The sequence below is a fragment of the Acipenser ruthenus genome, chromosome 59, assembly GCF_902713425.1.
Source record: "Acipenser ruthenus chromosome 59, fAciRut3.2 maternal haplotype, whole genome shotgun sequence".
Classification (NCBI taxonomy): Eukaryota; Metazoa; Chordata; class Actinopteri; order Acipenseriformes; family Acipenseridae; genus Acipenser; species Acipenser ruthenus.
The window spans coordinates 3,091,794-3,159,089 of NC_081247.1; the positions used below are offsets into that span (position 1 = coordinate 3,091,794).

General features: G+C 40.9%; 1 long non-coding RNA gene across 2 annotated transcripts; it reads left to right on the forward strand.

Moving 5' to 3' along the window:
• Positions 1–5,269: 5,269 nt before the first annotated feature.
• On the forward strand, positions 5,270–50,829 carry LOC131725046 (uncharacterized). Of its 2 annotated transcripts, XR_009320407.1 has the most exons (4): positions 5,270–5,397; positions 6,186–6,345; positions 49,569–50,186; positions 50,261–50,829. It is a non-coding gene; the product is annotated as an uncharacterized LOC131725046 (long non-coding RNA). The 2 variants fall into 2 exon arrangements; XR_009320406.1 differs by having other exon boundaries at positions 49,569–50,829.
• The last annotated feature ends 16,467 nt before the right edge of the window (positions 50,830–67,296 follow it).

Sequence of the window (67,296 nt, forward strand, 5' to 3'; positions counted from 1 at the left end):
AAGCATTCTTCCACGTTACTGCTCTCTCCGAGAAGCATTCTTCCACGTTACTGCTCTCTGAGAAGCATTCTTCCACATTACTGCTCTCCGAGAAGCATTCTTCCACGTTACTGCCCTCTGAGAAGCATTCTTCCACATTAGTGCTCTCTCAGAGAAGCATTCTTCCACATTACTGCTCTCTGAGCAGCATTCTTCCACGTTACTGCCCTCTGAGAAGCATTCTTCCACATTAGTGCTCTCTCCGAGAAGCATTCTTCCACATTACTGCTCTCTGAGAAGCATTCTTCCACGTTACTGCTCTCTCCGAGAAGCATTCTTCCACATTACTGCTCTCTCTGAGAAGCATTCTTCCACGTTAGTGCTCTCTCCAAGAAGCATTCTTCCACGTTACTGCCCTCTGAGAAGCATTCTTCCACATTAGTGCTCTCTCAGAGAAGCATTCTTCCACATTACTGCTCTCTGAGCAGCATTCTTCCACGTTACTGCCCTCTGAGAAGCATTCTTCCACATTAGTGCTCTCTACGAGAAGCATTCTTCCACATTACTGCTCTCTGAGAAGCATTCTTCCACGTTACTGCTCTCTCCGAGAAGCATTCTTCCACATTACTGCTCTCTCTGAGAAGCATTCTTCCACGTTACTGCTCTCTCCGAGAAGCATTCTTCCACATTACTGCTCTCTCTGAGAAGCATTCTTCCACGTTACTGCTCTCTCTGAGAAGCATTCTTCCACGTTACTGCTCTCTCCGAGAAGCATTCTTCCACATTAGTGCTCTCTCTGAGAAGCATTCTTCCACGTTACTGCTCTCTCCGAGAAGCATTCTTCCACATTACTGCTCTCTGAGAAGCATTCTTCCACGTTACTGCTCTCTCCGAGAAGCATTCTTCCACATTACTGCTCTCTCCGAGAAGCATTCTTCCACATTAGTGCTCTCTCTGAGAAGCATTCTTCCACATTACTGCTCTCTCCGAGAAGCATTCTTCCACATTACTGCTCTGTCTGAGAAGCATTCTTCCACATTACTGCTCTCTGAGAAGCATTCTTCCACGTTACTGCTCTGTCTGAGAAGCATTCTTCCACATTACTGCTCTCTGAGAAGCATTCTTCCACGTTACTGCTCTCTCCGAGAAGCATTCTTCCACGTTACTGCTCTCTCCGAGAAGCATTCTTCCACATTAGTGCTCTCTCTGAGAAGCATTCTTCCACATTACTGCTCTCTCCGAGAAGCATTCTTCCACATTACTGCTCTGTCTGAGAAGCATTCTTCCACATTACTGCTCTCTGAGAAGCATTCTTCCACGTTACTGCTCTCTCCGAGAAGCATTCTTCCACATTACTGCTCTCTGAGAAGCATTCTTCCACATTACCGCTCTCTCTGAGAAGCATTCTTCCACGTTACTGCTCTCTCCGAGAAGCATTCTTCCACGTTACTGCTCTCTCCGAGAAGCATTCTTCCACATTACTGCTCTCCGAGAAGCATTCTTCCACGTTACTGCCCTCTGAGAAGCATTCTTCCACATTAGTGCTCTCTCCGAGAAGCATTCTTCCACATTACTGCTCTCTGAGAAGCATTCTTCCACGTTACTGCTCTCTCCGAGAAGCATTCTTCCACATTACTGCTCTCTCTGAGAAGCATTCTTCCACGTTACTGCTCTCTCCGAGAAGCATTCTTCCACATTACTGCTCTCTGAGAAGCATTCTTCCACGTTACTGCTCTCTCCGAGAAGCATTCTTCCACATTACTGCTCTCTCTGAGAAGCATTCTTCCACGTTACTGCTCTCTCTGAGAAGCATTCTTCCACGTTACTGCTCTCTCTGAGAAGCATTCTTCCACGTTACTGCTCTCTCTGAGAAGCATTCTTCCACGTTACTGCTCTCTCCGAGAAGCATTCTTCCACATTAGTGCTCTCTCTGAGAAGCATTCTTCCACGTTACTGCTCTCTCCGAGAAGCATTCTTCCACATTACTGCTCTCTGAGAAGCATTCTTCCACGTTACTGCTCTCTCCGAGAAGCATTCTTCCACATTACCGCTCTCTCTGAGAAGCATTCTTCCACGTTACTGCTCTCTCCGAGAAGCATTCTTCCACGTTACTGCTCTCTCCGAGAAGCATTCTTCCACATTACTGCTCTCCGAGAAGCATTCTTCCACGTTACTGCCCTCTGAGAAGCATTCTTCCACATTAGTGCTCTCTCCGAGAAGCATTCTTCCACATTACTGCTCTCTGAGAAGCATTCTTCCACGATACTGCTCTCTCCGAGAAGCATTCTTCCACATTACTGCTCTCTCTGAGAAGCATTCTTCCACGTTACTGCTCTCTCCGAGAAGCATTCTTCCACATTACTGCTCTCTGAGAAGCATTCTTCCACGTTACTGCTCTCTCCGAGAAGCATTCTTCCACATTACTGCTCTCTGAGAAGCATTCTTCCACGTTACTGCTCTCTCCGAGAAGCATTCTTCCACGTTACTGCTCTCTCTGAGAAGCATTCTTCCACGTTACTGCTCTCTCTGAGAAGCATTCTTCCACGTTACTGCTCTCTCTGAGAAGCATTCTTCCACGTTACTGCTCTCTCCGAGAAGCATTCTTCCACATTAGTGCTCTCTCTGAGAAGCATTCTTCCACGTTACTGCTCTCTCCGAGAAGCATTCTTCCACATTACTGCTCTCTGAGAAGCATTCTTCCACGTTACTGCTCTCTCCGAGAAGCATTCTTCCACATTACTGCTCTCTCTGAGAAGCATTCTTCCACGTTACTGCTCTCTCCGAGAAGCATTCTTCCACGTTACTGCTCTCTCTGAGCAGCATTCTTCCACGTTACTGCCCTCTGAGAAGCTGCTCTGAGTCGAACTCGCTCTGAAATGTAATTATTTACTGGATTCTTTATTTTGCTCTTATTTGAATTTGATTTTATTTGCTACTAATTTGCTTGTACTTATCTGTAATGTGATACTTTATAAAGTGATTTGTAAGTGATACTTTGTACTGTGATATTTTGTAACAATTATAAGTAGTCCTGGATAAGGGCATCTGCTAAGAAATAAATAATAATAATAATAATAATAATAATAATAATAATAATAATAATAATAATAATAATAATAATAATAAATGTTACAAATTGCATAGGCTACAATGGCCCTGAATATCAAAAGTGCCTTCCGACAATTAAAAAACTCGCTGTCTCTTTTAACCCGACTCTAGTCTTATCCCGAATGGTTGGCGACGGTCGCCGTTGGCTGGCGACATTGTCCCAGCGTTGGCGACAGCCGATGAAACTACAATTGCTTAAATTCAGCTGGAGCTGTCTGGAGCGAGCTCAGTATTTCCAAACCTTAACTTCAGCCTGATGTTGTTCCCTTGTGGAAACAATACAAAATTCAGCTTTACTGTAAATAATTATGCAGCAATTTATTTTACTGTGCAATTTATTTGCATGGTATTTTATGACAAATTAACATAGGAGAACGGTAGGACGCAGGCTGGCAGACAATACAGGCGGCTGACACATAGTGTAAACAACAAGCGCGTCTTTCTGAAGTAATCAAGGTCAAGGGAATCACGCGCGCATGACAGTTAGTTTGTTTAGGGTTAATTTATGTGTAACAAGGGTTAGTACAATTTCAAATTTTCCAAGTGTACTATTGATATTTGAAAAAAATAAGATCACACATTTTTCCCAAAGAAAAAGGCGAGGTCGCCTGCACCGCTTTGAAACGTATTATCCACAATGCTCTGCGCGGTATGAGCGGGAATAGGCGCCATTTATCAGCAGGCAGATCACGGATCAGCCAGTTTGACGTGCAGAGGAGAGAGTGTGCCGTGTGTCAGGTAAGGATCATTTTAAATTCTTAATTTAAAACATATTCGTTTGTTTATATATTACTAATTTACTGTGTCTGTGCTGTAGCCTGGAATGGACTGAAATCGCTTTAAAAAAATTAATAAATACTGCACTGCTGTTTTGGCAATTGATAAAATAATTTAAAATATTGAATGTAATTATAGGCTACATTGTGGTTTGATGATATATCAAGACATGAATTGAGAACATTTCATGATGGGGTCTTCTGCAGAGCATTAAAACTTAGCAATATGTACATATATATATATATATATATATATATATATATATATATATATATATATATATATATATATAAGATTATACAATTCAGTGTTCTTAGTTAAAAATAAACATCGCTGTTCAGATTCTGAACATGTGTTTTCATAATGTCGTATTTTGTGGTAGTGCTTTACTGAGAAATAAAAAACTTGACTAATTATATGAAATAATTGATATGAAACATCCATGATATTCTGTTGCAGAAATGTTTAGTTTTTATTTGACAGTTATTACTGTATTTTCATATCCATTTTGCTGTTCATAAACGGCCCAATCTTTTCTTTCCAGATCTGTAGCACTGTGAACTTCGCATTGGTTTATACAGTTGTTTTGACAGAATATGTTTTGTACATTTTAATTTGAACATATGTACTATTTTTCATGCGTTTTACATAAAAAGCCACAACAACTAAAACGAAACAATGTGAAATGTAACTTTCCGTTATGAAATTGCTATGGAAACGCTGCTGTCGGATCTCCCGCGCCAAGCTGCTCTCGTTCTGAGGCGGGAAGCGGGGGGCTGCAGAGCACTGGCTGATTTGCAGGAAAGGACAGAAAGACTGAGAAACTTGAGATTAATTAATAGTGTATTGTTTTGGCGTGGATTCTGCCCCCTCCTGGAGTTTTTTTTTTTCTCTCTCAATAAATAAACCTTGCAATTAAACACCGTCCCCATTGTCCTGCTAATGTGAAAACATTATATTCAAAATACATGCAAAAAAAAAAAGAATTTTATTTACATAAACAAATCGCTGTTATATAGGCTAATATTTAGAAAACAATTGGGTTTGCGTTATTTTATTTAGAGCCGTTAAATCGCCTTGATTTATTTTGTAAGCGGTGTAAGTAACACTTTAAAAAAAATAAATAAAAAAATAAAAACATTTCTGCAACACTTTCACAACAACTTAATAATAACATTAAGCGTGATTAGCTAAACTCTCTGGTGTTTTAAGAAAAGAAAAAAAACACATTGACTTAAATAGGCCTAAGAAAATACATATCTGTGTGTGTGCAGGGAATGTATGCCTCGACTGATACTCTATATCCCGCCACAGAGAGGCAGTCTGTGAGCTCTGATTTGTGAATTTGACAGTACAGCTAATGATACACGTTCTCTCAGCCTCCTCATTCCATCCAGTGTCCTATCAGAGAAGTGTTACATACATACAAAGTTATGATTATTTGTTCAGAATTGGCATGAATCTCTCAGGTGTCCTGTTAACCATGTTATTGGTTATCTTTTACAGATATTTGGGTTGGCTGCTTCGGGTCAGGTGCGTTTTTCTATTTTTTTATTTAGTGTCTGTTTCCAAGCTCTTCAGTACAAAGAATGAGAGATTTGACACTTTGAGAACAATGTGCTTCTGTGATGCTGATATGTTTAAAAGCTCTTTGAGGGATGATGTTTTTTTGGCTTTGGTAAACGAAAATGCTTCTAAATACAGTATACCGATTTGGTAATTTGAAACATTGTTTTTACTCGTCGGTGTGTGTGTTAGCTAGAAGATGCTCCATTTCTCAAACAAACATTGGCGTGTAACTTGGTGACCAGATAGCAAGGGGAGGCATTGGGGCAGCAGGCTTTATAATTGCAAAACATGTGTAGTGATAAATGTTGTGCTTTTCTAGTTTTTTATTTTGATCAACACATTACGTTTGTTTACTATATTATATGTAATAGCAATGCAGCCCTGAGACTGATAATTGATTGCAATCACAAAATCCCTTTAATTACACTTTCGCCACAGTGTAATGTTTTCAATTTGTGTCACCCGTGGGCTTTTCTGACCAGATGATCAATCTAGCAGCCAAAGTTGGGACAGAATTCATGACCAGCCCAAACTGACAATGCACTCTTCTTACATACCCAACCTGTTAACAAGTGCACCATGAGGCACTTCATATTTTAAGGGTTGTCTATTGTTGATTTATATATAAATAAAGCAGGTTACATTTGTAGACCGGGTGTAATAACTTGTACAACAATTCAGACTAATGGCCATCTTTTAAATCCTGCTCATGTAAACATAATTTCTGAAAAAACATCCATCCTTTATTTCAGGTTGGCATGCTTTCCGGAATTGGAGGTGGAAACCTCAAAGCTACTACCTGGAGGCTGACGAGCTCCACAATATCCAGTGAGTTACCCGTGCAGTTCAACTGGGCTGGGTGAGGGGTCAAAAGAGCTTTCAAGGATCTTCTTCTGAAGAACATCATTTTCAGTAAGTAATTTTTTCTTTAAAAAAAAAAAAAATATATATATATATATATATATATATATATAATATATATATATATATATATATAATTTATTATGACATTAGTATTTTAAATACAACCATAATCCAAAGGCAAACCTCCCCCCAGGCTGCACCACAAAGCACTGGCTCTTAGGGGCAGGGGTTTTGCTGTCGCTCGTCACTCGTAATTTGCGAATGTTTTTTGAAAGTGACGACAAAAAAAAAAGTGGAATCGTCACTAATGACGATCGTTTCTGTTTGTACTATAAAAAAAAATCCCTTTTGTTAAAGTCACACACAACATCTCGTTCTTCAAAAGAAGGGATCGCTAAACAATAGAGTCACTGCTGCTGATCAGATCAGCGCCTCAGCCTCTCGATTCATTGACTCTGAAACGTTCTCATGGCGTGGTAGGCTACGTAAATGCAGTCAACCATTCAGCGCCTCAGTTTAATGTTGCGTGTCAGTTACCATTTGCATCCGCTGTGAAAGCGGTAAATTAAATATGCGCGCAAATTAAAAAACCTGTTGGCCAATACTAAAATGTCGCAGAAGAAAATCCACTCGTTTTTTCAGCGCGGCCACAGCAAGAGTGAAATAGAACAACAAGTTTGTAGAAGATGATGACTTGGATTCAGAACACCAGACAAAAAAGAACAAACAAAGTTCACAAGCATCCGATAAAAGAAAAAGAAAACAAGCAGCAAAGTTTCAGCCTTATTGGAAAACTCTGTTTCCATGGGTTGTATATGATGCCGAAATTTCACAGATGACTTGTACTTACTGCATTGCTGCAGATAAATGCAACGCGTTTACAAAAGGCTGTCGAGATTTCTTAAAGGACAATTTGACAAAACACAGCCATACAAAAGATCACATTGCTGCAACAGAAGCACGAGCAATGCAGCCATGTACAGAGCGAGCCATCACTACTGCGTTCAGCAAGGAGAAGGATGCTGTAATGTCAGCTATGCGGACTGCATATTACCTTGCAAAGAAGAACAGACCTAATTCAGACTTCGAGGATCTAACTTTGTTCCAGCGAAATCAGGTAAACATAATAATTAACATAAAGTGGCGTAGTAGCCTACTATTAGGTCCCTGCGTTTCACAACTTTTGTTTCACTTGTAGCTAATTGTTAACCTCTAAATTAAACAGAGGCACAAGAAAATTAAATAACCCTAACTGTACATCAAAAAACATTACATTAAGAGACTGCATGGAAAAAAATATCCACCTGCTGTACTGCACAGTTACGTTTATTATTGGGTCGGTCGGGCGGAGATGTGTGATCCTCAGAGTTTACTAGAAATTGACCTTTTACAGGTTGGGTGAAAAAATATAAATAATAATAATAATAATAATAATAATAATAATAAATAGTCGTGAAAAACACAGGGCCCTAACTATAGTAACTCACCAAATTGCCAGTGATTGCCATTTAAGATAAGAAATATATGCTGTTATGTTGTCCAAAGCAACACCACTGTGCTGGATATCATCCTCTCTTAAACTATACGTGTGTGTTTTTTACACAGTATTATTTGTTCTAAACCTAAACTGTGTAACTCAGATTTAGAACATTTTTTTAGAAAATCTTTATGAATGCAAATATTAATTGCTCAAATAAATGCTATAGTGTTTCTGTCTAATCCAATTTGCTAAATATTATGTTAAAGTAAATTGTGCCTGTGTTTTTATTACAATTGTGATCAATGTTTCTATTTATTTTATTTTTTTTTTTTTTTGGAAGGGATTATCAATGTTGCAGACCCTTTCTGTGGATAACCACACAACATACACACATGACAACAGCTTGAGGGACATGCAGAGGGCGATAGCTAGGGTTGCAGTAGAAAATTTGATTCAAGACTTGACTCAATCTGATTTTATGGGAATAATGATGAGTCAACAGACTGTACAAATGAAAAAACTAATGATCTACACAAAATGCCTGAAAAATGGCAATCCATCTGTGGATTTTTTGTGTGTGTGCAATCTTGAAGGTGATGGAACAGCTGAACATATATACAATAAAATTGTTGAAGTGTTTCAGGAGTACAATCTTGACCTAAAGAAATGTGTGTCCATAGCCACTGATGGTGCCTCAGTGATGACAGGTAGATTGGGAGGTGTTGTTAAAAAACTGAAGGCTGTGTGTCCAATCATTGTTGCTGTGCAATGCATTGCACACCGTTTGTCTTTGGCTGTATGTTAAGCTAGTCATAATGTAAATTATCTCAACACATTTCAAGAGGTGTTGGGATCGATATATAAATACTACAGCCACAGTCCGAAGAGAATGCAAACCCTGAAAAACATGCAATTTGTTTTAGCCAAAGCCCAGATTAAATTCAAAGAGGTGTGTGAAACTTGATGGTTAAGCCTTGAGGGCTCAGTGCAGTCTACTAGAAAACTTAGACTCCCTGATGGCAGCGTTAATGGAAGATAAGCAGCAACCTGGAAATGCTCTTGCAAGTGGCCTTCTAAAGTTAATTGGAACTTATGAATTTATAGCTGTTGTTCATTTCATGGCTGATGTTATGGGTGTGATTGGAATTTTGTGTCGCACATTACAAAAACAAGACCTAGACTTTAGCTATGTTAGCATGGCTTTGTCTTTACATTATCAGCTTTAGAGGAATTAAAGATGGCATCAGGGAAAAACCTAAAGAACTTCGAATCCACTGTACCAGCTGAACCAGATGGTACCTTTGAATGCTCTGATCATGTAATTAAAGACAGTCAAGAACTCAAAGTCAAAACTCAAAACACAGTTTTTAGACAATCTGTGTGAAAAAATACGTAAATGTTTTGAATGTCGTGAAATCTTCTCTGTGTTTTCGGTGTTTTCGGTGTTAGATCCAGGACATTTACCAGCACCAACATCTAGAGAATTTTCCTCCTATGGGGAAACTGAACTTGTAAACATCTGTAAAGCAGCTGTTTGATCCTGTGACTGAAAATGATGCACTGTGTGAGTGGAAACTAGTGAAACCAATGCTAAGTGATAATTTCAGAAGAAACACCTTTGTAGGCACATGGTCAAAACTATTGGTCAATGATCATTTTAAAACTAGCTTTCCGTATATAACAAAAATCTCTTCTATTGTAAGTGTAATACCAATGTCAACAGTTGACTGTGAGCGTGGTTTTAGCCACTGCAATGTAATCAAGTTAGACCTACGAAACCAACTTAAAGTGAGCCGTGTAAACCTACTAATGCAAATGTCTGTCAACTCAAACACGCCTGATCTTGACAAAATATCTGAATTTAATTTTGAAAAGGCTTTCAGATATTGGTGTATGGACAAAAAGCGCAGGGTTGTAGTTTGAACCTATAGCAGAGAGGAGTTGAAAATCTTGTTGGAAAAGTGAAGCAAGGATATTGTACCAAACAATACATATAGTTTTGTTAAAACAAAGATGATTTGTAGTATATAATATTCAAACAATGTTTTTTTTCTTAATAAATCTTGGTATAAGTACTTCATAATGCATTCTGTGTCTATATGTAGCTTTTCAGGACAAATAAATCTCTTTCCTGAGTTTTAAAGCTGTAAATGACCAATTTATTTAAAAATGTTTTTAAACTGTAGAGCATTATTAAAATTGTTTAATTAATTTAAAGTACTTTCAATGAGTGTTCAATTTAGTATCAATCATTTTTTACTTTAAGTTTTAAGGGACTATTTAAAAAAATAATTATTTAGGTCAATATTGAACAGAAGGATATTATATCAAATAAGTCAAACAAAATGTCAAAACCATCTTTTTAATTTAGTTAGTAAACCCATTTTTCTAAGCACAATAAGGTACTCTGTGGTGTGATGTACTCTAATATCATCACTTCCCAAGTGGCTGAACAGACTCGTCTTTGCATCCTGGTTTACAGCACTGGGGCCTGGTGAAATTAGTGTATCACACACTTGTAAGAAAATGATATAATGACAGTTTCTACAATATTTTGTGTGAATCAGATTAATTTACACAATTATTAAATCCTTATCTGACAAGGGTGTGGAAACATTTGAACTAAGAGAATTATTTGCTTTTCTAATTGTCCCTTGAAAATACTGATTTGAGAAATAGTACTAAAAAGTTAACTTCATAAAAACATTTGTGTAAGTGGAATAACAGATATATGTGTTTACTTATTCAGGAGCTGTAAGGGCTAATGTTTTTACAAAGCGTGCCACGGAGGTGCCTTTCAGCCTTGGCAATGAATTGGCTACGATATGCCAAAGACCGCAGTGGAGGCCGGAGGCAGAGGTCAGAGGCTGTTGTGTTTTTTTGTTTTTTTTGATGATCACAAAAGACTTATGTTTTTTTTTTTTTTTTACTTTAATACTAAATAGATCAAATCAAATAAGTCAAGCAGTTTGTAAAAAATAATTCTGTTAACATAAAATAATTTCGAAATATTTACTTATTTGTGATGGTAATCCTGAGAGTAACAAATGTTTAAGACCTAATTAGCTAATAATCCCCATTAAACTACTAATGTTTAATGACATAGGTCCAACGTACTGTCTGACAATTAGCCAACATGGGGCCAATGTTGGTATTTAACATTGGGCCGATGAGCAAAACAATGTTGGGCTCTGACATAGGGCCAATGTTAGCATGTTTACTGGGTTTCTGACCGGTGGAGTGGGTGCAATTTACATAAAAGTGGCAGAAAAAAGTATCCAGCGTTTAAATGAGAAACCTATATGTTAATGATGCAAATGACAGTTTTAATGAGAAACCTATATGTTAATGATGGATTTCAGGATTTCAATCAATGTACATGTGGGACTGAAAGGTAGTAAAGAGGAGGAAAGCAAATCATGCTTGTGTTTCAGAGATATGGAGAAAGAAAAGAAGATACATTTAATAGAACACATTACAAAATAGAAGCATTACTGATAAGAGCAGTTATAAAATACAATAATCAGTAGTAAGAGCAAAATCAAATAAGAGAAAATAAACACAGTAAATAATTACCTTTGAGAGCAATTTCGACTAAGAGCAGTTAAACTTGCAGTAAAAAGTATTTGCTTATAGAGTAAATTCCATTAAAACAAGTAGTAAGTACAATAAATGCATAAGAACGTATACTGTGTGGAAATTATAGTTTCGGATACGGAGGATATATTATGCCAAAATGAAAAATGTATGAATTAATTAATGCATAAATACAGAAATACATAAATGTCAAAATATATAGACATTTATTTGTTTATTTATGTATGTATTTGTTTATTTATTTTTCATTTTGGCATAGCTGTAACATTATCCCTTTTGTCCTCTAAAATCGCAGCAATCTCTAGCAGCACACTGGGCTCCATCGGCAGGGTAGTCAGAATCACTGCACCCACATCGGAGCCTTTTTAGATGGAGCCTGTTTGAAAAAGGTTCCCTTCTCCATTAGGACTTTTTAAAACAGGCGGAACCACTTTAGACGGAAAATACTCAATCCGACCGCATCAACCCTTTTGATTTCTGCACGGAGGGTGGGGTGTGTTAATTAGGTACCCACTTCATTTGCATTACATTCCTCATACTGTCGGACTTGGGGTTTTGTGACTGTTCTTATCCTTCCTGGCCATTTTTGATTCGGAAGAAGAAAAACAGCTGGAAAGTTAAAATCCCGCCACAAAAGCCCTCCCGACGGGCGGAAAAGCTTTGATATTCAGGGCAAATGTGTCCATATTAATTATTATTTGGAAGTCGCCTTGGATACAGGCGTCTGCTAAATAAACAAAAATAATACCTAATAATAATTATAGTCTTGCTCATCTCTGTCCGGGAGGGGTCTGAGAGACAGGTGGGAAAGAAAGGATGTTCCCCACAAGTACTTTAAAATATATGATTTTAATTTCAGACCTGCTAACCTCTGCGCATTTTGCGTATCCGCTACGCATTTTGAGTTGGTAATACGCGGGTACGCTTTTATCAGAGATGATGCGCAATAATATGTAATCCATATTTCGCTCATCGTCTGTGATGTTGCCTGTAGTTAGAGGAAGTGTTGCATCTAACGTCAGGGCCGGCCTTAGGGCAAGGCAAGCAAGATAGATTAACCAATCAGGTTTTGAGTTTAGTTGCGTGAAAGAGTAACCAATCAGCTTTTGAGTTTAGTTGACGATCCAACCACTGTTAAAAAAAAAAGTTATCGTAGTGTAGCACTAGCTACATGAATGCAGCATAAGTAATTTGCTGCCTGCTGCTCTTAATTGAGTATCAGCATACCTGGCCAGGTTAAGTTAATTCTCTATTAAATTGCTAAATAAGTAATTTTGTCCTCGTATCTAAAGGGGGCCTTTCTGATTCATAAGGTAAAACTTAGGTGAAGCTATATCAATTTACTGTCAGTTTTTGGTAAGGGGTTTATCTCTGCACTGGTCTCTCTCTTGTTTTTAACTGAATGATCTTTTCCTTAATTTCCACATGGAAGTTCTAATTAGTCAGGTGTTGCTAATTGCCTTGGCAAAGGGCTTATTGAGCTTGATTTATCATTGTCTAAGTATCTTAATTGGGAGCTCTTTAAATATGGCTATTACTTCCTGGGCAGGGGGTGGTTCCTTTTCTGGGGTGATTCTTTTTCGGGTGTGGGTTTGTGTGGATGCAGAGTGTTTGGAGGAAAGAGCAGGGTTTTTTGAAGAAGGTTGCTGTCTATAAAAGAGAGATCGGGAAGCAATGATCGGTTGGTTGTTAGAAACAGTGTATTTTTTCTAATCTGCCATTTTCCAGTTGGAAAGTAACCAGTTATCTAATCTCCTGCCCAATGGAAACTATCTACATCATTCAAATTGTTTATTTTTTATCCTAAGAGCAACAACGGTGACTAATCCATTTATTATCCAAATCATCACTTTTTGTCTCCTTACCTGGTTGGAAACTCCAAGCTCGACAGGACCAAGGAAGAACTGGGTGAGATCCCCTGATGGGGAGGAATCTTATTTTTCCGCTGCTGGATTATCTGTTTTGTTCTGACTGTTTGGGATTATTATCATTTTTGGTTTATCTATTGGGGTTTAACGAGCACCTTGCATAGAAGTCTCATTTTGTTTATTTATCGGGGTTTAACGAGCACCTCACATAGAAGTCTCATTTTGTTTTTTGTTGTTTTTTTTGTTTTGTGTTTAAACTGTTCTAGCTTAACCTGTATTCTCAATATGGACCTGATAGAACATCTTGGGACTTTTAAAGTATTGCTTGTGGTTGTTTCATGGACATTTTTTTCTATAAGGACTGCCTGATGGACTCTGTGAAACACTTTAATCAACATGGGCATGTTAGGCTGTACATTTTACTAAACGCTTGATCTGTCCTATATGATTAGTATTAATGTGGTCTCTGCTGAACATTTGTGAATGGTCCAAATGCTGTCTGATGAACTCATGTACACCAAATGTTTGATACCTCTGTTGACAAGTATAACATTCCACACATATTCAATAACATCTGCTATGTGAATTCTGGTGCTGTCTTCTGATTTAATTTTCTTCATATTTTCTATGTGTTGTAAACAATCCTGCCTTACCCAGCAATTTTTCTTGGTTCTGTCGCGCAATCCTACTGCTTTGGAGAGTTTATATTGTTCAGGGTAGTTTACTTGTAATTCCGTCACAAAATACTAGTTATTGGACGTTGCTTAAGGATTGGGTTTGTTACAGTAGGTTGACTGACAGAAATTCCCACCACCCAGTTTCTTTGTGTAATCACTGACATTCTACTGTAGCCTATCGGGCTTTGTTGAGCCGAGTCGCTTGTGTTTCAACTGCCAGTTTCAGACACACTGGAGGGAGTGTGAAGTAGTGTGACTTGTGAGGAAATTATTTATTTCAAACTGGCTACGGTACCTTTTTGTTTTTTTTCTTAATGCAATAGTTATGCATTCATTTTTGTCTGGGGAAAAAATCCCACTTTTGTTTTACAAAAAAACGTGTTTGGTTTAGATAACTGCATCGCATGAAAAGAAAATACAGCTGAATGAGGATTTTACAAGAATGGCGAGGGAGTAAGTACAAACATTTATTATAATATAGTACAATATTTAATTAATATTCTGTTTTTGGCTCGTTGTCCGGTTTTTCACAAACGCCTGTTACCATACAGGGATGTCAGTAAAATTCGATTTTATAAAAATGAGCACAGCATTAACATTGTACATGTGGTTAAGGTACATAAGGCTTCTGTTTTACTTTGCAAGTAGCGTACAATTACATTGTAGATGAACTGTATAGCTAAATATGAAAAAAAAAAAAACGGCAATACAAGAAAGCGTGTTAAAGTGGGACTTAATACTACTACTTATAATAATAACGTAATATCAGAACTACCAATACATGCTCACTGATATTAACCTTTTATGAAGCGCTCACTACAAACGAATGGGTCCAGTCTTTTTCGGTTTTTTTATTCTCTTTTAATCACTGAAATCCATTTTACCCTCCTGTCTGGATCAGCAGGAATCCTGTAGAAGGAAACTTTATATTTCTGTCCGGAACAAAGTAATCGGGCATTACTGTAATGTTAATGTAATGCTGACTGTGTAAGTGTTCAGCTTGGAGACCAAAATCAAAACCCAACACAGAGCCAGCCTGAGCACAGACATGCTAAGTTCACTGGTAACGCACAAAGCCATGATGTCAGCGAAGCAGCAAGTGTGTCACACACAAACCTTTAGTGACACCTTGCTCAGGAAAGCCAAGTCAGCCACCTATGAAGCTAGACATTCAAGATCTGAAAGTGCAGTTTGACCGGTTGGATTCCTTTCTGTTCCAAACAACTCACTTTGTGGATAGCTATTACATTTGGTGCTGACTCGGTTACTATTTACTATTTAAGGTTTTTTTTTTAAATGGCTGTTTTCTGCACTTGAAATAATTTTCAGTTGGTATAAATTAAAAAGGTTTCATCTATACTAAGGTAAACAAAATTAAATTTAAACTGAAACAAGCTAATCTCATTTTAACTGAAATTCATACTCAAAACTCACCAGAGTGTAGCATTTAGCTGTTTTATACCCTAAAACAATTCTGAGGGAAACCCCCCGGACCCCGCGAGATGTCCGCGTGAAAGAGTCTGTAATATGTTTTAATTAGTTTCTTAGTTGACATTTACTTATTAACCTTCATACAAATCCCTGCGGTTTGCTAAAAAAAAGCCTTGATACCACGGTGAAAAAATAACTATACTGAGTTTGGAATAGGGCTGCTACAAAGGAAAATATTGGGGATTGAGAAGGGGAGATTGACGGTGTGGAAAGCAACGGATATGGCAGTTGTTGTGTATACTGTTTTCTAATACAAACATATTGTGATGTTATTTACATCTGACACTTACCTCCTCCTCACTAGGGTGACCACCTTTTCAAAATTCAAAAACGGTACACATGACGTGTGTGATGACGTCAGGCCAGAAGCAGGAACTGAAACGGATACTGCAGGTAGGGTGCAATGGCTTTTGCGCCGTCTTTATTTTAAATACAAAAATAAATTAAAAGATTTAAACAAAAACACTGTGCTCACAGAGCGAAATTTTTTTTTAAATAAAACAAATCACGAACACAAAATGAACAGCCAATACAGGTCAGACTGGGCAAACGCCTTCACTGATCCTGTATATGTTTTGTTTTTTTAATGTTCGCTCTCGCTCTTGCTCCTCCTCTGAACATCCAACCCCCTCTGAGCTGAGAGTGGGTCTTTTATATTCGTGGCTGGAGCCTTAATGACCTATTAATAAATTACCTTAAGGCTCCAGACACATTCCCACGAGAGTTCTAGGGAAGGGATATTAATCGACGATTAATATCGACATTTATTTTAGAAAGAATGTACCTGTTTTTACCTTTATTTTTCAATTCAAGCAGAGAATGTGTGAAAATCGACCTTTAGCGAAACCTTTTTAACATATTCAACATGCAACAAAACCATGGTTACCAACATTCTAATTGAAATAACATTTAGTCACAGCAGAGCTATACTTTGTAAAGATAAAGATCCTACACAGATTAAAAAATGGTCTCAAATAAACCGTAGAAAACGCAGCATATAAAAGTGTATTGCACGGACATTTATAGCATACATTTACAAGTAAAAATAATATGCACATAACAAAACATTACATAGTTGAACAGAACTAAAGTCTGAGCCTCCCGCACCTGCTTCAGCAGAGCTGGAATCACTGGAAGGCAAGGCAGACGGGCCCGCTCCGTCCTGCCCAGTTTCAGCCGTCAGTCAGGGTGTTGTACACAATATTCATTAAGTGTTTTCCTCTTGCGCCCTGTGGCAGTGTGCCCCACCCATGTGTGTGTTATGTATTGCGTGTGGTGTGTTAATGTTGGTGTATAGGTATTGGTGCACGGGATATAAATGGGTCTGTGTAGCACGAGTGATTTAAAATATATAGTTGTAATTAGGCACAGGGTTTTCACAGATTAGTTCACATACTGGGATTCAAGTGAATAATTAATTGGTAATTGAATCCCGGCACAACAGTATATATACTGTATACATACACACATATATACACACATACATTATAAAAATGCCAGCTCAAACAAATATGTTTTTAGTCTTGTTTTAAAAACAGATAGAGGCTCAGCATTCCAAAGTTTGGGGGCTCTATAACAAAAGGTCCTTCCTCCCCATTTAACATACTTTATTTTAGGGATTACCAGTAATCTCATATTCAGGGATCTAAGATACCAGAAAATCACGCATTGCAATAATCGGGAGGATATAAAGGCATGTACCAGTCTTTCAGCATCAGACGTAGAAACTATAGATCTAAGTTTTGCAATATTTCGCAAATAATAAAAAGACGATTTTGTAATCTTTTTCATAGGTTTCAAATAAGAGTACGGTCAAAGATTACACCTAAATTTCTAATTTCTAGTACAGGTTCAGAACGTAGTCTACTGAAATCTAGGCCAAATGATTCAGGCTTATTTAGCTGGTCTGATGTACCCACTAACAAAACCTTTTTTTCTTGCATTCAACATTAAGAAATGTTGAGACATCCAGCCCTTAATAATGTCAGTAAGACAACATACTATATTGGTCCCTGTGACAGAGAGCGAATGAATCCGAATCAACAATCTCCCTCTCGACCGGTGAGGGCGCTGTACAACAGGAACTGCGTGCCTCGTACTGAATGGTTGGGACAGTCGGAAGCCGGCCATACGGTGGGTGAAGTTTTAGTCATGAATTGGATGAGACGTGATTGAACTAGCTATCGGAGGGGGCGGGCTGAGGGTACTTAAGGGGACGTGATGCCGTAATCGGTTCCTTTGTTGTGGTTAATGGGAGGAAGCAAGGACAATTAAACTGTGAGTGAAGTGTCGCTTATATTAAACTGTGTGTTTATCTCCGCAAGATGGATAAACATGGATCTGGGAGCTACCGCTTTACGCCAGCGATACACCCTGACTGCATTGCACCTGAACACACACCAGCACCACTGTTTATAGCACTGCACCTGAACACACACCAGCACCACTGTTTATAGCACTGCACCTGAACACACACCAGCACCACTGTTTATAGCACTGCACCTGAACACACACCAGCACCACTGTTTATAGCACTGCACCTGAACACACACCAGCACCACTGTTTATAGCACTGCACCTGAACGCACACCAGCACCACTGTTTATAGCACTGTACCTGCACTGAGAGCACGCACTGTCCGGAGACGTGTCTGTGTCTGTGTTTCGTGTCTGTGTTGGAAGCGACAGCGTGTGAGAAGTACGAGTGGACAAGTACAACGCAGTTAGAAGCAGTTTTAAAGCAGATTGACAGCTGCAGAAGCTAAACTAAACTTCCAAAAAAACCATGGTCTTCAAGCCAGTGATCTGTGACAACTGCATGATGTGGGAAATCCGAGAAAACCCAACAGAGCTCAACCAAGTTTGTGTAAAGTGTCGCATGATCCAGGACTTACTTCAGCGATTAAGCCTGCTAGAAAAGGAGCTGGAGGAAATGAGACCGCAACAGGAGCTTGAGGAGCTGACAAACCCACAATTCATGGAAGTCTGCACCCCTAGCAGACTGAAAGCCACCAGGGAGATGGAAGAGAGTCGAAACAGCTGAGTTCAGACAGGCAGAAGCAGGGAAAAAAAGAAACTTCGTCAAACACAACCACCAGAAATCCAGACATCCAACAAATTTGAGCCACTCCAACATTTAGATGACCAAAACCGACATCAAGAAAATGAAAGGAACAACATCCAGGACCCTATAAACAGTGCTGGCCAGGCAGCAAAAAGAAGGGAGGTCATGATTGTTGGGGACTCCATATTGAGAAACACAGCAAGTTCAGTTCGCAGTTTGGACCCCCTTACTACAACAAGTGTGCTGCCTTCCAGGAGCCTCTGTCAAGCACATCACTGAGAACATGGACAAGCTCCTAGAACGAACAGGAGACGACCCAGTAGTAGTCGTCCACATCGGTACAAACAACATTGGAAGAGACAGACCAAGATCCCTGCAAAACAAATTCAGAGAACTAGGAAGGAAATTAGAAGACAAAACCAAACACTGTGGTATTTTCTGGGATCCTGCCGGCACCTTGCAAAGGACCATATGGACAGCTGGAAATACAAAATCAAAATGCATGGCTGAAATCGTGGTGCACACAGGAAGGCTTCACCTTTCTTGAACATTGGCGCACATTCTACAACAAGGACTATCTATATAGGTGGGACGGACTGCACTTCAACAGAAAGGGAACCAATCTACTCGGAGAAAGGATCCTTGGAGGTCCAGAAGCATTTAAACTAGAAAGGAAGGGAGGAGAAAACAACAAAAAAACAGAAGGGAGATGTGGCAGGGCAAAGTTGTCCTGCCCCTTTAGTGGAAGGGGTCACGTGATTGGTGACCATTCTGGCTCTGGAGGGTCGTGTGTTCAATCCCAGGTGGGGGACACTGCTGCTGTACCCTTGAGCAAGGTACTTTTACCTAGATTGCTACAGTAAAAACCCAACTGTATAAATGGTATGTAAAAATAAAGTGTAAAAAATAATCTAATTGTATGTAAAATATAATGTGATATCTTATAACAATTGTAAGTTGCCCTGGATAAGTGCGTCTGCTAAGAAAATAATAATAATAATAATTCCAGGCTGAACAAAACAGAGAAATCCTCTAGGCCAGTTTAAGCATCAATCATTCACCGTTTGATTGACGTGATCAATCCACCATTCACAGGTTTTGCGAGACTAAATCCTCCCACACATATCCTAAAATGTCAGAAGCGATTTGTCAAATACAGCTACCAATAGTTAATACCGCATATGCCACGGTACAACAGAGACAGCATACAGTAATCAATAGCGATCGATCAGTTCTGAAAATAACTATTGAATGTAAGATTAAATTTGTTAAAAATAGGTCCTTAGATCCCCTAAATGTTGTATCCATCAAAAGTTGCACCAATCAAAGCACTATGAAAAATATAATACAGACCTTGAAACACGGAGACATCGTATACAGGGCAGTTTACACATCAATAGTGCACTTTTTAAATGACGTGACCAATACACCATTCACATATTCTGAGAGCTTAAACCCTTCTACACACTTTAAAAAAAAAAAAATTGAAATGATCGGATGCGCACAGAAGGCACTACAGTGAGATTTAGTTTAGGGTGTACGCTGTACGTCCCCTAGCACAGAAGGGGTTAATTTTTACTCTTTTACTCTTTTACTCTGTTAATCCTCTCGCATGGAACCCAATTTTACTCTCTGAATAACTACTTCTGGAGTAGCATTACTCTAGCAGCAATTAATCCACCTTTATGCAAGCCATCCGTTTTTAGTTTTTTTAATGTACATCATAATTACAATGTGTGTACAGTATATTAACCTTGCTTGGATCTCAATAAATAAATAAATAGGGAACAGAAACTCTGAACTTACCTCTCAGGAGCAAAACGCTGCAATGAAGATTCTGCTGAAAATTCACTGCTGAAATTTCTGCCAGACATTATGACTAAACTTTCCTTTATGATGTCATCTTGATGTCAGGGCTGAACATGAACAGCATGATGTTTGTTGCCATGGTTCTGTTCTTCTGAACAGATAACTGCATTTAAAAGGGCTGCCAGTCTTCTTCAATACAATTTGTAACGAGGTGACCAGAACTGAACACAATATTCTAGGTGAGGTCTTACTAATGCATTGTAAAGTTTTAACATTACTTCCCTTGATTTAAATTCAATACTCCTCACAATATATCCGAGCATCTTGTTGACCTTTTTTATAGCTTCCCCACATTGTCTAGATGAAGACATTTGAGTCAACATAAACTCCTAGATCTTTTTCATAGTTCCCTTCTTCAATTTCAGTATCTCCCATATGATATTTATAATGCACATTTTTATTGCCTGCGTACAGTACCTTCCACTTTTCTCTATTAAATGTCATGTGTCTGCCCAGTTCTGAATGCTGTCGAGATCATTTTGAATGACCTTTGCTGCTGCAACAGTGTTTGCCACTCCTCCTATTTTTGTGTCGTTTGCAAATTTAAGAAGTTTGCTTACTATACCAGAATCTAAATCATTAATGTAGATTAGGAATAGCAGAGGACCCAATACTGATCCCTGTGGTACACCACTGGTTACCTCGCTCCATTTTGAGGTTTCTCCTCCAATCAGTTCTTTCTGTTTTCTACATGTTAACCACTCCCTAATCCATGTGCATGCATTTCCTTGAATCCCTACTGCGTTCAGTTTGAGAATTAATCTTTTATGCGGGACTTTGTCAAAAGCTTTCTGGAAATCTAAATAAACCATGTTGCATGCTTTGCAATTATCCATTGTCGATGTTGCATCCTCAAAAAAATCAAGCAGGTTAGTTAGACATGATCTCCCGTTCCTAAAACCGCGCTGACTGTCTCCCAGGATACTGTTACCATATAGGTAATTTTCAATTTTAGATCTATTATATGTAAACTTATGGAAACTATAATAAGAAGTCAGGCTTATTGGTCTGTAGTTACCTGGTTCAGTTTTGTCTCCCTTTTTGTGGATCGGTATTACGTTTGCAATTTTCCAGTCTGTCGGTACAACCCCTGTGTCAAGAGACTGTTGCATGATCTTGGTTAGCGGTTTGTAAATAACTTCTTTCATTTCTTTGAGGACTATTGGGAGGATCTCACCCGGCCCAGGGGATTTGTTTATTTTAAGAGCTCCTAGTCCCTTTAACACTTCTGCCTCTGTTATGCTAAAGTTATTTAAAACTGGATAGGAACAGGTCTACATGTGGGGCATGTTGTCTGTGTCCTCCTTTGTAAAAACCTGTGAAAAGTAATCATTTAACCCTTTGCGGTCCTATGTCAGACCTGGTCCGACATTGCAATTAATCCTATCAGGTCCATTGTCGGACCCTGTCCGACATCATCAAAAAAACGCAAAAAACGGGTTTCTAGTCGTTTTTTCTCCGGAAAAAGCCGAGAAAACCATTCAATGGCTGAGTGGGAGCGACAGGAGCTGAGACAAGTAAAAAAAAATAAAAATAAATAAATAAAAAGGGCGTATCTCATGAATAGTTATACTTGCCCCTGGCATTAGATAACGATGGCCATAAGGAAACAAGCTGGCTGATCAGTGCATCAGCGCACAGAGACTATCACGGACATTTGCTGAGCTTTTTTGAGATGTTATAGTAATAAAATAATGACTTGGATCGCATTATTGAGGAATTTGGTGATAAAACGAGTGATCAGGAGATGATTGATCGGTATGAATGACTATTATTTAGTTCTTACATAGGTGAAAGCTATAGCGAACGAAAGGGTGGGGCGGGGCTGGAGATGCCTAGTGAGTGCTTTGTTGATATGCAGGGCCTTTTAAACCCGTTTGACTGTGGGGGGGAAAAAAAATACTTTTAAACAGCGCGTCTAAAATTAACTGCGCGTGTGAAAATAAATTGGACCCGACGTGCCTGACACACACTTAATAAATGGACTGCAAAGGGTTAATATATTTGCTATTTTTTTCTTCATCTATGATTTTGCCATTTGTGTCTCTTAGACATTTAACCTCCTCTTGAATGTTCTCTTGCTGTTATAATATTGGAAAAACATTTTGGAATTGGTTTTAGCCCCCTTAGCAATATTGATTTCTATCTCTCTCTTGGCCTTTCTAACTTCCTTTTTGACTTGTATTTGCAGTTCCAAGTACTCTTTCTGTGTACTTTGTTTTTGGTCACTTTTAAACACTCTGTAAAGTGCCCTTTTCGCTGAATATTTTTTTTTAATTAACCTATTAAACCATTTTGGCCATTTTGTTTTAGATTTAGATTTGTCTACTTTTGGTACACCAAAAGTACCAATGTTCTGTATAATAAATACATTGCAATTACATTTTCTCAAATATTAAAAAAAAAAAAAATGACCACCCAAAATTGCCGGTGTAAAACAGAATCGCCCTAGTAGTACCTTAATGTTTTCACATGCCATAAGAAGAAACTATCAGTTTCTTATTCTCTAGGTGTCTTGATGTAACTTTGAATTGAGTCAAGTCCAAAGAGTGCACATTACCTCATGAAACACACCTATCTAAATCTAAAAAATAATCACACATCAAACTCTTTCAATTGTGAAAGCGTAGCACCCTTTAAAAAAGGATGCCCTCTGTTACATGCCAGTCTTAGCTAATAATGTTCTTTCACATGTTAACATGTTATCAGGTCAGATTTAAAAAAAAAATAGGTAATTTTGATTTTAATTGTACTGTTTTACGCCCACTATTTTCAGTGGTCGTTTTATGCCTGAAGTAAAGATTGTCTTCTTATACATAGCTAGGCTGGGCTTCTGTTTTTCTACTGTCCTTTGAAATGCAATTGATACCTGTAAGCCTGCATCTCAATCATAACTGAGAAACATGTTAATAGTAGCACTCATTTAATATGTGTGTTTTTTCTGGGAAATAACAAAATGGGCTTTTAAATCATAAGTCTTACTTTTCAATTAAAAGCAGAAGCAACTAATCTTTATTAATGTATATACAGTTATGCATTACGAAATAAACCGTCCAGCATAAAATACCTTATTTTGTCATTATAGCTTTAATAATTGGTTAGTGGTCATGTGTATTGGTATCTGAAACAAAAACACATTGGAAATGTGAAAAAACACCAAGTTATCAAAAGTGCCCAGCCATTTAAAGTAGAGATATCAAAAACACAAGCCAAGTTTCAAGAAACCATTGGGGCAACCTTGCCCAGCACAAAGCAAATAGGCACAACTGTGAAAGCGGTGGTGGCCAAGGTTGCATCAATTGTTTTAAAAACACAAGCTAAGTTAGAAGAAACAATATATATATATATATATATATATATATATATATATATATAATATATATATATATATATATATATATATATATATATATATATTTATATATGTAATATTTTCAATTGTCGATAATTGAAGGACCTGAGGCTGTCTAAATCCTACCTGCTTATTTCCAATACGTTTTCACTGACCCCACTACATTTTCACTCAACCCAATACACGTGGCAACAAACTAGTGCATGCCCCACTACGTCACTACAGTTGTCATGGATACCAATACACATGACCACTAACCAATAGAGTTGTACATAATTCAATAGACACGGCCAAAGAAGACTACGCGGTGATCTGATTCAAACATTCAAAATCCTAAAAGGTATAGACAATGTCGACCCAGGGGACTTTTTTGCCTTGAAAAAAGAAACCAGGACCAGGGGTCACAAATGGAGATTAGGTAAAGGGGCATTCAGAACAGAAAATAGGAGGCAATTTTTTTACACAGAATTGTGAGGGTCTGGAACCAACTCCCCAGTAATGTTGTTGAAGCTGACACCCTGGGATCCTTCAAGAAGCTGCTTGATGAGATTCTGGGATCAGTAAGCTACTAACAACCAAACGAGCAAGATGGGCTGAATGGCCTCCTCTTGTTTGTAAACTTTCTTATGTTCTAATACAACTGTAATACAATTCCAATACATATGCAAGAAAACCAATATAGTTGTAATATAATTCCAATTCATATGCCAATATTCCAATGTAGTTTTGGATACGAGTAATTTGTTTCCTGAACGGCGCCTCATATGTGTGTGATGGACGGTCTGTGTATTATTGCTGTTCTGCTCAGTTTAGTTTCAATAACACTGATGAAGGCACTAGAGCCCAAATGCATGTCTGTTTGACTTAGTTTCTTCTAGTTTCAATAACACCCTCCCTCTCTCTCCTCAATCAGTTTGAAATGACAAATCATGCAAATTAATGCAGCCGATTTAATCAGTCTCCCCCCCTCCCCCCCCCCCCCCTCAAAACGCTTCTCTCTCTTCCCCGTCCCCCGTCGCTCTCAACCTGAGAAAAGCCAAGAACTTCGTGATCAGGGCCACAACTTTGTCACTGCTGAGCTGCGTGGTGACACTGACCTGCTTCATGTGAGGAGCGCTTTACACTGTCCTCTAAACTCCTCTACACTATCCTTTAAATTCCTTTATACAATCCTCTACACACTCCTCTAAACTAATCTATACTCTCCTCTTCACTCTACACTCTCCTCTACACTCTTCTCTGCTCTCCACTACTGTACACTGTCCTCTACACTCTCCTCTACACTCTATACTGTCCTCTACACTCTTCTCTACACTCTCCACTCCTCTACTCTCCACTCTTATATATACTCTGTACTCTCCTCTACATTCTCCTCTCCACTCTTCTCTACACTCCACTCTCCTCTACTCTCCACTCTTATATATACTCTGTACTCTCCTCTACATTCTCCTCTCCACTCTTCTCTACACTTTCTACTACACTCTCCACTCTAGTCTCCTCTACTCTCCACTTTCCTCTACACTCTCCTCTTCACTCAATACTCTCCTATATACTCTCCTCTACACTCTCATCTACACTCTATACCCTCCTCTACACTCTCCACTCTCCTGTACACTATCCTCTATACTCTCCTCTACACTCTGCACTCTCCTCTACACTCTGTAACCTCCTCTACACTCTCCTCTACACTCTACTCTTCTCTACACTCTTCTCTACACGCTCCACCCTCCTATACACTCGCCTCTACACTCTGTACTCTCCTCTCTGTACTCTCAACTACACTCTACACTCTCCTCTACCCTCTTCTCTACGCTCTCCACAAACCTCTACACTTTCCACTCTTTATCTATACTCTATACTGTCCTCTACACTCTATACCCTCCTCTACACTCTCCTCTACACTCTGTATGCTCCTCTACACTCTTCTCTATACTCTCCTCTACACTACTATACTTTATACACCCCTCTACACTCTGTACTATACACGCTACACTCTCCTCTACACGCTACACTCTACTCTTTACTCTTCTCTACACTCTTCTCTACACTCTATACTCTCCTCTACAATCTACACACTCCTCTACACTCTATGCTCTCCTCACTCTCCTATATACTCTGTACTCTCCTACACTCTCTACTCTCCTCTACACTCTTCAATACACTCTACACTGTCCTCTACACTCTTCTCTACACTGTCCTCTATACTCTCCTCTACACTCTCCTCTACAATCAATACTCACCTCTACACTCTCCACTCTTGTCTACTCTCTACACTCTCATCTACAATTTATACTCTACACTCTCCTCTACTCTTCTCTACACTCAATACTCACCTCTACACTCTTATCTACATTCTACACTCTCCTCTACACTCTACTCTCCTCTCCACACTCCTCTATACTCTCCTCTGCACTCTCCTCTACACTCTCCTCGTCACACTGTACTCTCCTCTACACTCCCCTCTATAATCTCCTCTATACTCTCATCTCCTCCTCTTTCTCTGTGTGTCTGAACAAACAGAGGGATGTCTGGAGAGAGGAGAGGGAGGAGAATATGAAAGACATGATGGAACAGGTGGAGTAAAGAAGGAAGAGCGATTCCAAAATAACCTCTGCAGAAATAAATGTATCTATTAATAAACAAATATGAACAGTATGGCTAGATAACCTTTGATAGCCTTTGATAACCCTTGGTAACCTTTGGTAACTCTTGGTAGCCCTTGGTAACTCTTGGTAACCTTTTTTTTTAATTTGTTTTTTATTTAGTAGTCGCCAATTGTTTTTATCATTTTCTCCCCAGTTTGGAATAGCCAATTCTTTTTAGGTTCAGCTCAAAATAATATAATGTTAGGCTATATTGCAAACTGCATGGAATACAAGTCTGGAGAGGTTATGCTAAGATTATAGAATGCCCTAGTTCGACCCCACCTAGAATACTCTGTGCAGTTTTGGTCCTCTCACTACAAGAAAGACAGCATTGCACTGGAGAAGGCAGAGACAGGCAACTGAGCTAATCCCAGGACTTAATGACATTAGTTTGTTTTAATTAATTTAAACAATTCATTAATTTAAATAGCTTACATTTTCGTACATTAATTAACATGAATGAATTCTATATGACCATTATCATATTAGATCGACTAAATAAAGACAATCTATTAAGAACACAAGAAAGTTTACAGACGAGAGGAGGCCATTCGGCCCATCTTGCTCGTTTGGTTGTTAGTAGCTTATTGATCCCAGAATCTCATCGGGCAGCTTCTTGAAGGATCCCAGGGTGTCAGCTTCAACAACATTACTGGGGAGTCGGTTCCAGACCCTCACAATTCTCTGTGTAAAAAAGTGCCTCCTATTTTCTGTTCTGAATGCCCCTTTAATCTCCATTTGTGACCCCTGGTCCTTGTTTCTTTTTTCTGGTCGAAAAAGTCCCTTTGGTCGACATTGTCAGTACCTTTTAGAATTCTGAATTGTTGAATCAGATCGCCGTGTAGTCTTTGTTCAAGACTAAATAGATTAAATTCTTTAAACCTGTCTGCATATGGCATGACTTTTAAACCCGAAATAATTCTGGTCGCTCCTCTTTGCACTCTTTCTAGAGCAGCAATATCCTTTTTGTAACAAGGATTGCCATTTGTGACCCCTGGTCCATGTTTCTTTTTTCAGGTCGATAAAGCTCCTTGGGTCGACATTGTCAATGCATTTTAGAATTTTGAAATGAATCAGATCGTCGCATAGTCTTCTTTGTTCAAAACTGAACAGATTCAGTTTTTAGCCTGTATGTATGACATGCCTTTTAAACCAAGAAAATTTTGGTCGCTCTTCTTTGCACTCATTCTAGAGCAGCAATATCCATTTTGTAACGAGATGACCAGAACTGAACACAATATTCTAGATGAGGTCTTACTAATGCATTGTAAAGTTTTATCATTACTTCCCTAGATCTTTTTCATAGATTCCTTATTCAATTTCAGTATCTTCCATATGGTATTTATAATGCATGCTTTTATTGCCTCTGTGCAGTACCTTACATTCTCTATTAAATGTCATTTGCCATGTGTCTGCCCGGTTCTGAATGCTGTCTAGATCAGCGGTTTTCAAACTGGGGTACGCGTACCCCTGGGGGTACTCGAGCGCTCCTCAGGGGGTACGCGAGAAAAATCCTGGAATGGCGGACAACACATTTTATTTATTTATTTTATTTTTTTACCACACTGTAGAACTTTGCAACTTAGCAATTGAATTAACAATGTTGAATCTCCTTTCAAATAAAAGCACAGCCGTGCTGGTGTACGTTTCCTTTGTGTTGGGCGAGGTTAACTATAAACACCCAACCGGCTGCTGACAGTGAGTGAGTGTTGAGAGCACTTGGATAAATTACATATTTAAACAGCGGGGCGCGGGTTCTGCAGTCTGTAGGCTTAAAAGAAAAAAAACAAAATTGTATGATGTTGCTGCTTTTAAAAACGTGTAGTATTTACTAGTTACGTTTACTTTGTGGAGTTTAAATGTTCAGTGTGTTTTATGTAAGTTTATGTTTTTAAATAACAGTATTATTGAGTTGAGCAGGCAGCTGTGCCACTCTACTTGCAGTGAAATCACTGCGCTGGAGCGACACGACTGTTATCTTTACTTGCAATGCTTTGTGTGTTTTTTCACTGTGACTAATTCGTTGAACTCCTTTGTGGAGTGATTGCCTTAGCCTACGCGTGTACACTGCTAACTATTAGGCTAATAAAAGCAAAAGCACGGTATTATTATTATTATTATTATTATTATTATTATTATTATTATTATTATTATTATTATTTATTAATAATAATAATAATATTACAAAAATGGAATTGCAGGAGTAAAATCAATCAATCCCTAACTCCTGGGATTGGGAAGTGTCTGGAATTGGATTCCCTGCTCCAGACCTATTGAGCGTGTTCATATCATACAGCGAGTACCCATCAACAAGCTGTCTGGCAGCAGATTCACATGAACAGACGACTGCATTAAACACTAACATGTAAGCATTTTGCTAAAAGTCATTTTTGTATGCATGATATAAATGTCACCTTTCTACTTTCATCAAATTTAGCTTTTGGAAATGTATAACGGATTACGTCAACTCTTTTCCATAACCAGTTACAGCAATCAAGAAAGGAATTTCCAATATTGCAATCAGGTAAATGTTGACGGAATTTAATTATTAAAATAAACCGACCCTACAACAAATAAACAATCCTTGAAATGAAATTCAAATATATCATGAGTATTTAAAGAAGAATAATTAAATACACATAACCTTAACTAGCAATCATTCTAGTAATATATGCTTAATAAGAGAGAAACGATACTAGCCACCACCATAGCATTGCTGTTAGGCTGAAACAAAGTGCTTGTAATACATTGGCTAATTTATATAGACATATCCCTGCCCCCAGGAGAAATGATACAGAAAATCATGAGCCTAAAAACTCTATAGCAATCAACAATAATAAACTGTATAGGACAACTCGCACGGCGGTGAGTAAACATTCATATGCAGTTACATACAAAAGTGAAATAAGAGTTTTTTAAAGCTGTAAAAAAAGTAAAAGAAAATACAAAACAAGTTTAAAGTAAATGTTCAGTTCCCGTGATTCATCAAAACAAAAATACATCCGGAAGAAAAAAGTTCAGAATGGCCATTCACGAAAAATAGTTATAATCCAATCAATATTGCACGTCAACAAAATGGATCGATCCCACCCGGCCGCTGAATTATCGGCGGTGTAGGTCCTCCTCCTCCGTAGTAGTCCGCTGCAGTCTGTCGATTGGAAACTATCCAAGAACGATGGCACATTCACAAATCATAAAATAAACAAAACCATACGGTGACTAGAAATAACGATGATATAACTGCTGAGCAGAATATAAAAGAACAAGCTCTCTGTTAGCATAGTGTTGTTTGTTACCATTACCTAGAGTCAAACTTGTATTCATAGACTGAAGAAAGCTATTAGACTATCTGTTAGGCAAATGTACAAACGCAGCCTAACAAAATAAAGCTGGATTGCTAATGAGAATAACTGCATCAGAGTTCTAACACTAGAAAACACAGTTCTCCTTATTACAAAGTAGTATGGCGCGCTCTATCGTATATTTTTCTCTCTTTTTTTTCCTCCTCGATCCTCCGTTCCTGCCTTTGAAATACCCAGCACCATGAAAACAGACCAATCATGGGCTACCTTGAACTACGGCAAGCCATTAGGGTAATACGAAAAAAGCATTGAAAACGAAACTGAAGTAACAGCACGTAAATACTGAAAGGCAAAACAGCAGACAAATGCCAAACATTTATATAAAAGTAACATTAATACAATAGTATTCTTTAAATAGGGAAGGCTAATTAGTCTCTTTTAAAACAGTGGACAAAGCAGAGTAGAATAAAGAACATATAAAAAAAGGGGCTGAAAGATGTACAAATAGGAAAATCGCCTGGCCAGGCATACTGCTCGCAATTACGCATAAGCAGATGAAACATTTATTGTTTCATATTGTGTGGCTACTGCCACATAGTCGTCCCCCCTCCCCCCTACTGGAGGTACACAGAGTTTAGTTCCAAAATAGGGCTTCAAATTTACTACATGTAACGTATCTATCTTGTCAATAGGATCACCCCATTGAATTCTGTAGTTAACAGGGCCTAATTTTTAATTACAACTGCAGGCCCAGACCATTTGGCTGCCAACTTAGCAGAGAATTTAGCAGAGGCGTCGGATAATGGGTGAGCTCTTACCCATACCCGGTCACCCTCTTCATACTGAACTTCTCTTCTGTGAGCATTATAATTTTTCCTCTGACGAGCCTGAGCTAAGCGAACTCTTTGGCTGACCTCCTTAGCAATATGTTGCTGTCTTTCTAATAAGGCATACTGTGATGTATTTGGATTCGGTGCTACTGAAATCAAATGATCAAGTGGGCCTTTGAGTACACGCCCATTGCTAGCTCAGCCGGGGGAAAACCAGTGGTTTCCTGCCTAGCGGTATTAATGGCAAACCTTAGCTCAGGTATCCATTGGTCCCATCGCTGGTGATCATCTTCCACATACGAAGCCATCATCGTCTTAAGGGTCCTAATAACTCGTTCCGTGAGATTGGTTTGTGGGTGATAACTAGTGAGTTCTCTCGCTACTCCCCAATTCTTGCACACATCCATAATGAGTTGGCTAGTGAATTGTGGACCACGATCTGACACTAGATAACGTGGCGTTCCCCACCTAGTGAATATTTCCTTGCTGAGCACTTGGACGATCTTTGGTGTCTTGCTGTCTGTAAGAGGAAACAGCTCGACCCACTTAGAGTAGTAATCCACGATCACGAGTAGAAAGGTATTTCCTTTTTTACTACGTGGGAAGGGCCCCATTAAATCCACTCCAAGCATCTCACCCACCTCTGACACTGTCGTAGACTGGAGGAACCCAGCGGGTTTGTGATTCCCGGGTTTGAACTTCTGGCACATTTCGCACTCTTTGACGTATCTCCAAGTATCTTTTCGAATCGATGGCCACCAGGCAACTTCAAGCATGCGAAGTAAAGTTTTATATGGTCCCAGATGACCTCTAAAGGGCTATCGTGGAAGTAATGAAGAAAAGAAGGTTGCAGTGAAACAGGGACAACTAGTTGAAACTTATGTCCTCCCTGAGGAATAGGAATTCTTCTGTAGATTAAATCTTATTGGATCACAAAATCAATTCTGTGAGTGCCTAATGGAGTCTGGGTCTTAATTCTAACACCAATTTCAGCAGTGGTAAGGTCTTTGGATTGTGCAGCTGCAATTTCCTCCAAAGATGATGGAAGATCCATGCCTTTAATGGGTTTTGGGTCTCCTAGACAGTCACAGGGGAGGCTTCTGAAACAGGGCCTCGAGAGTGCATCAGGCACATGGTTAAGGTAACCTTAAAAGTAAATTGTTGCAAACGTAAAGTCCATCGCGTTAATCGTGAAGAGGCTTTAGGAATGTTAAATGCCCAAGATAGCGCAGCATGATCGGTGATGACTTCAAAAGACACTCCTTCCAAGCAGTGTCGCCATTTCTCAACAGCCCATACCACTCTCAAGCACTCCTTCTCGGAGGGGGAATAATTTTTTTCAGGTTTAGTAAGATGTCTGGAGGCAAAGGCTATGACATGCTCGTCAGTACCGTCACTCTGGGCTAGAACAGCTCCAAGTCCCACTTCACTGGCATCTGTATAAACGCGGAAAGTACGGTTCAGGTCTGGATGGGCCAATACAGGGGTGGCTTGTAAAGCTTCTTGGAGTTGTTCAAAACTAGCTTGGCACCCAGCAGTCCACTCCCAGGGCACATCCTTCTTTTTCAAATGATTGAGTGGTGCAGCAAGATCAGCAAACCTGGGAATGAACTTATGGTACCAACCTGCAAGTCCCAAAAACCGTTGGACTTCTTTAAGGTTGGTAGGAATGGGATACCGTTGTATAGCTTGTAACTTTTCAGGGTCAGCTTTAATTCCTTCTCCAGACACAATGTGACCTAAAAACTTCAAAGATTGTTTGAAGAAGTGACACTTTGTTAAATTCAGGGTTAGGTTAGCTTCATGCAATCTACGGAACACTTCTGCCAAATGCTGCAAATGCTGGGCTTCATTAACAGAATAAACTATTATGTCGTCGATATACACGAAGTAACACTGAGCTTTGAGAGTCCCTAAAACCGTTTCCATAAGGCGTTGAAAAGTAGCAGCAGCATTCCTTAACACGATTGGCATGACTCGAAATTGATAAAGGCCAAATGGAGTTATGAACGCAGTCTTGTGTTTGCTGTTCTCATCCATTGCTACTTGCCAGTAACCGGATCATAGGTCCAATGAACTAAAGATGGAAGCTCCACTGAAAGATTCTAATATGTCATGTACTTGAAGCATCGGGTAAGCGTCAAAATGGGTTTTAGCGTTGAGCTTACGATAATCAACACAGAAACGATAGTCGTCATCTTGTTTCTCCACCAAAACTACAGGCGCAGCCCAGGCCAAAGTCGAAGGGTCTATGATCCCATCTTTGGTCATTTGTTGAAGATGCTTTCAAATGATATCTTTTTTTCTGGGAGGAGACTCGATAAGCTCTACTCCTTACTGGTACTTCGTCATAAGTGTATATGGCATGATGTGCGGCTGTTGTTTTCCCCAGTCGTGATGTACACACAGATGGCCATTGCTCCATCAAGACCCTGAGCTCTTCACTCTGCGAGTCGTCTTTACGGGCATTAATGATGGAAGTAGTGCCAATTGATTCCGATCGCCAACGTCAGGTTGACGGGGAACAGCCACATACAGACTCATCCCGGAAACTTATTCCGTTCCTCCCTGCTGCAACAAAGGAAAAAAACTGTAGTCCTTTTGTCGTTTCAAATGTTCACTTCAAAGCAATGTGCTTATTAGGCTTCCAAGCCAAAGGCTGGGAAGCCTATTGTTATTTAGGCTTCCAAGCCAAAGGCTGGGAAGCCTATTGTTATGTTTATTATTATTATTATTATTATTATTCCGCACAAACAACATCGCAGATTTATGAAAACGCATACGTAAGTAGATGCCTATGGCTGGACAACCAGACTGGCATCCCTAGGGCGTGCCGACAGGGTCATAGTTATAATGGAACACGTATAGGAAGTCATATGTGCTCTATGGAAAAAATGTCATCGCCGTGACCTCTGACCTCTCAAAGGTCACACGTGATGCATGACATCAACATACGCAAATGCCTATAACTTCTTATCGGCTGCACCAAATGCACGAAATTTGACACGGATGTAGAGGACTGTGGGATGTTGTGCCATGGTCAATATGGCAGCCTTTGGTCACATGGTGTGGCAGCCATATTGGATTTAATGAAAATTGAGCAATTTTCAAAAGTCTTCTACTCATGAACGGTAAATACCACAGCTGTGAAAAATGTTGTACATAGTGCGCTAACCAATGCGCTTTAATTTCACGATAACTGCTTGGAAGCCTTTATAGTTGCAAGCAACTCTAGTGTTTATTATTATTATTATTATTATTATTATTATTATTAGGCTTCCAAGCCAAAGGCTGGGAAGCATATTGTTATTGCTGTGTTTATTAGGCTTCCAAGCCGTAGGTTGGGGAAGCCTATTGTTTTTGTTAGGATTATTATTATTTTTTTTTTTCTGCCAAAACATGCTCAAAAACTCACAAAATTCAGTACACTGGTAGATGCCTATGGATGATAGTCGGTGATATTCAGCAAATTTGCGCAAGTCACATGGTTCGGCAGCCATATTGGATTTTGCGGAATTTGTTGAAATGCCTGTGTATCTGAAACTGTTTACTGCAGAGTTCTGAAAATTGCTGTACATGTTGAGGGATAGTCCATGATTAACTGTTGTTAATATGAAGCTGATTGGTTCTGTGGTTTGGCAACCACATCGATTTAATGACATAAAATTACCATAAATATAAAATCATCAAAATTCAAACATCTTCTCTGAAACCGCCTATCCGATTGAAACAAAAATTGGAATAAAACATCTCAGTATGGTCATCTGTTACGCTCAACATACGCAACTGACTATAAAACTGCCTAACTTCTTATCGGCTGTACCAAAAAGCACGAAATTTGGCACGGATGTAGAGGACTATGGGATGTTGTGTCGTGGTCAATATGGCGGCCTTTGGTCACATGGTGTAGCAGCCATGTTGGATATAATGAAAATTTTGGGAAATTTTCAAATGTAGTCTTCTCATAAATGCTAAATAGTACAGTTGTGAAATTTGTACATAGAATCAATCGTGGACATGATTGCACTACTTAAGGAAAAATTGATCGGTCACATGGTGTGGACGCTATGTTGGATTTTGCGTAGAACGCTTAAACAACATCTCCTCATGAGCCCTTTGGCCAATTGATGTGAATCTTGGGTATACATTATCTTTGTAGTGTCCTCTAAAAAAAGTTATTCAGGAAAAGTTCCTACATGAACAGACATGGCTGCCATGAGCCAATCAATATGGGTGACATGCCCAAATACCCTGAAATGACACATTCCCACCACTGGGGACAGCTTATCATAGAAATTGAGCAAAAAAAAAAAATCTTGAAAGCAGGCATTTTTTTGGTAGTGTCTATCAAGAACCGTTTCAGTAACTCATGTAACTTAAAACACAGTAATTACACTGGAAAGGCTACTATTATATTACACATACACACATACAAAGACACATACGGTAAACTAAAACATTTTTTTGAAGAACTGTTGCAACTGCATCCACGCGGAAAAACAAATGCACCACACACACACATTGTCAGCGTAGGTAGTGTTATCTTTAATGGTTCCCACGGAGCCTTAAAGTCTTATATATGTTTTTCCATTTTAAAGGTCTTGGAAGATATTAAATGACACATCTGCAGCTGCAGAGCATTTCTCTCTCCCTTCTTTGTTTTATATGCATGGTGACTGACTTGTGAATACTTTCTAGCTAAAGCATTTAACTGTAGTAATTTCTTAAAAGCCACGACTAATGTGGTGTTATATACTGCCCCTGGTAAACATAAAAGCAGTTCAGTAATACTACTTTTAAATTGCAGTATATGTCAGAGTTACAATGCAGTAGACTTATGAAGCTTTGTATAATAGTAGAGGTCTATGAGATGTTGATGTTTTGGCCACATTTTGCACGTTTCATAACATGAACACTGGTGCACATAAACACTTCAAATTACACAGGGTTGTAAAACCCTACGTGAAGTAATGCCCACAGTTGAATGAAGATTATTGATCGTATTGATTTCACGATAACTGCTTGGAAGCCGTAAAGTTGCTTGCAACTCTAGTTATTATGATTAAGCTTCCAAGGCTGGGGAAGCCTATTGTTATTGCTGTGTTTATTATTATTATTATTATTTATTATTATTATTATTATTATCATTATTCCCAAACATCATCGCAGAGTTATGAAAACACATACGTAAGTAGATGCCTATGGCTGGACAACCAGACTGGTGTCCCCGAATGAAAGTCACATGGTTCGACCGCCATATTGGATTTCCACCTTAACAGCTTAAGGTGGAACTGTGACAATGACAGCAGATAGTGCAGCAATTGCCTATAAAAAACATATGTTCAATCGAGGTTGAACAATTACTTTGCCAGTTACGCTGGATTAGAGCCAAATATTCAACAATCTTCTTGTCTTAAACCGCAGCGTCAATCCACACCTAAATTGGCACGCATGTTCATGACCAGGTCCTTTCTACCGTTAGTAAAATCCATGGTTTTTCGTTACAAAACATGGTGCGCAAATAACCGTTTCACGACGGCTCTATTTTCATACATTCGTGCATAAATCCAAGGTGCAATACACTACAGTCATGAAACTTTATATGACCATAGAGACTCACGTGAAGTACTGGTGATATGAAAATGACACATTTTGGTCACATGGTTTGGCGGCCATATTGATAATTTTGCAACCCATAACAAGAACACCATTGCACTTGTGCTCTTCAATGTCAACACAATTGCACAGACCATTGGAAAGTAATAACTGCTGAAGATTGAAACAGATTGCTCACACGACGCGGCAGCCATATTGGAATTTAAGTTGAAATTTTAACTCCTAGGGCATGCCAACAGGGTCATAATTATAATGGAACACGTATAGGAAGTCATATGTGCTCTATGAAAAAATGTCATGACCTCTGACCTCTCCTAAAGGTGAAACGTGATGCATATAACTTATCGGCTGCACCAAAACGCACGAAATTTGACACAGATGTAGAGGACTGGGATGTTGTGCCATGGTCAATATGGTGGCTTTTGGTCACATGGTGTGGCAGCCATCTTGGATTTAAAGAAAATTTCAGGCAGTTTTCAAAAATCTTCTCATTTGTGCCAAAATTGACACAGTTAGCACAGTTGTGATGATAATGTTTCACCTATAATAACCAATGCGCTTAAATTTCACGATAACTGCTTAGATGGAAGCTTTTATAGTTCTTAGCAACTCTAGTTCTGTTTGGATTCGATATTGCACAAGACACACACAGCATTTTAAATGTGCCGCTCCGTGTTAAACGATAACATTCCAGTTAAATAAAAAAATATATATATTCAATGTGTTATTCAATATTCACACAGTTCTGCATGCTACCTGTTTTATTTTATTTTTTTTAATAAATGCCTGCAGTTGTAAATAGCATTTTCAGTTAATTTAATTTGATTGAATTAGTTTAACAGTTTTCCATGAACAGTAATTGGCTGAACTTTACCTCCTCCTTCCCTGTGTGCCTTCTGAGCCAGCAAATCGAGGCTTGTTTATTTTTTTTAATGACCCGCTTACATTTTTTTGTAATTGGAAGTCCTGTTCGTTCAATTTTAAAATACAGAATAACACACCCTTGTGTATGGGCTGCATTGTTTACTAATCAGGGTGTAGTTTTCCTCACATCTGTAATAAAAAGCAAGCACGTAAATCACATTGGTAGGTAAGAATTTAAAAAAAAAAAAAAAAATATATATATATATATATATATATATATATATATATATATATATATATATATATATATAATTTTCAGTTAACATCAATAAGTACTTAAGCCTAGTAAATAGAAAATATTCATAGGTATATTATTCCCCTATCTCAGATTGGGGTACGCGGTAGACTAGATTTTTTGGAAAGGGGTACGGGGCCTAAAAAGTTTGAAAATCACTGGTCTAGATCATTTTGAATGACCTTTGCTGCTGCAACGGTGTTTGCCACTCCTCCCTTTTTTTCTGTAACACCTATCACATCGTAGTTACTTGTTAGTGCAGTAGCTTCAAGTTCTAACATTTTCTTTCTGAGACTTCAACCATTTAGATAAATACATTTAATGGCTGTCTTACCTGAGTTGTTGTCCTTGTTTTGATGTGGTCTCCCTTCTGTTTTTTTGTTTTGATGTGGTCTCCCTTCTGTTTTTTCTGTTTTCCCCCCTTCCGTGCTAATTTTAAATGCTTCTGAACCTCCTCAAGGATCCTTTCTCCGAGTAGATTGGTTCCCCTTTTATTTAAGTGCAGTCTGTCCCGCCTATATAGATAGTCCTTGTTGTAGAAGGTGCCGGCTGCATCCCAGAAAATACCACAGTTTTGGTATTTTCTTTTAATTTCCTTCCTAGCTCTCTGAATTTGTTTTGCAGGGATTTTGACCTATTTCTTCCAATGTTGTACAGATGTGGACGAGTACTACAGGGCCGTCTCTTGTTCGTTTTAGGAGCCTGTCCACGTTCTCAGTGATGTGCGTGACGGAGGCTCCTGGAAGGCAGCACACACTGTTGTAGTAATGGGGACCAGACTGCGCACTGAACTTGCTGTGTTTCTCAATATGGAGTAGTGGTTAGGGCTCTGGACTCTTGACCGGAGGGTCATGGGTTCAATCCCAGGTGGGGGACACTGCTGCTGTACCCTTGAGCAAGGTACTTTACCTAGATTACTCCAGTAAAAACCCAACTGTATAAATGGGTAATTGTATGTAAAAATAATGTGATCTCTTGTAACAATTGTAAGTTGTCCTGGATGAGGGCATCTGCTAAGAAATAAATAATAATAATAATAATAATAATATGGAGTCCCCAACAATCATGACCTCCCTTCTTTTTGCTGCCTGGCCAGAGAGAAATAGAATTGCATTGCTAAGGGGGCTAAAACAAATTCCAAAAAGTTATTCCAATATTAGAACAGCAAGAGAACATTAAAAACAGGATGTAAATGTAAAAAGCATGGCTATCTTTCAAAAATGTAGTAGTAGAGGTGCAAAACAATTGCATCCCAAAAGTAGACAAATCAAAATCTAAACAAAATGAGGTCTCCCGAGCTCCGCGTGGAGTGCAGGATGTGCCCTATAGCCTGGAGATCGCAGGTTCGAATCCAGGCTATGTCACAGCCGACCGTGACCGGGAGTTCCTAAGGGGCGGCACACAAATGGCTGAGCACTGACCGGGTACGGAGGGATTAGGTCGGCAGGGGAATCCACGGCTCACCGCGCATCAGCGACCCCTGTGGCCGATAGGGCGCCTGTGGTTCTGCAGTGGAGCCGTCAGATCTGTGTTGTCCTCCGGCACTATAGGTCTGGTGGCATTGCTGTGGATCTGCAGTGCGAAAAATGACGACTTGGCAGGAGCACGTTTCGGAGGACGCGTGTTCCAGCAGTCGGCGAGGGGTTGCGAGCGGGGAGCCATGGATACAGATCATAATCGGGCATACTAAATTGGGGAGAAAACCGGGGTAAAAAATTGGCGACGACTAAATTTAAATAAAAAAATAAATAAAATATGGCCAAAATGGTTTAATTTGATCAATTAAAAAAAATATCCAGAGAAAAAAGGCACTTTACAGAGCATTTAAAAGGGACCAAAAACAAAGTACACAGAAAGAGTACTTGGAACTGCAAACACAAGTCAAAAAGGAAGTTAGAAAAGCCAAGAGAGATAGAAATGAACATTGCCAAGGGGGCTAAAACCAATTCCAAAAACTTTTTCCAATATTACAGTAGCAAAGTAACATTCAAGGAGTAAAATGTCTCAGAGATACAAATGGCAAAATCATAGTCGAAGAGAAAAAAATAACAAATATATTAAATGATTACTTTTCACAAGTTTTTACAAAGGAGGATACGGACAACATGCCCCACATTCCTATCCAATTTTAAATAACTTTATCATAACAGAGGCAGAAGTGTTAAAAGAAAACACACTTACAGTATCATGCCGTACCTGCGTACGTCAAGTTTCTATTCTATGAGTGGTTTCTCAGTCTAGCATTTCAGATTTCATTCTCTAAGGCAGTGCTAGTACTGTGGAATGTGCAATGAAAGTCAGGGGAGGGTCAGGTGACATTTGTATCCAGTTGCGTGTCATGTAGTGATTCCAATATATTGTGTGTGTGTGTTATATATATATATATATATATATATTATATATATATATATATATATATATATATATATATATATATATATATATATATATATACTGTGCAAAAGTTTTAGGCAGGTGTGAAAAAATGCTGTAAAGTAAGAATGCTTTCAAAAATAGACATGTTAATAGTTTATATTTATCAATTAACAAAATGCAAAGTGAGTGAACAGAAGAAAAATCTACATCAAATCAATATTTGGTGTGACCACCCTTTGCCTTCAAAACAGCATCAATTCTTCTAGGTACACTTGCACACAGTTTTTGAAGGAACTCGGCAGGTAGGTTGGCCCAAACATCTTGGAGAACTAACCACAGTTCTTCTGTGGATTTAGGCAGCCTCAGTTGCTTCTCTCTCTTCATGTAATCCCAGACAGACTCGATGTTGAGATCAGGGCTCTGTGGGGGCCATACCATCACTTCCAGGACTCCTTGTTCTTCTTTACGCTGAAGATAGTTCTTAATGACTTTCGCTGTATGTTTGGGGTCGTTGTCATGCTGCAGAATAAATTTGGGGCCAATCAGATGCCTCCCTGATGGTATTGCATGATGGATAAGTATCTGCCTGTACTTCTCAGCATTGAGGAGACCATTAATTCTGACTAAATCCCCAACTCCATTTGCAGAAATGCAGCCTCAAACTTGCAAGGAACCTCCACCATGCTTCACTGTTGCCTGCAGACACTCATTCGTGTACCGCTCTCCAGCCCTTCGGCGAACAAACTGCCTTCTGCTACAGCCAAATATTTCATATTTTGACTCGTCAGTCCAGAGCACCTGCTGCCATTTTTCTGCACCCGTTCCTGTGTTTTCGTGCATAGTTGAGTCGCTTGGCCTTGTTTCCATGTCTGAGGTATGGCTTTTTGGCCGCAAGTCTTCCATGAAGGCCACTTCTGATCAGACTTCTCCGGACAGTAGATGGGTGTACCAGGGTCCCACTGTTTTCTGCCAATTCTGAGCTGATGGCACTGCTGGACATCTTCCGATTGCAAAGGGAAGTAAGCATGATGTGTCTTTCATCTGCTGCAGTAAGTTTCCTTGGCCGACCACTGCGTCTACGGTCCTCAACGTTGCCCGTTTCGTTGTGCTTCTTCAAAAGAGCTTGGACAGCACATCTGGAAACCCCTGTCTGCCGTGAAATTTCTGCCTGGGAGAGACCTTGCTGATGCAGTATAAATACCTTGTGTCTTGTTGCTGTGCTCAGTCTTGCCATGGTGTATGACTTTTGACAGTAAACTGTCTTCAGCAACCTCACCTTGTTAGCTGAGTTTGGCTGTTCCTCACACAGTTTTATTCCTCCTACACAGCTGTTTCAGTTAATGATTGTGTTTCAACCTACATATTGAATTGATGATCATTAGCACCTGTTTGGTATAATTGTTTAATCATCCACCTGACTATATGCCTACAAAATCCCTGACTTTGTGCAAGTGTACCTAGAAGAATTGATGCTGTTTTGAAGGCAAAGGGTGGTCACACCAAATATGGATTTGATTTAGATTTTTCTTCTGTTCACTCACTTTGCATTTGGTTAATTGATAAATATAATCTATTAACATGTCTTTTTGAAAGCATTCTTACTTTACAGCATTTTTTCACACCTGCCTAAAACTTTTGCACAGTACTGTGTATATATATATGTATGTGTGTATATATATATATATATATAAATTACAGTGCCTTGCAAAAGTATTCAGACCCCTGACCAATTCTCTCATATTACTGAATTACAAATGGTACATTGAAATTTTGTTCTGTTTGATATTTTATTTTAAAACACTGAAACTCAAAATCAATTATTGTAAGGTGACATTGGTTTTATGTTGGGAAATATTTTTAAGAAATAAAAAATTGAAATATCTTGCTTGCATAAGTATTCAACCCCTGTGCTGTGGAAGCTCCCAGTTTACACCGATGAAAGAAATTGCACTAACGAGGACACCGTTACCTTACCATTGGCCTCCACCTGTGAACCATTAAAGTTGCTGTCACATTTTCTGGATAAAAACCCCACTGTTGAAGGATCATTGGTCAGGCTGTGAATCTGAAGGAAAATGAAGACCAAAGAGCATTCTACAGAAGTTAGAGATAAAGTAATACAAATGCATAGATTAGGGAAAGGGTACAAAATAATATCCAAGTGTTTGGATATCCCATTGAGCACAGTTGGATCAATAATCAGGAAGTGGAAGCTGCACCACACCACCCAGGCACTGCCAAGAAAAGGCCGTCCCTCAAAACTCAGCGCTCAAACAAGGAGACTTGTTAGAGAAGCCACAGAGAGGCCAACAATCACTTTGAAGGAGCTACAGAGTTCAGTGGCTGGTAGTGGAGTAATGGTGCACCAGTCAACCATATCAAGAGCTCTGCATAACACCGGCCTGTATGGGAGGGTGGCAAGAAAGAAGCTGTTACTCAAAGTACAATCTGAAAGCACATCTGGAGTTTGCCAGAAAGCATAAGCGTGACCCAGCTGCGATGTGGGAAAAGGTTTTGTGGTCAGATGAGACCAAGATAGAGCTTTTTGGCCAAAACTCAACGCGCTATGTGTGGCGCAAACATTGCCCATGCCTCAAGACACACCATCCCTACAGTGAAGTATGGTGGTGGCAGCATCATGCTGTGGGGATGCTTCTCATCAGCAGGGACTGGACATCTTGTTAAAATTGAAGGAAGAATGGATGGAGCAAAATACAGGGAAATACTGCAAGAGAACCTGCTTCAGTCCGCTAAAAAACTGAAGCTTGGGAGGAAATTCACCTTTCAGCAGGATAATGATCCCAAGCACAAGGCCAAAGCAACATTGGAGTGGCTCAAGAACAAAAAGGTGAATGTCCTACAGTGGCCCAGTCAAAGTCCTGATCTCAATCCCATTGAGAATCTGTAGCACTATTTGAAAATTGCGGTCCACAAGCGTCGTCCAAAAAACCTGAACAATCTGGAGCAAATCTGCCAAGAAGAATGGGCCAAAATCACTCCGACACTGTGTGCAAAGCTGGTACATACTTACCCCAAAAGACTTAAAGCTGTTATTGCAGCGAAAGGTGGCTCTACCAAATATTAATGTGTGGGGGTTGAATACTTATGCAAGCAAGATATTTCAGTTTTTTACTTTTCTTAAATATTTCCCAACATAAAACCAATGTCGCCTTACAATAATTGATTTTGAGTCTCGGTGTTTTAAAATAAAATATCAAACAGAACGAAATTTCAATGTGCCATTTGTAATTCAGTAATATGAGAGAATTGGTCAGGGGTCTGAATACTTTTGTAAGGCACTGTATATGTGTGTGTGTTTTAAATGTATTTTTTGTTTTTTATTATTAGTTTAACTTATTTAGTTGTAGTTTTATATAGTTTTTAGCGAAAGCTAAACATGGCAACGTACGTGGTCTTTCCGTAATGAGCAGCAGGAGTGAAGTTGGTTCGGAGGTGATGCTGACTTATCACTCGGCGATTATGATGAAGAGGATGTGGAGCCAAGAACAGTACAAACAAAAGAGCATGCAGCTACTTTACATGAATTAACTGCTGAGGAGGACCAGCAACCCATAGACTTAGGTTTTGATTAATGTTTGCGTGAGCTGTTGAGGTTGTGCCATGCCTGGTGATGATATTTCTGGAGCAGAAACTGGATAGTGATGGTACTGTGAGTTCTGCACTTCTTATAAATCCAAAGAAAGCTGACAGGCACATAGCTTCCATTACCAGGTCGTCAAATGGATTGAAACATCCTGAGCGCAAAATTGAAATTAATTGGGAAAGGACATCTGTAGATATGTGTAGTCGGGATGGAGATGAAGGTGGAAGGCTCTTGGAAATTCCTCTGAGTGGGAGGTGCACAGTAGTGTAGGAGGACCTGAAGAGGGTTTGGAGCTGCTGAATGAGCCAGACTGCAAAACTTAGTGATCTTCAGTTATTTGGCAGTGTAATTGAGGTGAAAGAGCGTGGTGGCGGATAGCTGCTGCAGACTGAGGAGAAGCTGAAGCAAGGTTGAATTCTGGAATATTTATGGTTGGAATTGAAATTGAAACAGTGGCTGGCTGGGTTGCTATGATGGGGGGTAGACTTCAATACTTGAGGAGGACGGAGGGTGGATGCAGAAGAAGCTGCAGTGGAAGCTGATGTTCCTCCTGAAGCGAATCGGTCATCTATGCCGTCCAGACGGGTGTTAACTTGGAAGATGGAGAGCCTGGATGATGAAATTATGGGAAACTGATATCCAAACAATTAAAGATGAACTGCTGGAATTTGTTGATTGTTCTAGTGTTGCAGCAAGGTGTACCACAGAGAGATAAGAAATATAAAATGAAATGAGCTTAGAAAAATAACCCTTTAATATTGCACAAATCAATGAAATCATATGTGGTCGCTGTACTTCATTTCTGACTACAGGCGCTTGCTGTGGACCATTGAGGGTGGCTGATATCCTGGTTCTACATGGGAACTTCAATTGTGGGGACTGGAAATGCTGAACCCGAAGACGGTGGCCATGATTTGAAGTGGTGAATACTGGACTTAAAGTAATGGAGTTTGCTGCAGTGTTGGCAGCAACCCATTTGTCTGTATCGTTGAGGCGTGTATTGATTAAAGCAATTGAGACTGAGATGGGTTGAATGAGGGACTTCACCCTCGAAAATGTTGTTATGAAGCTGAAGGATGAACTGTTCAGGTGCGTCTGGTTGCTGTGCTGGAGAGGAGACGACAGCCATGACTGGAGAGGAGGGGCTGCTGCACCTGTGCTGGGACTCTGGGCAAGCGAGTTTGCGGAAGCACGCTTGCGAGAAGGAGGCAATGTGGGTGTAGCAGATATAAAGGTACAATTATTATTGAACAACGCTATACGCTCGCTTCCAGCCGACATGTTGATATTGTTGATGTGCAGGGTTTTTAAGAGTTTGGTGAGTGGCCAAACCTTATAGGTGCTCAGGAGGCAGGGGGGGTTTCATCTCTGTAGTGCCGGGGGAGCAGGTCTGGTTGCTGGGTAGAGGTCTGCATTAGTACTGAGCTTCCATCGAAACTGATGAGATATTTTGAGGAGAATCTGGCAGGGATGTAGAACGGGTCGCAGTGTATGCAAAAAAAGCAAACACAACAGAGAGAGCATAGGCTGTGAGGGGTTTAAATAATGAGTTTAGATTGTTTGATAGGAGAAGGTGGAGCCCTGGTTACCGTCCCCAAAATTACACCCAAGGGTTAACATTTAATAGAGAAAAGTGTAGGGTTCTGCACGCAGGCAATAAAAATGTGCATTATAAATATCATGCGGGAGGTACTGAAATTGAAGAAAGAATTTATAAAAAAGACCTAGGAGTTTTATGTTGACTCAGAAATGTATTCATCTAGACAATGTGGGGAAGCTATTAAAAAGGCCAACAAAATGCTCAGATATATTGTGAGAAGTGTTGAATTTAAATCAAGGGAAGTAATGTTAAAACTTTACAATGCATTAGTAAGACCTCATCTGGAATATTGTGTTCAGTTCTGGTCACCTCGCTACATAAAGGATATTGCTGCTCTAGAAAGAGTGCAAAGAAGAGCAACCAGAATTATCCCGGGTTTAAAAGGCATGTCGTATGCAGACAGGCTAAAAGAATTGAGTCTATTCAGAATTGAACAAAGAAGACCAAGTGGCGATCCAATTCAAGGATTCAAAATTCTAAAAGGTATTGATAATGTCGACCCAAGGGACTTTTTTCAACCTGAAAAAAGAAACAAGGACCAGGGGTCACAGATGGAGATTAGATAAAGGGGCATTCAAAACAGAAAATAGGAGGCACTTTTTTACACAGAGAATTGTGAGGGTCTGGAACCAACTCCCCAGTAATGTTGTTGAAGCTGACACCCTGGGATCCTTCAAGAAGCTGCTTGATGAGACTCTGGGATCAATAAGCTACTAACAACCAAACAAGCAAGATGAGCTGAATGGCCTCCTCTCGTTTGTAAACTTTCTTATGTTCTGATGAATGTCTTCAAAGTAAATTCAGTAATATTGTGGCGAACCTTGGTTCCCGCAAGCAGGGGCTTCTCACAGGCGTGCTGAATACATAAGAACATAAAGTTTACAAACGAGAGGAGGCCATTTGGTCCATCTTGCTTGTTTGGTTGTTAGTAGCTTATTGATCCCAGAATCTCATCAAGCAGCTTCTCGAAGGATCCCAGGGTGTCAGCTTCAACAACATTACAGGGGAGCTGGTTCCAGACCCTCACAATTCTCTGTGTAAAAAAGTGCCTCCTATTTTCTGTTCTGAATGCCCCTTTATCTAATCTCCATTTGTGACCCCTGGTCCTTGTTTCTTTTGTCAGGTCGAAAAAGTCCCTTGAGTCAACATTGTCTATACCTTTTAGGATTTTGAATGCTTGAATAAGATCACCGCATAGTCTTATTTGTTGAAGACTGAATAGATTAAATTATTTTAGCCTGTCTGGATACGACATGCCTTTTAAACCCGGGATAATTCTGGTTGCTCTTCTTTGCACTCTTTCTAGAGCCTAGAAATATCCTTTTTGTAACGAGGTGACCAGAACTGAACACAATATTCTAGGTGAGGTCTTACTAATGCATTGTAAAGTTTTAACATTACTTCCCTTGATTTAAATTCAACACTTTTCACAATATATCCAAGCATCTTGTTGGCATTTATATAGCTTCCCCCCATTGTCTAGATGAAGACATTTGTGAATCCACATAAACTCCAAGGTCTTTTTCATAGATTCCTTCTTCAATTTAAGTATCTCCCATATGATATTTATAATGCACATTTTTACTGCCTGTGTGCAGTACATTACACTTCTCTATTAAATGTCATTTGCCATGTGTCTGCCCAGTTCTGAATGCTGTCGAGATCATTTTGAATGACCTTTGCTGCTGCAACAGTGTTTGCCACTCCTCCTATTTTTGTGTCGTCTGCAAATTTAACGAGTTTGCTTACTATACCAGAATCTAAATCATTAATGTAGATTAGGAATAGCAGAGGACCTAATACTGATCCCTGTGGTACTCCACTGGTTACCTCGCTCCATTCTGAGGTTTCTCCTCTAATCAGTACTTTCTGTTTTCTACCTGTTAACCACTCCCTAATCCATGTGCATGCATTTCCTTGAATCCCTACTGCGTTCAGTTTGAGAATGAATCTTTTATGCGGGACTTTGTCAAAAGCTTTCTGGAAATCTAAATAAACCATGTTGTATGCTTTGCAATTATCCATTGTCGATGTTGCATCCTCAAAAAATCAAGCAGGTTAGACACAATCTCCCTTTCCTAAACCATGCTGACTGTCTCCCAGGATACTGTTACTACAGTGCCTTGCGAAAGTATTCGGGCCCCCTTGAACTTTGCGACCTTTTGCCACATTTCTGGCTTCAAACATAAAGATATGAAACTGTAATTTTTTGTGAAGAATCAACAACAAGTGGGACAGAATCATGAAGTGGAACGAAATTTATTGGATATTTCAAACTTTTTTAACAAATAAAAAACTGAAAAATTGGGCGTGCAAAATTATTCAGCCCCCTTAAATTAATACTTTGTAGCGCCACCTTTTGCTGCGATTACAGCTGTAAGTCGCTTGGGGTATGTCTCTATCAGTTTTGCACATCGAGAGACTGAAATTTTTGCCCATTCCTCCTTGCAAAACAGCTCGAGCTCAGTGAGGTTGGATGGAGAGCATTTGTGAACAGCAGTTTTCAGTTCTTTCCACAGATTCTCGATTGGATTCAGGTCTGGACTTTGACTTGGCCATTCTAACACCTGGATATGTTTATTTGTGAACCATTCCATTGTAGATTTTGCTTTGTTTTGGATCATTGTCTTGTTGGAAGACAAATCTCCGTCCCAGTCTCAGGTCTTTTGCAGACTCCATCAGGTTTTCTTCCAGAATGGCCCTGTATTTGGCTCCATCCATCTTCCCATCAATTTTAACCATCTTCCCTGTCCCTGCTGAAGAAAAGCAGGCCCAAACCATGATGCTGCCACCACCATGTTTGACAGTGGGGATGGTGTGTTCAGGGTGATGAGCTGTGTTGCTTTTACGCCAAACATAACGTTTTGCATTGTTGCCAAAAAGTTCGATTTTGGTTTCATCTGACCAGAGCACCTTCTTCCACATGTTTGGTGTGTCTCCCAGGTGGCTTGTGGCAAACTGTAAACGACACTTTTTATGGATATCTTTAAGAAATGGCTTTCTTCTTGCCACTCTTCCATAAAGGCCAGATTTGTGCAGTATACGACTGATTGTTGTCCTATGGACAGAGTCTCCCACCTCAGCTGTAGATCTCTGCAGTTCATCCAGAGTGATCATGGGCCTCTTGGCTGCATCTCTGATCAGTCTTCTCCTTGTATGAGCTGAAAGTTTAGAGGGACGGCCAGGTCTTGGTAGATTTGCAGTGGTCTGATACTCCTTCCATTTCAATATTATCGCTTGCACAGTGCTCCTTGGGATGTTTAAAGCTTGGGAAATCTTTTTGTATCCAAATCTGGCTTTAAACTTCTCCACAACAGTATCTCGGACCTGCCTGGTGTGTTCCTTGTTCTTCATGATGCTCTCTGCGCTTTAAACGGACCTCTGAGACTATCACAGTGCAGGTGCATTTATACGGAGACTTGATTACACACAGGTGGATTCTCTTTATCATCATTAGTCATTTAGGTCAACATTGGATCATTCAGAGATCCTCACTGAACTTCTGGAGAGAGTTTGCTGCACTGAAAGTAAAGGGGCTGAATAATTTTGCACGCCCAGTTTTTCAGTTTTTTATTTGTTAAAGTTTGAAATATCCAATAAATTTCGTTCCACTTGATTGTGTCCCACTTGTTGTTGATTCTTCACAAAAAATTACAGTTTCATATCTTTGTTTGAAGCCTGAAATGTGGCAAAAGGTCGCAAAGTTCAAGGGGGCCGAATACTTTCGCAAGGCACTGTATATAGGTAAATTTTCATTTTGGAAATATATTTCCAAATATTTACATGTAATAGAAATCGGGCTTTTTGGTCTGTAGTTACCTGTTTCGGTTTTGTCTCCCTTTTTGTGGATCGGTATTACATTTGCTATTTTCCAGTCTGTCGATACAATCCCTGTGTCAAGAGTGTTGCATGATCTTGGTTAGCGGTTTGTAAATTTCTTTGTAAAAAACCTGTGAAAAGTAGTCATTTAATATTTGCTTTGTTTTTTCTTTCTTTGATTTTTACCTTTTGTATCTTAGACATTTAACCTCCTCTTTGAATGTTCTCTTGCTGTTATAATATTGGAAAAAAAAAAAACATTTTGGTTGGTTTTAGCCCCCTTAACAATGTTCATTTCTATCTCTCTCTTGGCCTTTCTAACTTCCTTTTTTGACTTGAATTTGCAGTTCCAAGTACTCTGCCAGTGGATCTCTGACCGTTGTTTTAGTTATTCTGTCTTCATTATTTGAAAAGACTAAATGAAGGCATGCCTCCCCTCAAGTCGGTGCCTTGACAAATTGCATTAGGAAGCAGTCATTTGTCATTTCCACCATTTCAATTTCGACCGTCGTGCTCCCCACCGGGTTCTCCCGTTTTATACGGGGGAAGTTGAAATCCCCCATTAGTATAGCTTCTCCTTTGCTACACACATTTCTAATGTCATTGTATAACAGATTATTTTGCTTGGCGTCTGAATTTGGCGGTCAATAGCATACTCCTATTATGCCCTTTTGAATTTTTGTCCATTATTTTGACTCGTATTGATTTGGCGTTGTTTTGAACCGCTAAGGGCTAGCCGGAATCCACGCTTTTTGCAATGTAGTCAAACCTGCTATTTTTAATTTCTTCACCACACTTCCATTTACGATTCTATAGATTTTATTAAAAAACTGTTTGACTGGGATTGAGAATCAGTGTTTCTAACAAGTTTCTACCCCTCTCTCTTCTCTCCTCTCCTCTCCTCTCTCCTCTCACCCAATCAGATATCTTCGAGAGTTTCCTGGATCACCCCCCGCTGATCCTGCCTAATGAGGTGTCTCAGCTGGGGTTGGGAGAGCCAATCACGTTGCAGGAGCTGCAGCAGGAAGTGCAGAGGATCTGAGCCTTCCTATTGGACCTGGAACAGGAAGCCCTGCTGGCCAATCAGAGGATACAACTATGAGAAGAGAGCCAATCATAGAGCAGTGGGTGACAGAGGCAGCCAATCAGGAAGGAGAATGTGGATTCTGGGGATAAAGGGGGTGCCTGTCTGTACATCCGTCTATCTGTCTGTCAACATGTATATGGAGAACCGCTGATCCCATTGTCATGACACTGGCTATTCACATTATCTAGCAGAAGATATTGAGAATATCAGATTGTGGGGATATAGGGGGTATCTCTGTCTGTCTGTCCATACATCTGCCCACCAGTCTCACATTTTTGCATATGTCAGGAGAAACGCTTATCAATTTCCATTAAACTCTTCATTGTCATTTCTTATCCTGCACTGTTCTGTACATGCTGTTGATACACGTGACGGACATCGACGTTTTCCTCTCACTGAGAGCTCTGATTGTGAATGTGCAGCCGTGGCGATGGGGAGTGGAGGTAACTGACTGGTTTATATTGCTGGGATGGATGATGTCACTGACAGGCTGGTTTATGTTGCGGGGATGGATGATGTCACTGACAGGCTGGTTTATATTGCTGGGATGGAGGGTGGATGATGTCACTGACAGGCTGGTTTATGTTGCTGGGATGGGGGGTGGACAGATGTCACTGACAGGCTGGTTTATGTTGCTGGGATGGATGATGTCACTGACAGGCTGGTTTATGTTGCTGGGATGGGGGGTGGATAGATGTCACTGACAGGCTGGTTTATATTGCTGGGATGGGGGATGGATGATGTCACTGACAGGCTGGTTTATATTGCTGGGATGGGGATGGATGATGTCACTGACAGGCTGGTTTATATTGCTGGGATGGGGATGGATGATGTCACTGACAGGCTGGTTTATGTTGCTGGGATGGGGGGTGGATAGATGTCACTGACAGGCTGGTTTATATTGCTGGGATGGGGGATGGATGATGTCACTGACAGGCTGGTTTATATTGCTGAGATGATGGATGGATGTCACTTACAGGCTGGTTTATATTAACCTTTTGTATTTTAATAGCCTGTAGCTTTACCCTGAGCATTGTAAACGTTTATCAATACTTTGTAATCTTGCTATTAGCTTAAATAAAACTGTAACTTGTTAATTCAAAAACACCTCAATTGAATTCTTATCAATCTTAACAGGAGGTGAAATAGTTAACCCAACCCAATAATTTAAACACAGCACAGAAACCACAGAGGAGAGAGCAGCGAGAGGAGAGAGAGCAGGAGAGGAGGTTTACGTGTATTATTATTATTTATTATTATTATTATTGTTGTTGTTTATCCTGAACACATTGGGCTAGTCTACTTTTATAACTTCCTTCACAGGACACATTCTGAGAGCGGCAGAACAGCCAGTCCAGAAATATGGAAACATTCTCCCAGTAAATCTCTCTTTAAAAGTGTAGATAGGTCTCATATCACTGGCGTCAAAGAATGCTACTTCCCCCCCGTCACAGTCCAGCTGAACTGATCTCCTGGGATATTTTTCTCTGGAGTGAGTCGTGTCCATGGTGAGGTCCATGCCCAGTACTGACCCCCATCCCACAGGGTTATAATCCAGTGTCCTGCTCCGGGGTTCACTTTCCTCTGACTGGACTCTTTTGTCAGACCCAGATCCCAGTAACTTTTGTTTCCCACTTCCACGTCCCAGCAGTGTGTGACGATAGGTAAATGTGTCGGTGCTTGTCTATATATTACTTGCTTCCTTTAAAAAAAATGATTACGTAACATTGGGATTGCAGGGGTATAAAGCTAGCACTGTCGCAGGACGGGAAAAAAAAGACGTTGTGTGTAAGGTGTGTTGCGGGAGATATGCTTGAGCTGAGCAAGAGAGACAGAGAAAGAGGAAAGTTTTGAAAATATGGCGGCACGCTACTGAAGACCACAAGTTTAGCTGTGTTTTGTTTGTTTTTGCAAGTATAGTTGTTGGATGTTTTACAGAATAGAGTAAAGAAAAATAACGAACTATTCGAGTGAGCTGTGTTGCAGTGTTGCGGTGAGAGCTGTGGCTGGAGTGCGTGTGGAACCTGGGGAGACGTGTGCTGCCGAATCTACATCGGGTTTGAGAAAATAAACTTTTGTTTATAGTTTTTCCTGATATGGATAATTGCATTTTCATCGAACTGTCTTGACTATTTCATGCTGATTTATTTTTTTTTTACGGTGGAAAAGGAGAGCGTACTACGAGTTTTATTGCTCTTAAACTAATGGAAATTTACTGCGATTTGTTCTTAAACACAGATGCACTTTATTTCTGTTTCTTTCATTTCTCCTGCTTCTTTGGATAAACGTGCTGGAACTCTTGTGCAACATTTAATTAATATATTGTTTGTTGGATTACATGCTATATAATTGTAAATTGTTTTCCTGTATTGCAATGCATTGCCACATTAATATGCTATATAGCAATGCATTGCCACCTTATTAGTTATGCTATATAGTTTATTATTTATATATTTGCATAGCATAAGTGGGCCATTGACTCTATTGCAAGTTAAGAATAGTGTCAGTTAAGGACAAATTATAAACAATATAGCATAATGGATGGTCTTTTTTTAAATCATGATTAATTGATCACTTAATTTTGAAATTTAAATGCTACTTGTGATTTTAAATTGGTGGTTTGAGACAAATCAATAGATAACTATTTAATTGACGATTAACTAATCTGTTATATGCTAACTAATTAAAATGTTATGTGCAGTATATTTATTAGATACTTACATGCAATATGTGTAACGAGTTTATTAAGTGTTCAAATATATATATGTATAACTTATTGGATTCAATAGCTTATTTGAGTACACTAACTGGTTGCGCAATATATAGTGATGTGCAATATAATTACCTGTTGGGCTCAGTATAACCAATTAATAGTGTGATTATGTGCTAACTATTTAATGTTACGTGCAATATATTTATTAGCTACTTACGTGCAATATGTGTAACAAGTTTAAGTGTGCAAATATATATATATATATATATAATATATATATATATATGTAAATATATATATGTGTAACTTATTTGAGTGCAATATATATATAACAATGCTGTGCAATATATTTATGGTTGGTGTCCGTATAACCAATTAAGTGTGATTGGTCAATTGATGTAATTAACTAGTATATTTTCCTTTGTTAGTTCACTGTCAGTGTAGAGCGTAATAAATGCTTGAGGATGGTATGGTTCCTCAATGCTTCTTCTCCTAGCTGTTTACCTCTTCTGTCCTGTTTGTTAATTATTTATTTTCAATTACACAGTTATTATTTCCTGGGTGTATATATAGGGTGTAGTGGTGTCACATATGGAAAAGTGAATTACTATGTCCTAGTAGCAGGTTGGTGACAATTAAATATGGTAGATTATGCATTTGCCTGGCACCCCAGATAGCCAACCGTTACAAGTGTTTACCTGAGGTGAATCCCTCAGAGCCCAGCACCATAGCGATCAAACCGCTCTGAGTGGTCAGGAAGCTTGCTGTCTGTTATCCCTCTCATCACTCTCTCTCACACTTGTTAGATCCTGAGACAGTATCAGAGCACTGCGTGCTCTGTTGGGATCCACAGTCACTGAGCTGAGAGAGGAAGATTAGAATTGGGAACACCGACGTACAAGTATTTTAATAAATTAGATTATTATTGTTATTAATTAGCCATTTAGCATACGCTTTTTTCCAGAACGACTTGGTTGATCTGTGCATCACAACTGCTGCGGAGTCACTTACAAAAGGGCCTCGGTTTTATGACTCATCCGAAGGACGGAGCACAAGGAGGTTAAGTGACTTGCTCAGGGTCACACACAGTGAGTCTGTGGCTGAGCTGGGATTTGAACCGGGAATCTCCTGGTATAAAGACACTTTCTTTAATCATTGGACCACCAAGTTGCTTGGCTGTTGTTTCACTCAGCATTGCTGTCACCATATTAGCAGCTCTCCTGAGACTGTGTGAGTATTTCACTCAGCGTTGCTGTCACCATATCAGCCGCTCTTCTGAGTCTGTGTGAGGTGTTCCAGCCTGAGTCATTCTGTGAAAAGATGCCTCAAGCCCTTTCGTGGTTGTAACGCTGGGACCCGAATGAAAGAAAGGGTTATCAGTGGGAATGGGTTACAAGTCGTGCCGAAATTAAAGTTTTACGACTAGCGATGCCCAATGTTTTTGCTGTTGATTCACAAATCGTCTCAGCATCTGCTTCAAAGTCTGATTAAAACATTCCACCAAACCATCTGTGGATGATAAACAGATGTCCTGATGGGAAGTATTTTTAGTATTTTATAAACTTGCTGTAACTTATTAGACAGGAAGTTAGTTCCGTGATCAGTCAGGATTTCCTTGGGGATCCCTACTCTAGCCTAATGTGCACTAATTCTTTGGCTATCGCAGCGGGACTAGTGGACCTCAATGGAGTCAGAAGGTAGCAAAAGGCTGACTATGTCCATTGCAATGCGTTCAAAGGGGGTAGAAATAATCGGCAGTGGAACCAAAAGGAAGGGACACATTCGACCCGGCGCTACTCGCTGGCAGTCTGGGCATGTGACTACATATTTAAACTACATTAATGATTTAGATTCTGCTATAGTAAGCAAACTCGTTAAATTTGCATCACCAATTTGTTCCTTTTTCTTTTTTCTGCCATGTTTACGTGTGCGGCTGAGACTGCCATTATTTGCACTAATTCTTTGGATTTTGGCAAGTCTCGGCCCAGAATAACTGGGTGTGGCAACCTTTCCACCACCCCTACTACCAGATATGTATCAGGCCTACCCATAAATATACTTTGTGTGGGGTATGCCACCGTGACTCCATGGATACAGGAGATGGCCACCTGACCTCCTGGCCGCCACGACACACTGCCCAAGAAAGCTATTCTAATCAAGGTTTGCTCACATCCTGTGTCCACTAATGCGTGGGTTTCCACATTTCCTAAAACCACATCAATCATACAAGGCCCCTCCCGACCATTTTCCCCGCGCTTACCTATCTCAGGTGTCCAATTACACAAGACCACGTCACACTCCATGGCCGCAGGGCATGACCTGGCCAGATGTCCCGGTTGGTTGCACCTAAAACAAGTTGGGGGGTGTGGAAGGGTGGTGGGCAATTCACTGACACAAGGAGACAGTACTTTATTTGTAGCGCCGCTCAGGCGTACTGATTTATTTGATGCAGTAGATGGCGCTGTTGTCCGTGTTCTGGATACTGACAACAGTAACCAGAATCCCGGCGTTTACCAATACAGGTATAGGCACAACAAGTGCTCGCAAATAATAATGAAAACCAAAGGCGAAAGAAAAAGGGAAAATAAAACACAGTAATAAAACTACAAACAAAAAGTGCTGCTTACGCAGTGCCCCCACTGCCGCTAAGCCGGTCAGAACGGGCCTCCGTCCTACGCTCAATTACCCTCTATACACTGGGATGGCCGGAGTTCCCCGTACAACTAAGCACGTCCCCTCGGGTACGTGGTGAATTCTGTTATTTCTTTTCTCAGCAAATTCTTTTAAGGCCGGCTATTTTTCTCAGCCAGTTTTGCCTCGTTTTATTTTAAAACTGACGTCTTTCGTCAGTGTCACTGGGTATTCCCCAAACACGGCCACCCGAGCGCCCAACCAAACCAGATCTTATGGGCCGAGCAGTCTCCCAAGGCCCGCCCCTCAGCCACTCAGAGAGAGGGAAAGCACACACACCCTCTTCCCCACCTCTCCGTGTCATCGCCATGACCGACAGGCGCATCCCACGAGACTGCTGCCCTCTACCTGCAGTAATACGGATGTGCCAGACAGTCAGTCCAGATCTCCCCTGTTACAGGGGGATAGAGGGAGCAGTGGTTAGATATCTGTCCCGTTGCTGGTATGGCAATGGGACAGGGGCAGCAGCTGTATCCCAGCTGGGGGCCAACTTTGGTCTCCATGAAGAGGAGGCAAGGGGGCCCATTGGGGTCGGCGGTCTCGGAGGTCTGGGTCCCAGGGCTCGGCTGCTCCGAAGGGTGGGAACTGACAGTATCCCAGTCCGGGGCGGAGACGAAGGAGACCTCAAAATCCTCTGCCAGTTTCACAGCGTCTTCCAGGGTGTCGGGGGTTGTGGTGCCATATCCATGCTTGGGTATCAGCGCCGACCAAATGGCAGAATTCCTCCAGAACCACTGCTTCCCCCATTTGCAGGTTAGTTTTCTTCTCGGGGTCAGCCAGTGTACCATGTGATCACACAACCGCTCCGCAACCACCCTGGGGCGTGTCTCCCGGGATCGTCGGTACTCCCTGAACCGTACCCGGTGGGTCTCTGCCGTAATGTTGAGGCGACGGAGGATGGCCAGCTTGACCAGGTCTTAACTGGCAGCGTTGAGATCGCTCATAGCCTGGTATGCTGCCTGAGCCTCCCCGATCAGGCAGGGTCCCATCTGGCTTGCCCAGAACTCCCACGGCCATGATGTGGTGGTGGCCAGCTGCTCAAACGAGACCAGGTACACCACCTGGGTTATCCTCCACCGACATCTTCATCGCCCGAACCTTCGGTGCCGACATCGCTGGTGTTCCTGTAGGGGCTGGTGTTGTGGAAAGTGCCAGCCCTACCCGTTCAGTGAGCGCAGTGTAGCGCTCCTCCCTCCTTCTCTCCTCTGTCTCCCGTCTGCTGTCCAGCGCCAATGCATGACGATCCATGTCCCGTGTCTGACACCAAGTGTGGCAAAGTGGCTGAGTGGATACAGGTGCAGGAGTGATGCAGTGTGTGATTGAAGCAGACAGAGATAATTGTAATCCGGTTTGGAAAAGGTTTTATTTATAATTTCCAGGTCTGGCGACCAAACAGTAATCCCCCGGCATACACACAATGTGTACTGCACGGGGTAAATAACAAGGGTATTGCAGTCCCAAATAATAAACAATAATATCCGCCCCACAATAATACAAACACGGTCACCAGTCCTGGGTGTGTGCAGCAGTGCTTGTGGTGGGTGATACAAGTTTATTTCATGACAGTTGTGAAGTGCTGTTCCGGCTTTGTGCTGGCCCAAGGCGACAGCTCCGGAAACGTGTTAGCTGTCTAGTGATTCACAAACAAGGCAGTTACAAAACAAACAAAACACTCACGAAACTGTTTCTCACAGGGTCTCTTACAGTCCTTCTCGGTTCAATAAACACAAACCAAAGCGAAGGAACAGATTACGATTCTCCGTCCTCTTTTATGCTGTCATACATGACCCCTTGGTAAACGAGTGCAACCGCCTCTCCAATCTGTGGCTGCCACATCGTTTCCCTTCCGGGTCAATGCATTATTGCAACAGAGTCTCTGGCTGGAGGGAGGGAGATTTTCGACCAAGAATCGTTGTATTTCTGTCACACCCTCCCAACCCATAAACACTGCGGAGTGACCCTCTGTGAACAGAGGGCTTTGCAGGGGTGACGTCAGACCAGAAACACAGACTCAAAACAAGTAATGGCGGGGCAAACTGAAACGCTATAGCGGTCAGTGCTTTATTAAACAAAACAAACAGTTTAAGCAAAACAACAAATGGCACGGGGGCCAAAGTAAAACAGAACAAAACACAAGTAATCTTCTAGAACGAGTAATCGTCTTTCTTGTACTCACAGTATTGTTTCACCTTCCTCCTCTTAGCTCTCTCCCCTGACAAATGCTCTCTCCTGACTTTTATAGTTTGTGGCTGGAGCCCAATTAATCAATAATTAACAATTACTCAATCAAGGCTCCAGCCACATTCTCACATGTATTTTGGCAAGGAGAAATTTAACCCCCTCCCTGCTGATCCAAAACGCACAAAACGCAAACTCATATTAATAATAAAATGAACAAATACATATATACATAAAAACAGTAATAAATCATAACAGTACAAAAATAAATTAATAAGGGGCACCCCCCCCCCCCCCCCGCCACACATGGCCTTTTCGGCCACTTCCCCCCTTAGTCCCCCTTAGTCCCCAAAGTCCCAGTTTTGAGTCCCGGCCCAGGAACAGGGGTAGTAATGGGCCACGGTGGGAGGTCCTCCTCCCACCCCAACAGCTGTAGTGGCCAGGCTGACCGCACACAGGCCGGCTCCTCCGGCCAAAGCAATCTTGCGGCCGCCCGGTGGCCTGTGGGGGTGGTCTCCTGACCTCCTCTTCCACTCTCTGTAGCCAGCAGCTCCCTCTTCTGTAGCTCTGGCCACCAAATTTCCTGCAGCGAAAGTGCTGCGGGGGAAGGTGGTCTCCTGACCTCTCCCCCCCCATCTTCATAGCCGGCAGCTCCCTCTTCTAGGGCTCCGGCCACCCAATTCCCTGCAGCGAAACTGCTGCGGGGGGAGCTGGTCTCCTGACCTCCCCCCACCTTCTTCATGGCCGGCAGCTTCCCAGGCAAAGCAGAGCCGGCGGTGACCCCAGGAGGCGACGGCAGCAGCGGACCCTCGGGAGGCGACAGCAGCAGCGGACCCTCGGGAGGCAAACTCGGGAGGGGAGCCCCTGGCCAGGCGGCAGTGGGAGCTCCACTTCTCCCTTGTATCCTGCAACAGGTAGCTCCACAGGCGATGAAGGAGCAGCAGGCAACCCCAGGCGAGACCCAACACATAAACACAGCGGAGTGACCCTCCCAACACATAAACCTTTGGAGTGACCCTCCCAACCCGTAAACAGAGCGGAGTGACCCTCCCAACCCATAAACAGAGCAGAGTGACCCTCCCAACCCATGAACAGAGCGGAGTGACCCTCCCGACCCGTAAACAGAGCGGAGTGACCCTCCCGACCTGTAAACAGAGCAGAGTGACCCTCCCAACCCGTAAACAGAGCAGAGTGACCCTCCCAACACATAAAACACAAACAGCAATCCAAAACTGACTTCGTATTTGAAATGACTTGCTTTGGCTAACATCCAATTACATGTACAAGTGGAAGCGTCAGCGTGGGAGAAGTACAGTCATGAAAAGTACAGAGCAGTTAGAAGCAGTTTGAAATCACATTGATAGCTGCAGAAGCTAAACGGCGGTGACCCCAGGAGGCGACGGCAGCAGCAGCGGACCCTCGGGAGGCGACGGCAGCAGCGGACCCTCGGGAGACAAACTCGGGAGGGGAGCCCCTGGCCAGGCGACAGCGGGAGCTCCACTTCTCCCTTGTATCCTGCAACAGGTAGCTCCACAGGCGATGAAGGAGCAGCAGGCAACCCCAGGCGAGACCCAACACATAAACACAGCGGAGTGACCCTCCCATAAACAGAGCAGAGTGACCCTCCCAACACATAAACCTGCGGAGTGACCCTCCCAACCCGTAAACAGAGCGGAGTGACCCTCCCAACCCATAAAACACAAACAGCAATTCAAAACTGACTTCATATTTGAAATGACTCGCATCCAATTACATGTACAAGTGGAAGCGTCAGCGTGGGAGAAGTACAGTCATGGAAAAGTACAGAGCAGTTAGAAGCAGTTTGAAATCACATTGATAGCTTCAGAAGCCAAACTAAATTTTCCAAAAAAATTTAAAAATTAACATGGTCTTCAAGCCAGTAATCTGTGACACCTGCATGATATGGGAAATCCGAGAAAACCCAACAGAGCTCAATCAAGTTTGTGTAAAGTGTCGCATGATCCAGGACTTACTTCAGCGATTAAGCCTGCTAGAAAAGGAGCTGGAGGAAATGAGACCGCAACAGGAGCTTGAGGAGCTGACAAACCCACAATTCATGGAAGTCTGCACCCCTAGCAGACTGAAAGCCAAAAGAAACTTTGTCAAACACAACCACCAGAAATCCAGACATCCAACAAATTTGAGCCACTTCAACATTTAGATGACCAAAACCAACATCAAGAAAATGAAAGGAACAACATCCAGGGCCCTATAAACAGTGCTGGCCAGGCAGCAAAAAGAAGGAAGGTCATTATTGTTGGGGACTCCATATTGAGAAACACAGCAAGTTCAGTTCACAGTTTGGTCCCCCTTACTACAACAGTGTGCTGCCTTCCAGGAGCCTCTGTCAAGCACATCACTGAGAACGTGGACAGGATCTTAGAACGAACAGGAGACCACATCAAAACAAGGGCAAACAAACTCGGGTAAGACAGCTATTAAATGTATTTATCTAAATGATAGAAGTCTTAGAAACAAAATGTTAGAACTTGAAGCTACTGCACTAACAAGTAACTATGATGTGATAGGTGTTACAGAAACTTGGTTGTCTGAGAGTGATGGAGACAAATATAATATTAGTGGGTATACACTGTATTGGAAAGACAGGCAGGACAGAAGAGGCGGAGGGGTAACGCTATACATAAGAAATAGTCTTGAAGCCCAGGTGTTAAATCAGGACAAAGAAAACAATGCAGAATCAATATGGGTCAGAATAATGGACAAAAATTCAAAGGGCATAATAGGAGCATGCTATAGACCGCCAAATTCAGACTCTGAGCAAAATAATCTGTTATACAATGACATTAGAAATGCATGTAGCAAAGGAGAAGCCATACTAATGGGGGATTTCAACTTCCCCCATATAAAATGGGAAAACCCAATGGGGAGCACGACGGAAGAAATTGAAATGGTAGAAATGACAAATGATTGCAATTTGTCAAGGCACCAACCAGAGGGGAAGCATGCCTTGAATTATTTGGCAAACTCAGAACACAACATGGTTTCATTTGAAGTGATTTTTAAAACCAAAAAGTTATGACTAAAGCGGTTTACAATTTTAGAAAAGGAAACTATGAAGGTATGAAACAGAGACTAATACAAGAAGATTGGAGTAAAATAGAGAAAACATCCACAGAAAAGGGTGGCTATTTTTTTTTTTTTTTTTTTTATAAATTTAGTCGTTGCCAATTATTTTTATTATTTTCTCCCAATTTGGAATGGCCAATTATTATTTTTAGGCTCAGCTCACCGCTACCACCCCTACGCTGACTCGGGACTCACCATGCAGCCACCCAAGAGCTACAGCGTCGGAGGACAACGCAGCTCTCAGGCAGTTTACAGGCAAGCCCGCAGGCGCCCGGCCAGACTACAGGGGTCGCTGGTGCGCTTTGAGCCAAGGACACCCTGGCCGACCTAACCCTCCCTCCCCCCGGGCGGCGCGCGGCCAATTGAGCGCCGCCCCCTCGGAGCTCCCGTCCTCGGTCAGCAAAGGAATAGCCTGGACTCGAACTCACGACGCCCAGAAGATGGTTGTTTTTTTAAAATGTAGTACTAGAGGCGCAAAACTACAGGGGTCGCTGGTGCGCTTTGAGCCAAGCTACTAACAACCAAACGAGCAAGATGGGCCGAATGGCCTCCTCTCGTTTGTAAACCTTATGTTCTTATGTTCCAATACTGTAGTGTTTGCGTGGAAATGAAGGAGGCTCACACAGGATTTGCAATTTCTCGAATTCACAGTTTATTTAGCCAAGACTTTACACTGAACAGGTAGAAGCGTGCTGCTATACCAGCCAGTGGTACAACTATAGCTGAGCAGCGTAGTGCTACTCAGACTGTGACAATAATAAAAGAAAAGAGAAGAAAGTCCACAAACACACTGTTTTGGTTGTGTGCTGCAGCCACTAGGTGCAGTCTCTGGTTTCTCTCTCGTTTAGTCCTGCTTCTCTTCTGCTCTCTTTGGGTGTTGCTTCTGTGCTCTTTCTTTCACTCCCAGCTTGTCTCCCAGCAGCCCGCTAGTTATTTCTGCATCCAGGGCACCCCCCCCCCCCCCCCGGTGCTCCAGCCACCAGTCCGAAGCAGACAGGGCTTCCTGCTCTCCATTCCCTGGTGGTTGCAACATCATTGAACTGTTGGCCCTGGGTCACGTTACAGTACTCTGTATTGCTTGGAATTGTCTTTTGATACAATTTTCATATCATGACCAATCAGGCATGATCAATCGATTCATCGATCAATAGAAATGTCAAGATCAGACGAAATTTTTAGGACTTTGCGACCGTTGTTTTAAAGTGTTTCCAACCTTCTGAAGAACTTTTCTAAAGTTTTTTCTTTGAAAGATTTTGATTTGATGACTGGTTGACTTTGTGATATCATCTCCATGCTCTGACATCATGGTGATGTCACAATACCTCCCTCTCCCTCCCTTGCTCTCTGTCTGTCTGTCTCTCTGTTGTGATACACGCAACTACAGTGAGATAATGATAAATCGGACGTCCTCTCCTCTCCCCTCCCTCCCCCCTCTATTCCTCCTCCTCCTCCTCTCTCTCCCTCTCTCGCACGCCTGTCTGCAGTGTGATCCCATGATCGGGCAGATGCACGCAGAATTCACTGACCAGCACACGGACCTGACTGAGCTGAGACTGATCTTCGAGGGAGCTAACGAAATGTGCAAAGAGATCAGTAAGAAATACAAGGGAATCATAGGTGAGAGGAGAGAGGGAGGGGAGAGAAAGGGAAGAGGAGAGAGTGGAACATAAGAACATAAGAAAGTTTACAAACGAGAGGAGGCCATTCAGCCCATCTTGCTCGCTTGGTTGTTAGTAACTTATTGATCCCAGAATCTCATCAAGCAGCTTCTTGAAGGATCCCAGGGTGTCAGCTTCAACAACATTACCGGGGAGGCGTGTCAATGTAAACGGTGGTAAATGCAGATCATAACCATGGGGAGAGCATGGTGGAAACTGTACTGTGCAAATTTTAGTGTGGTGAACTTTTATAAAGCAGTGACCCGTATTTGACCCCCTGACCTCTCTGTGCCCCCTGTCTGACCCCTGACCTCTCTGCCCCTCTCTAGATCGTGACGGACTGTATCGAGTTCGTACAGAATACCAGAGCGAGTTTCAGAAATTCATCGACATGAAATACAAGAGTGAGAGAATTCAATAACAACCTTGCCTCCACTCTCTCTTCCCTCCTCCCTTCCTCTCCTCCCCTCCTCTACCTCCCCTCTCCCTTCCCTACCTCCCTCCTCTCCTCCCCTCCTCTACCTCCCCTTTCCCTTCCCTACCTCCCTCCTCTCCTCCCCTCCTCTACCTCCCCTTTCCCTTCCCTACCTCCCTCCTCTCTCCTTCCCTCCTCTACCTCCTCTTTCCTCTCTCCCCTCCCTCCCCTACTACCTCCTCTCTCATCCCCTCCCTCCTCTATCTCCCCTCTCTCTCCTTCCTTCCTCCTGTCTCCCTATTTGACATGAAATACAATGGTGAGACTTTAATTACCTACTATGTGTACCCTGCTACCCCTCTCCCCAACTCCTCTCTCTCTCTCTCTCTCTCTCTCTCTCTCTGTCTCTCAGAGGAGGATGTTGTGTTTGAGTTGATTCAGATTCTGGAGAAGGGGAAGCGGATTCTAGAGAAATACCTCTCGGAGTTCATCCAAACAGGTAAGAAATTATATATATATATATATATATATATATATATATAATTTATTTCTTCGCAGATGCCCTTATCCAGGGCGACTTACAATTGTTACAAGATATCACATTATTTTTACATACAATTTCCCATTTATACAGTTGGGTTTTTACTGGAGCAATCTAGGTAAAGTACCTTGCTCAAGGGTACAGCAGCAGTGTCCCCACCGGGGATTGAACCCACGACCCTCCGGTCAAGAGTCCAGAACCCTAACCACTACTCCACACTGCTGAGAGGTGTAACACAATACAATACAAACAGCTAGGAGGGGAGGGAGGGGGCAACCTTTACACAATCACCCCCCCCCCCCCCCCCCTTCTTAAACACAAACCCATTCATTATGTACTGAACAAGGGGCAATGTGACAGGAGCAGAACTGTCCCTGAATCTCAAACACAAACCCATTCATTATGTACTGAACAAGGAGCAATGTGACAGGAGCAGAACTGTCCCTGATTCTCAAACACAAACCCATTCACTATGTACTGACCAAGGGGCAATGTGACAGGAGCAGAACTGTCCCTGATTCTCAAACACAAACCCATTCATTATGTACTGAACAAGGGGCATTGTGACAGGAGCAGAACTGTCCCTGATTCTCAAACACAAAGTCAGCAGCCATTGTTAAGCGTGATTTTCCAGACTATTATAGTTATAGTAGACTATTATAAAATTCACTTATTTGTTGCATTGTATTTATTATATTTGTATTATTGCTATAATGACTGCATTAGTGAAATGTTCGACATAATGCAATCCAATAAGGATGGGAATTTTAAACATTTAAACATATAAACTCTAAAGAAATGGTTAAACGTTGAATATGCTAGACATGTAACCGGTCATGTGACAAATTTCACCAAACGCATTTTTCTTCATGTATTCATTTTAGCAACTTCTCATCATATACAGCAGTCCGTCGCGTATCCGGCTGCTGTGCTGTCACAGTAAGGGCGGATATTCTAAAAAGGAAGGGGTTTGGCAATTGCCTCCCAAGTAGTTTTTCTAATTGGTGCAACAGAAAGATTGACACTGGGGCGGGTTTTATTCTCAGTCGATCTGGAGCTTCATTGGTGCACTCTGTGTTCATGCTGTAGTAGGCGTGGTATGGGATCCAGTCCACATGGTGAGGGTTATTGACAAGCGGTTTTTCTGACGTTTTCAATGTTTAGGAGGTTTACGTACATTAGTATATAGAGGAGAGGGGCGTTAGATTTGAGTACTCAGGAAATTGTAGCTCAAGAACTCAAGCAATATATTTCTTGAAAATCCCACCCCTACTATCAGACCGCAAACTTTTTAATCTCTGAGGCAGACTTTAATATCCGTGACAGTACTCTTTCCAATTCCAAAATCTATTTTATCCCTGGTAATTACCTTTTCCAGAAGTGAAAGTATTTCCAACTTTGTTTCAATTGAAACTCTCTTTTGCTTTCCTGTAGTCATTTTGCATTAATGTTGTACAGTGGGTGACGTTGCTGAAGAGCTTGATCATGTTCATCTTTTATTGATTTACGTTTTTTTTAGGTTCCTGGTTTTTATTGTTAAATGAATCTTTAGGGCTCCTGAGTGATGCATCCAGTAAAGGCACTCTGTCCGGAGTGGAGGATACGTGCTATAGCTTGAAGCGTGTCAGTTCGAGTACAGGCTATGCCACTGCTGACTGTGGCCGGGAGTTCCCAGGGGGCGGCGCACCATTGGCCAAGCGCTGCCCGGGCAGGGAGGGTTAGGTCGGCTGGGGAATCCTTGGCTCACCACGCACCAGCGACCCCTGTGGCTGGCAGAGCCTGCAATTCAGACCTGCGTGGTCTTCCAACACTGCAGTTCTGTGATGGCTTCACGGTGGGCTTGCACTGAGGACGGGAGTGCTCGTCTTCGTCTCTGCTGAGTTTAGTGCGGGGGTGGGGGGGTTGCAGTGGTGAACCAGGTTGAATAATTGGGCATTCCAAATTTTAAAAAAAAAAGAACCTTCAAGAAACAGCGGGGTCATCTATCAAGCTCGACCGATGCAGCGCTAAATTGGCGGAGTGTACAGTAGCGCTCTGCCATGGCACAAATTTTACCCAGTCCTGAATGTATTAACTGCTTCTGCATTTAAGAACATCAAAAGAACATAAAGTTTACAAACGAGAGGAGGCCATTCGGCCCATCTTGCTCGTTTGTTAGTAGCTTATTGATCCCAGAATCTCATCAAGAAGCTTCTTGAAGGACCCCAGGGTGTCAGCTTCAACAACATTACTGGGGAGTTGGTTGGGGAGTTGCTTCCAGACCCTCACAATTCTCTGTGTAAAAAAAGTGCCTCCTATTTTCTGTAACATTACTTCTCTTGATTTTAAATTCAACACTTTATTATATATGAGCATCTTGTTGGCCTTTTTTTATAGCTTCCCTACATTGTCTAGATTAAGACATTTCTGGGTCAACATAAACTCCTAGGTCTTTTTCATAGATTCCTTCTTCAATTTTAGTATCCCCCATATGGTATTTATAATGCACATTTTTATTGCCTGCATGCAGTACTTTACACTTTTCTCTATTAAATGTCATTTGTCATGTGTCTGCCCAGTCCTGAATGCTGTCTAGTTCACTTTGAATGACCTTTGCTGCTGCAGTGGTGTTTGCCACTCATGTTATTTTTGTGTCGTCTGCAAATTTAACAAGTTTTCTTACTGTACCAGAATCTAAATCATTAATGTAGATTAGGAATAGCAGAGGACCTAATACTGATCCCTGTGGTACTCCACTGGTTACCTCGCTCTCCTCTAATCCGTACTTTCTGTTTTGTACATATTAACCACTCCCTCATCCATGTGCATGCATTCTCAACCTGCGTTCAGAATCTTTTATGCAGGACTTTGACAAAAGCTTTCTGGAACTCTAAATAAACCATGTCATATGCTTTTTAATTATCCATTGTCGATGTTGCATTCTCAAAAAAATCAAGCAGGTTAGTTAAACACGATCTCCCTTTACTAAAACGATGCTGACTGTCTCCCAGGATACTGTTATCAGATAGGTAATTTTCCATTTTGGATCTTATTATAGTTTACATATAATAGAAGTCAGACTTACTGGTATTTAGTTACCTGGTTCGGTTTTGTCTCCCTTTTTGTGGATCGCTTTGCGTTTGCAATTTTCCAGTCTTTCGGTACAACCCCTGTGTCAAGAGACTGTTGCATGATCTTGGTTAGCGGTTTGTAAATAACTTCTTTCATTTCTTTGAGTACTGTTGGGAGAATCTCATCTGGCCCAGGGGATTTGTTTATTTTAAGAGCTCCTAGTCCCTTTAACACTTCTGCCTCTGTTATGCTAAAGTTATTTAAATTTGGATAGGAACGGGTCGACATGTCGGGCATGTTGTCCGTGTCCTCCTTTGTCGTATGTATCCTGCTTTGTATGTACGTATTTCTGCTTCTCCAAATGAGCTTCCTCGCATTGTTAAATTTAGGTTGCTCATTTGGAGGGGATGTGCTATTTATCAGACAAGTCTGAAAATCTGTGCAACAGCAGGCCCGTTTGGAGGGGGAGGCTTGGATTTTCAGAACACCGGCACTGCTGCGTGCGAGCGGTGCCTGGCTCTGTCAGCCCTGACTTTCATCCAACAAATCCCAAATAACGCCGCTGCTTAGCCGGTATGGAGCTATAATTTAATCCTCAGGGAGATCAGAAAGGTTAATGCGGACCCTAAATACTCTCCCCCTTCTCGGTACTCTCCCTGTCCCTGGGTTGTTCAGGAAGGTTAGGAGCCTGCACTCTGACGTAAGAAATACTTTGACTGCTGCCATAATTCTCTTTCCTATCGGCTGCTTTCTGACTTTTTCTTTGCACTCAAGTAAGACCAATAAAAAATTGGACTTATTTGTGGACCCTTTTAGAGCTGGCCCAGCTGCGTAAATCTCATTTTAATTATCACAGACTTCATTTACAAATGAGCCCCACCTACAATTTGCCCATGCATATAATTAAGGCTTGACACGCCTTCAAATGCATGGCTAATGAGCGGCTTAGTGCATTGCACGATGGCAGTGCTAAAACGACCTTAACTTGCCAAAAGTGTCAAGACTATTCTAAAAACATTATACTATCCCATTTTTCTATCTGCAATGACCATTTTAATTACAACCGTTGGACATTTAAATATAAAATATTTCAGTATATCCTTTGGTGTGTACATTTTTTTTTTTTTTTTACTTTGTAGTTAAATCTTTGTGATGTTGAAATGTTGTTTGTTTATTTAGGGTTAATTTGCTTAGAAATACTAACCAGGG